The 72089-nt window shown below is 32.6% G+C and overlaps 6 protein-coding genes across 10 annotated transcripts; 3 read left to right on the top strand and 3 right to left on the bottom strand.

Annotated features, from left to right (window-relative positions):
- Positions 1 to 3660: 3660 nt before the first annotated feature.
- LOC116023880 (probable LRR receptor-like serine/threonine-protein kinase At1g07650) lies at positions 3661 to 11505 on the bottom strand. Its single transcript, XM_031264863.1, has 24 exons — positions 11370 to 11505; positions 11106 to 11283; positions 8689 to 8760; positions 8533 to 8601; positions 8363 to 8434; positions 8169 to 8240; positions 7989 to 8060; positions 7826 to 7894; positions 7686 to 7757; positions 7500 to 7574; positions 7329 to 7397; positions 7129 to 7197; positions 6919 to 6984; positions 6738 to 6806; positions 6617 to 6652; positions 6471 to 6505; positions 5999 to 6375; positions 5719 to 5914; positions 5450 to 5584; positions 5216 to 5334; positions 4883 to 5093; positions 4453 to 4690; positions 4208 to 4358; positions 3661 to 4100 (listed from the first exon to the last, which is right to left on the bottom strand). Exons 1-24 carry the CDS (start codon positions 11464 to 11466, stop codon positions 3870 to 3872), a joined length of 2850 nt encoding a protein of 949 aa, XP_031120723.1. The 5' UTR covers positions 11467 to 11505; the 3' UTR covers positions 3661 to 3869.
- Positions 11506 to 23334: 11829 nt separating this feature from the next.
- On the bottom strand, positions 23335 to 29429 carry LOC116023653 (probable LRR receptor-like serine/threonine-protein kinase At1g07650). 3 transcript variants are annotated; one of them, XM_031264656.1, is made up of 24 exons: positions 29269 to 29429; positions 28982 to 29159; positions 28480 to 28551; positions 28324 to 28392; positions 28163 to 28234; positions 28005 to 28076; positions 27845 to 27916; positions 27566 to 27634; positions 27416 to 27487; positions 27232 to 27306; positions 27061 to 27129; positions 26858 to 26926; positions 26586 to 26651; positions 26412 to 26480; positions 26288 to 26323; positions 26168 to 26202; positions 25661 to 26037; positions 25384 to 25579; positions 25129 to 25266; positions 24922 to 25040; positions 24605 to 24815; positions 24255 to 24492; positions 23951 to 24164; positions 23335 to 23846 (listed from the first exon to the last, which is right to left on the bottom strand). In XM_031264656.1, exons 1-24 carry the CDS (start codon positions 29366 to 29368, stop codon positions 23550 to 23552), a joined length of 2985 nt encoding a protein of 994 aa, XP_031120516.1. In that variant the 5' UTR covers positions 29369 to 29429; the 3' UTR covers positions 23335 to 23549. The 3 variants fall into 3 exon arrangements, with proteins under 3 accessions (XP_031120516.1, XP_031120528.1, XP_031120521.1); XM_031264668.1 differs by having other exon boundaries at positions 23951 to 24101; XM_031264661.1 differs by having other exon boundaries at positions 27845 to 27907.
- Positions 29430 to 40678: 11249 nt separating this feature from the next.
- Positions 40679 to 43810, top strand: LOC116027012 (seipin-2-like). Its single transcript, XM_031268445.1, has 2 exons — positions 40679 to 41993; positions 43037 to 43810. Exons 1-2 carry the CDS (start codon positions 40806 to 40808, stop codon positions 43520 to 43522), a joined length of 1674 nt encoding a protein of 557 aa, XP_031124305.1. The 5' UTR covers positions 40679 to 40805; the 3' UTR covers positions 43523 to 43810.
- Positions 43811 to 44565: 755 nt separating this feature from the next.
- LOC116027028 (aquaporin NIP1-1-like) lies at positions 44566 to 46396 on the bottom strand. Its single transcript, XM_031268458.1, has 5 exons — positions 46177 to 46396; positions 45878 to 46099; positions 45229 to 45426; positions 45085 to 45146; positions 44566 to 44869 (listed from the first exon to the last, which is right to left on the bottom strand). Exons 1-5 carry the CDS (start codon positions 46297 to 46299, stop codon positions 44710 to 44712), a joined length of 765 nt encoding a protein of 254 aa, XP_031124318.1. The 5' UTR covers positions 46300 to 46396; the 3' UTR covers positions 44566 to 44709.
- Positions 46397 to 52461: 6065 nt separating this feature from the next.
- Positions 52462 to 54788, top strand: LOC116027020 (aquaporin NIP1-1-like). Its single transcript, XM_031268451.1, has 5 exons — positions 52462 to 52625; positions 52718 to 52939; positions 53876 to 54073; positions 54157 to 54218; positions 54413 to 54788. Exons 1-5 carry the CDS (start codon positions 52470 to 52472, stop codon positions 54570 to 54572), a joined length of 798 nt encoding a protein of 265 aa, XP_031124311.1. The 5' UTR covers positions 52462 to 52469; the 3' UTR covers positions 54573 to 54788.
- Positions 54789 to 68066: 13278 nt separating this feature from the next.
- On the top strand, positions 68067 to 70630 carry LOC116032529 (heat stress transcription factor A-4c-like). Of its 3 annotated transcripts, none has more exons than XM_031275141.1 (3): positions 68067 to 68387; positions 68615 to 69326; positions 69421 to 70630. In XM_031275141.1, exons 2-3 carry the CDS (start codon positions 69111 to 69113, stop codon positions 70408 to 70410), a joined length of 1206 nt encoding a protein of 401 aa, XP_031131001.1. In that variant the 5' UTR covers positions 68067 to 68387; positions 68615 to 69110; the 3' UTR covers positions 70411 to 70630. The 3 variants fall into 3 exon arrangements, with proteins under 3 accessions (XP_031131001.1, XP_031131009.1, XP_031130993.1); XM_031275149.1 differs by having other exon boundaries at positions 68067 to 68515; XM_031275133.1 differs by having other exon boundaries at positions 68067 to 69326.
- Positions 70631 to 72089: the final 1459 nt, after the last annotated feature.

Raw genomic sequence — 72089 nt, 5'->3', positions numbered from 1 at the left:
TATTTAAGAAAACAAAAGAATCTCTAACAAGTAATTAACAATGTAGAGGAAAATAAAAATAGAGAATTGATGTAGAGAAAATCTTGACTCTTTATTCACTACTTTACAAATTTTTTTTAGGTATATTTCACTCACACTTATAGTTTATATATAATTAAATCATGACATGCTTATATCTTTGGAAAATATTATGTAGATTATATTTTTTACTCCCATTCTTAAACTCTTGATACAGACAATTATTTAGGGACTCATATGATGAAAATATTTTATTATTGTTTGTCACATCAAAAGTAAAAGTGATGATGAAATAAAATTTGATAGTATACATAGCAGAAAGGGAAAATAGCGATTTTAATTAGTCCATTAATTATGCCTAAATTTATACTCATTTCATATAAAATTGCAATCTGACATAATTAAAATCACAATAATGCAATAAAATTTTGAGAATTATGTTCCTAATAAACAATTTAACAACTGATTTAGTACGTTTATTAAAAAGAATTGAGAATGAATTGAATTTAAATTTTATGAAAAAAAATCTGTTTAAAATATTGATTATATTATTTATCAGTGGAAAATGAATTGTTAAAAATAATTGATATAAATAATCAATTGCTCTTACATAATATTTTGGGACCTGAATACTCCATAGTCCGTAATAAAGTAAATCTCTTGAAATCTCAGATAAATGCGGCTCCAAAGTCTTTCAAGTCCGAAGTAAACAAATCAATATTTATCGTACTATCATCTTTGTGAGCATTAAATCTACTATACTAATAAGAGCCAAAGAGAGTTAGGCCTAAAATTGGTAGAAAAAATGACGGTCAAATTATTTAATCAAATGAATAGTTCAGATTAATTATTTAATCAAATAGATGGTTAAGATAATTCAGATTAATATTATTAATAGAAATTACCTAATTTAACCTTACTTTTATGATTATCCGTTATGTTTTCCGTTAAATATTCTCTTCTCTGTCAATATTCCGTTAACTTTTAACTTACCCATTAATTTCTATAAGAAAGGTCTTAGGTTCGAACCTCATCTCAATCAAATTTGACATAATTAAGTTTCTCACTCTATTTTACTCTTATTAAATTAAATAAATTAGTAGCTACAACAAAAATGATACATATGTATTTCTTTAATTTAGAATTATGTGTCTACAATACCTTTATTTGAAAAAATTGTTCATTATAAAAAAATTAAATTAAATAAGAGAAATAATTTCATTAGTTATATTGTCTTTATTTTCTCTAATGCAAAGATTCTTTACATTCAAATTTATCAATTGATATTCATTACATTGTCCATTATCTTATTTTTACAATATCTTGTAATTAAATATCAAAGTCTCAAAGTTATAGTACAAAATAATGTTATATATTTATTTACCAATTATTTTATTAATACTATGAAAAAAAAACATTTTAAAATAATTTGAAGCTAATTATATTAACTACTTGGGGATTGGTTGACAAAGAGAGTACTCAAATAATAACCCAACAAATTGAAGCGGAATCACTTTATTTTACTCTTATTGAATTAAATAAATTAGTAGTTACACCAAAAAATGATACATATGTATTTCTTTAATACCATGAAAAAAATAAAAAAAAAATAGTTTGAAACTAATCATATTAACTACTTGGGGGATTTGTTGACAATGAAAGTACTCAAATAACCCATAACCCAGCAAATTCAAGCGAGAAATTACCTTTTAATATCTTTGAAATACATAATATTTTAAATTTTCAAATTTTTATTAATTTATTTAATTTTTTTTTCTTAAACTAGGGATTTCTTTATCCACAATAACTCATTCAACAATAATGGTTGAACCAAATGAATCTCAAGCAGAACACCTAAAGGAAAGTCCATAGCTCCTATATCATAATCCCATTGCATGACGTTGTCATCTATGGCTACCAACAATAACCGAATTGCAAATAACACACTACCAACAAAAAAGGAAGAGAACAAATAGTAAAGATGAAGACAATGACAATGTTACTCAAAAGAGAATTAAGAACACTTAGAAAATTCAAATTAAAAGTAGTTATTTATTTAGACTATCATTTTTAGACCAAATATTTATACTATCGATTTTACAAGGTTGCAAACATTTATTTTAGTAATAATTATAATAAATTTTCTATATTATCTTGGATTCATATACTTTGAGTTAGATATTTAAATAAAATAATTCGACATTCAATTACACATGTATAAACTTTTTCTATATAATCTTACTTTAATATACTTTCAAATATTTATTTAAATATAAACATTGGACAGTAACACATTCGCGCAATGCGCGTATAAAACTAGTATAATATATAATATAAATATAAATGTGCAATCAAACTATCAGCTTAGACTTTTAGTTGGATGGAGCACATGATTCAATTTGGTATCAGAGACATGTAAAGGTTATGGGTTTGAAACTCTGAACCACCCGTAAAAAAAAGTCTATGGTCCACGTAAACATAAATGTGCAGTCCAACTATCAGCTTAGACTTTTAGTTGGATGGAGCACATGATTCAATTATCTTCATTCATTTTTTCCTCTCTTTTTTTCTGAAGCACATAATTCAATTATCTTCTTCATTTTTTCCTCTCTTTTTTTCTGTTCTTTTAAATATCGAATCAATCTAGATAAATGTTGCTCCAAAGTCTTTCAAGTTCCAAGTAAACAAATCAATAATTTATCTTACAATTATCTTCTTTTCTCTCTTTTTTTTAATCTTTCTTTCAAATATCAAATCAATCTAGATAAATGTGGCTCCAAAGTCTTTCAAGTCCCAAGACAACAAATCAATAATTTATTGTACTATCATCATCTTCTTTTTTTTTTTTTCTCTCTCTCTCTTTCAAATATCAAATCAATCTAGATAAATGTGACAAACAATATGATCTATCGATTCAACTTCTTACTCAAAGGCAAAAAAGTGTAGACTTGGAGTTCATTCCCAAAACAATATAATAAATATGTTCAATGTAGATTTGTTTCATTAGCCAGATAATATGCATTGGAAGACATAAAATTAATTGTGCACTAGAAGGCACAATAATATGTAATGAAAGACATAATTTTAGAGTCATAATTTTTATTCAAGATTCACAATGTAATATGAATCATGATCCATGATATAACAATTCGTAATTTTCATCCTATGAACACTACTAACCTCCAGCTTGAAAGTAACTGAATGACTTGACAATTTCGAGTGACTTTTTCAAGGGCAAAACTACTCAGGTCCAATCCTATTGGAAAAAATTTAGCAAGACATGAATGATAACTTCAACATAAACAAAAAATATTGTACTTGAACATAAATTTAACTAAATAACCATTGATTCACACGAAAGTCTGCTGGCTTATGTTTTCCTGCCAATTGTATTATCTATTAATTCTATTATCTACCCCAAGTGAATTTTTAAATTAATATCTTTTGCCAAAATTAAACATTGTTACTAAATCCCAGAACGACCACGAGCTCAAGTAATTCTTTTGTGAGTTTTTTACACAGAGAGATGCTAATATATAAAACATAAATGTATATATAGTATAACTATTCATTTAGACTTTTAATTAAAGATTTAACACATACAACTATCAATTTAAATTTTTAGTTAAAACAAAATACTTCTTTTAATTGACACTTGATACTTGGTAGTAATGCAAATAATGCAGGATTCATAGAACTAGTTTGCATAGTTTCTTAATGATTCATACAACTTTAAAATACAATTTCTTGTATTTTTTATGGAACAACTTTCACAATTAATTTTCTTATGAACAAATGTCTACTTTGTTGGGAGAATCACTTGAGCCTATTGACATTTCTTCAAAATGAACTCACATTGCTTGGAAATTTAATTCACGTATATCGGATTTGTACTCGAGAATATCACCATTGCCTTCAAGCATGCTAACAACTGTAGACATAGATGGCCTAAGAGCTGGTGAATGATTAGTACATAGCAAAGCAACTTCGAGCATTCTGAGTGCCTGTTCTTTGTCAAAATCAGAACCCAATCTTGAATCTATTAGCTCCATTAGATTTCCTTTTTCTTGAAGAACAAGTGCCTAAAAGTTTTATAAATACAACAATGCACAGGCAAAGTATATATAAGAATAGGCCAGTTAATTTGATAGGTATGATATGCAATCTATGATATATATTTGTATCTCACCCAATCAAGGAGGCAAACGTAGTTCTCATCGGGGCGAAATTTCATGTTGTTCTTCCCAGCAACAATTTCAAGTGCCACCACCCCGAAACTATAGACATCAGCTTTGAATGTTAAGTAACCCCACAATGCATATTCAGGAGCCGTGTATCCTCTGCACAGGAACAAAAGAAGAGTAAATGTTTCATTCAACCATATGCTCAATTTGGAATAAAAATGGATGAGACATTGTAGTAACATCTAATTACATTGTCCCAGCAACTCTTGTACTGATGTGTGTCTTCTCATCATCATCAAGTTTAGCTAAACCAAAGTCAGAAATTTTTGGATTGAGTTCCTTGTCAAGAAGCACATTGGCGGTTTTAATGTCTCTATGAACAACTTTTATTGTTGATTCTTCATGCAGGAAAGCTAAACCTTTTGCAATACCGACACAAATTCTTTGCCTAGTAGCCCAATCTATTTTCAGTTGTCGATCTTCTGCACCTGTAATTAACTATTTACTCAGAATACTTATGTTCATCAATCTTGATAAAATAAACTAAATCATCATGTTTCTAGTAGCACATCTTATATATACATATGAAAAATTAATGTCTTTGTCTAGTTTGTTGGCTGATTTTTTTTTTTTTTTTTTATCTTGACTAGCAGCTGAAATAATTAAGATTCAAAATTTACCAAAAAGAGCATGGGCAAGGCTATTGTTTTCCATGTACTCATACACCAGCAGCAACGGCTTTCCTTCTACACAACACCCATAAAGTTTCACAAGGTTGGGGTGCTGCAAACATGAAATCATGCCTATTTCATTCAAAAATTCTCGGTATCCTTGTCTTGATTTAGCTGACAGTTGTTTCACAGCAATAACTGTACCATCTGATAATGTACCCTGATTTTATAAACAATAGAAAATCTAGCATCATCAACATAAGCATCAATAGTAAGTCCACAAACAAAAAATGTCAAGGTATATATGAACTAAAATATAAACATATTTATTTTTTTCTATACCTTATAGACAGGCCCAAAACCACCTGCCCCGATCTTATTTGCAACATCAAAGTTATTTGTAGCTACTTTAATTTGTCTCTTGGTAAATAGACGAGTTCGTAGATCAAGGCCCTGTAGCTCTGCACCAAGACAATTACTTTAAAGAAATTGCTAGTGCATTAAAAGAAAACGTTTTTGGATGAATCTAAGGGGGGCAACAGCTAGAAAGTACTTGAAAGTGAATGTGTATATTACCCTTTTCCTGTGAGATATTGTTTCTAATGTAGATCTTCCACCCAGCAAAACAGAGAATTCCAAAAATAAGAAACAAAGAAGAAGCTACTGCAACAAGTACGATCAAAGTCTTTCTCTTTTTGGGAGACATGAAATCTGCAGATTTGAAGAAAGGGTGTGAAAGTGAGTTTGATATCTTTTATTTATCTACAACTAAACAGAATCAATGAAAAACTATTCTGCAAATATATGCTATTAATTAAATATGCAGGAGTCATCACTAATATTACCGGATTCCACAGAAATGGCAGATATTAAAGGTCCATATGATCCTTTAATTGGAGCTGCTGTTGTTCCTTTTCCAGCATATTCAAAGCGCACCTCGAGAGTTTTATCTCTGACAACTGCTTGGAATTGTTTAACTAAGGCCTTATCAGCTCCTTGCGCTTCAGTTTCAATATCAAAATCCTTTAATTTTCTTTCACCCTGTAGCCATAAAATCACTATAGTCAACAACACATCACTCGACTGTTGAAGTGATCAATTTTAACTGTAAAGTTCTTGTTCGACCTGTATATAAACATCAAAAATGCGTCTACCAAGACTTCGAAAAGATCTATTATCTCTCAAAACTATCTCTGCAAAATGAAGTTTCACATTGTAGTTTCCATTTGCTAAACAGCGTCCGTAATATGTCAGAGATAAAGGAGACAAACGAGCTGTCTGGTAGATTTCAGAATCTTTTTCCTTGATGACTGATGTATTTGTTGCTGTATAGTCAGATAAATTTAAGGTTCTATCCCAAAAGTACCCCGAATTACTAGTTACCCAGTTCTCTTTGTTAGAAACAAATCGCGCATAGCCTGTAGAATCTTTATCTGTGTCATATGTAGTGCCACCAATTACAACATCGCCTCCTCCACAATTGATGTGAAATGAATACCAATCTGCACAAAATGAAAAAACAAATGCACTGTGAAAGAAGTTCACCTCAACTAAGCAACGGATACATGATGCAAGTATTGTGATATGGTGTGCTTACCTTTAGTACAATTCTTTAGACACTTTCCAATTTTTCTATATAAAGCCAAAAGGGGAATAAAGTTAGAAATCTTTAATTTGGAGTAGACTAAATTACCTTAAGAGTTACACTATATGCTTTAATTGTTAGAGGACGTTAAAACTTACCCGTTTTCTCCTTCATTATAGCTTTTAAACAAGTTTCTGATAGAAAATGAGAAAGCTAAAATCAATCATATTTGAAGGAACACTTGAAAAAGTAATGCATAAAACAAATCGAGAATCTTACAGGGTTTCCCGATTGCAAGTTGGCGACACAGAACTCTCCTCAAAATTATTATAAGAAAGATCAGTATAACTGTACGCCATTGTTTAAATTCTATTAGTGCTTTTTACAACGTATGAGAGTGGTTGAAAACTCATCACAAATTCTGGACATATAATTAACTAACTTAAAAATTTGAACGTACTATGAGGAACCTCGATTTAGAACCCATTGAGGTAGTGTCCCACTAAGCGAGTTGTTCATTAGATGCCTAATTAAGAAGCGAGTAATATTAAATTCATCATTAAAAATTAAAAAAAAAAACAAAACAAAACAAAAACAAAGAGAGGTTATTAGTCTAGAGTGGAAATTTCTTGTGCATAATGGTTAACATCAAAATTGATTTGTTACTCACATGTACTGCACTTTATCAGCATTTTGAAGACCATCAATCCCACCTCTCAAATTATTGAAACTCAAATCTCTGCAAACTCAATATCATAACAAAACAGTAAAGCAGTGAATATATATCATATTAGTAAAGTAGATCTAAATAATAGTTCATTAATTAACAGTTGAGAAGGATCAAAAGAAAATTCAAGTTGCAGAAATTACAGTTGCCGCAAGTTTTTCATATTAGCTAAATCAGGTATCTTCCCGAAAATATTACACCTCCTCAACATCCTGCACCAAAATTTTTTTTTTTTTTATATAAAAAATTTTCAATTCATAGTGGAATAATGAAACTGAACTTCCTTTTTTTTGGAAAGAAAATGCATCACTCACAACTTTTCTATGGCTGTCATGTTGGTAAATGTAGGAAATCTAGAGACACCACCTCCATTTAGGTCACTGATTCTACTGCAAATTTATGTTATTGCCAACTACATTTTAGCTTGTGGATCGTAACCATATAAAGTTCTGCTATAAACAAATTAAAATGTGTGACCGTGGAAGGAAATCTTAACTCACAGTTGTATCAGGCTTGTCGATACAGAAATATTTTGAGGTATGGGTCCTTCAAAACCACTTGCTTGAAGCTCTCTGCCAATCATATATGCTTCTCAATCAGAAATGACTTCAATGTTAAAGTGTTAAATTCAAATGCTTACAGAATTTGAAGGTTTTTAAAACTCGAAAAGCTAGGCAGTTTCCCACTGAAGTTATTACTGCTGATCCTACTGCAATGATTAACACATGACACGTGAGCATAAAGTGTAGAAGAAACAAGAAAAGAGGTTCATATATTAGAAATATGGATGAAGATGCCCTTACAATTCCATCATTTTTGTGAGAGCATTAAGTTCTTTTGGCAATTCACCAGTGAGATAATTACCACTAAGAATGCTACAGAAAGAAAAAAATGAAGAAAACATCAAACAAGTTAGAATTGCACAAAAAAATTTTACGTGATGAGAATGATTCTTTTATTTAATTTGATTAACAAAGGCTTACAAATGTTGTAAGTTGACAAGTTTCCCAAGCTCAGGTGGAACACTTCCACTGAACATATTGTTCTCCAAGCTTCTGAAAGTTTATTTAGTTTGTTGTTAGAACAAAACACAAGCAATAAGCTCCCCGTAATAAAAAGTTAAAACAAAAGTTTAATTTAGTTGTGTAAGTAGAGTGATAGGAGCAAGAGAACATACAAATATGTAAGAGTTGTTATATTTCCCAAGTATTTTGGAATCGGCCCAGACAATCGATTCACAGTAACAGATCTGCAAATTGTCACTTCTTTAGCATGGACAAGCCCTAGCAAATGGCTTACATTTATATAGCTTAGGTTATAACACACAACGCAACCCTCATAACTTACATAAGTTCCAGTTTCATAGAAGCCCATTCAAGGGGGATTGTACCACTTAAGTAGTTGCGGGTGAGATCACTGCACAAAATACAACTAATAATCAAGCAAAGAATATCAACAAGAAGAGGTGAATATTGAATAAATGTAGAAAGTGAGGGTTGGTACATTGTCTTGAGAAATGGTAACTTCACCAAGGCAGGAGGGAGGACACCTTGCAGATCCTGTCCTTTCAAATTTCTGCTTACACAACCATAGAGAGACTATTTAGAACCATGCAGGATGTGCTGTCCCGAAATTGGACAATTCAATAATAATAGTAAGGTGTGCACGGGATAAATCTGGTATTGACTAATAAGTCGCTCCCATTCAAAGTCGGTGGTTACCAAACCAACAACATAACCAACTGATTCTCATACTTGAATAGTCACGAGTGTTTTAATTCATCAATCCCATTCTTGTTTCTCACCATAATTTTTATTTAACTTTTCTTTTTAATAATTTTAATGTAGTAAATTAATACTTTTAAAGTAAAGCATATTACTTTTATATTATTTCCTATGTCTACTATTCAATGGTCATTTAATTATTAATTCATTAGAAAAGAACTTTTTGTATTTAAACATTTGCATCAAAGGATTCATGAGAATATGAATACCTTTATAAGCCAACATATTCACGGTTGTTATACCACATTGAATTGTGCATTTTTAGTATTGGAATTGTGAATTTTCAGAATGTAAATTGTGTTTCTAAGTCAAAACACATAAAAGCTGTAAAAAGAAATTTGTGAATACAAAGACTGTACTAAATTTTAAAAAGATTAAATTATTGGGATTAACTACAATATTTGAAAATAACTAGTGAATACAAAACAAGGTAATCAATTACCATGGCTGTAGTAAGCGTTAGGCACTAGTCGGGTGGTAAACTAGCGCCTAAGCGGTACCTAGGTGGCGACCTATAAAAACCAAAAAAATAATGCATGTGTGTGGTTGTATGTCATATATATATATATATATATATATATATATATATATATATATATATATATATATATATATATATATTTTATCTCTTACTTCTCTTATTTATATCAATAAATAAATTTAAATATATATAAATATAATAAAAATTAACAAGGCCGACTCGCTCGAGTTAACTCGGCTACCTCTGCCGAGTTCGGCCAGTTAACTCATCCGAATTCAGCCGCCTAGGCAGCCAGCCACCTAGGTGGACGGCTAGGGAGAAATTCGCCTCGGTCTAAGGGCGCCTAGGCAGCCAATTTTTGCAATAGTGTCAATTACAAATATGGTAACATTGTGTATTCGTAGTATACAAATTGTAAATTTTTAAAAGGTAAATTGTGAACATTTAATATGTAAATTGTGCATCTATACCCTGTTTTAGACCGTGAATTCGGGTCCACTGAATAATTCGGCACATATTCAACCTCCAATCACACACGTATATTATGGACTTGGATCCCGGGTTCATATGACAATTTGGACCCAAGTCAAACGGAACTTAAAATGTCAAAATATATCAAACAATTCATAACTTTAATTATCTTCTATGATTTTTTTTTTCAACTTAAACTTATTATCCTCTTTTTCTTTTTGTACAAAAGCTCTAATTACAATTTCCTTTTTTAAAATAACATATATATTGATCATTTTTATAATGAATAGCTCTATCGAGCCACTATTACTGATCTATCAAATAACTATTGTTATGTTGCACAGAAACAGAAAATGGGAAAAGGGAAAACAATAATTTAAAAAAAAAAAAAAAAAAAAAAGGTAGGAAGCAAAACTTGGGAGAAATGTATAAATATTAAAAAAAAAAAAAAAAAAAAAACTACATCGGTCTCATTTTACATGTCATGTTTAATGGGTCAGACCAATTATTTCTTCTTTGCTTATTTAGTTATTTTCTTTAGTTTTCTTAAAATTATTATTTATAATTTTTTTTGCGTTTAATAGTACTTTTAATTTTGTTTCTATATATAAATTTAATATACTAATATTAAATTTAATATTATAAAAAAAATGAATTAAAAATAACTCCAGAAAATCCTGGTTAACCAAACCGACACATAAAATGGCGTGGGCCGGAGGGAGTACAATCATATATTACATATAAATAAATATTAGCTATCTACTACTCCGTACAATACTAGTTTCATGGAAAAAAAAAAGTCTTTTATACTCTAATAAATAAAAATAATGTACTAAATTAGTGATAAATAGTTAAATATCACATCTATTTTATATAATAATACAATATTCAAAATCTAAAATATTCTTAAACTTAGACATTCCTATTTTAATTAACGTCTTCATAAGAATAAATAAATAAAGACTCCAACTCATGTTCATCTACAAGTAGGTTAGCAAACTCAAAGATGCCAACATCTTCCATAGATGCTCACAAATTATCTCCTCCAACATCCCACTTTTTGTTTTTTTGTTACCATAAGAGTCATATAATGAGCAATTAAAAGTAAAAATAAAAAGACGGATCCAAAAAAAAAAAAAAAAAAAAAAAAAAAGAAGAAAGAGTGATATAATGGAAAAGCTTACATCCTTAGCACATGGCAAATACGAGCAGGGAAGTTACAATCGCAAGTGAGATTATTAGTGTAGAGAGGTGTATCTATGCTTTGTGGTGCCAACCAGTTTGAGTTGTTGCCACAAGGATTTAAGCTAAAATCCCAATCCTTCTTCCCCACTTGATTAGCTATTTCCTTAAGTGCATTTACTTTCATAAACATTCAACAAAAGCTACTTGTTAATAAATATATAATTTCATAGTCACCCAGAAAACAACAGAGAGATGAGGCTCACATTCATCTGGAGGAAGATGCCCACTCTGTGCTTCAAGCAATATTGGATAGAAGAAGAGTATAATTGGTATGAGGATTGTGAACATGGAGGCTGACATGGTTGAACTCTGGGGAAGATCAGTTACAGTGTTTTTTTTATTGACGACTGAATTGTCAAACTTATATATGTCCCTCACGGTACGTGTGTGTCATAATGAGTGTTGTACACTAGCGCAATGAATCATTTCATAACATGTCACTTCATTGCTCAAATAGATCACTAAACTACACATAAATATAAAATTAGATCATCAACTTAAAAAGCTATAATTAAATTCATGAACAACATAAAATTGTACAATTAATCAAAATTGACATGTTTGACCGGTCATTGCTGGTGTGACGGCTAGGAGTGTGCAGAATCTGACCGGCCTACCAAACCCGACTGACCCGCCGGTCAAAACAGTAATATCCGACCCTATCCGAACCCGACATCCCATATCCAATCCGCAACTCTAAATGGCGTCGGTTTATGAAGTTCGGGCAAGGTAGGATAATTTAATATCCGACCCGCCTGAATATCCGAAATTATTTAGGGCTACTTTGGCTATGCATTAAACGTCGTCGTATTAGCTATATATATATATATATATATATATATATATATGTTCAACGAAGACTTGGTCTTCATTTCTTCCTTTTTGCAGTCGAGTCCTAGGGTTTTTTCTCTCTGTTCTCTCCTCCTTTCTCCGGACTCCGGTGGCCGTTGAGACTTAGAGTGGTGGAAGCTCAACTCGTGGCATCGTGGACTCGTGGTGACTGGTGATTTCGAAGCCCTTGTTCTCCAGGGATTATTTGGGAGAAATCAAGTAAATCGTAAATCCTAGTTATTTATTTCTTGATTTATGAAATGTATTGTGATATTTTTTTCATCTATGCATTCTATGGTGAATATTTTGTGATATATTGCAATATTTTATGCCATTAGGGTGGAAGCAGTGTTGAATTGCAAACCTTAGTTTGATATTTCTTGATTTATGAAATGTATTGTGATATTTTTTTTTTATCTATGGTGAATATTTGGTGATATATTGCAATATTTTATGCTTTTTGGGTGGAAGCAGTGTTGATTGTTTGATTGTTTGAGAAACCCTAGTTTGACTGTTTGAGAAACTTATTCCTGTAATTATGCCTTGTAAATATTGTATGTGCATATTTTGTGATATGGTGTGGTTAAAATGTCCCTTACAGAGTTAAAGGCTTTAATGTGAAATTTTCAATGTTGAAATTTTCATTTATTGGTGGAAGCCCTTAAATGAAATTCAGATAATTATGAACTAAATACAGTTCCTGAATTTGGGTTTCTTTGTAATGTAAATATGTAATATGTTAATCAGTTTATGGATGTATGACCCTTTAATGCCCTGTGAAATCTTGATAAATGATGACACAAACAAGTGTTTGAATCTTGATTTCTTTGTATGTTTATTACAAATGTTGTTAAATTTGTTGGATAATGAATTAAGCTGATGCCCATCATTTTAGATGGAGAGCATTACTGTCCCTGGTTTTGGACCTCAACCCTCAACTTAGGAGGAACATGGAGGACAAGCACAAGGCACTGAGACATGGCACATCATCATTGAGAAATCATATGCTAGACTGCCTTAAAAATACCCATTCAAAGGATACAAGGCAGTCTTTACTCACATTCAATATTGTTTCCACTTATATATGGAACAAAGGTTCCTTAGGGGGTTTTGGGTACTTGGGTCTTTAACTGAGAAGCCATTAGGAGGGCCTTGTGTGAGATGATATACATAGATGAGCTCCCTTTTAGGTTTGTTGAGGGCTAGGGCTTCAAGATGTTTATTCTTGTAGCATGTTCTAGGTTTCAGATCCCTTCTAGGTGAACCATTTCTAAGGGACTACCAAATTTTCCTAGATGAGATGCTAAACCTTAAGAAGTTGTTTAGGGTGGGCACCCAAAGGATCATTTTAACCACTGATACATGGTCTTCTGTCTAGAGGATTAACTATATGCGCATTACTGCACATTTTATTGATGACCAGTGGAAGCTTCAAAAAAAAATTTCTTTGTCCATGTTTCTTCTCATAGGGGGGAAATATATTGCAAAAGCCGTAGAGAGTTGTCTATTAGAGTGGGGGATTAAAAATGTATTCACTGTTACAATGGACAATGCTTCTTCTAATGATACAACTTTGGAGTTTTTTAGGAGCAAGCTGTTATCTTGGGGTTCTTCTTCTGTTAGGGTGCAGTACACGCACATGAGGTGATAACTCATATCTTAAATTTAGTGGTCCAAGATGGTTTGAGGTTTGCAGATGAGTCAGTTTAAAGGGTCAGGGGTGTAGTGAGATGGGTTAGGAACTCACCTGTTAGGTTGAAAAAGTTCAGAGAGCTAGCTGATCTCATTGGGGTGGAAGCCAAATCAGCTTTACATTTTGATATCCCTACAAGGTGGAACAGTACCTACATTATGCTTAACTCTGCAATTCAATATCAAAGAGTGTTTGAAGAATATGAGGAAAATGACCCCTCTTTTTCTGTTGACTTGAGTTCTGTTCCTTCTTTTGTGGATTAGATTTCTGTGAAAAGCTTAGTTAAGCTTATGAAAACGTTTTATGAGATGACATTGAGAATTCCTTATTCTCTTTATGTCACATCTAACACATTCTTCTCTGAGATCTCTGATCTGAGTTGCATGCTGGAAGACATGGTTACAGCTGAGGCTGGGACTAAAAAGGTAAAATGTTAATTATCTGCTTTTTATTACAGCTGAGTCTAGAATTTATATTACATGCTTTCTCAGTTCTCACCTTTTTTTATTTATAATTTATTATTTAACAGGTTTGATAAATATTGGGGGATCCAGAAAAAATGAACTTTGTCATTTTTTTTGGGTCAATAATCTAGACCCCAGAGATAAGAGGAGTACAGGCCTTATCAGTTTGTCCAGTTGTATGGAGAAGATAAAGGCAAAGCTTGTTTTGCCAAAGTCCAACCGGCAATGGTTGAGTTGTATAATGGCTATGCAACTACATATTCTGTCAGTTCAACCTAATCAGAATCCTCTACTCAAGTTATCCAGTCTGAGGCTACAAGTTGTATAATTGGTAGGCCTCAGTCAAGGTTGAAGAGTCAACTAAAAAAATGAGAATGGAGAGTGGTGGTGGAAGCAGTAAGCAGACAGAGTTACAATTGTACTTGAGTGAAAGTATTGTGGAGGATGATGACTCTACTGCTTTTGATGTTTTAAAGTGGTGGAAGGGCAATAGTGAGAGATTTCCTATTCTCTCCAAAATGGCTAGAGATGTGCTTGCAGTTCCTATATCCACAATTGCTTCTAAAAGTGCATTTAGCACAAGTGGAAGGGTGCTTGATGAATTTAGGAGTTCCTTAACTCCTAGAATAGTGGAAGCCATACTTTGTACACAAGATTGGCTGAGGTTACCAAATCAGCCAATCACAATTGAGGATAACTAATTATATGAGGTTGAAAGATTAGAAAAAGGTTAGTCTTTAATTCTTTATTTCTTTTAATATTTTTTAGTTTTTTCTTAATTCTTTATTTTCTTATAATCTCATTCTTATTCTGTTTTGCATATTTGCCCGTTGGAGTTGCTGTACCATCTATGTTGGCATCAATATCAGTAATGTATTTATTATTTGTTTAACATTTCCATTTGTTTATGTTAATCTGTTATGGTTCTGTTAGTTGTTGGCCCTTTGTACTCCAGAAGCAGTGTTGTTTAACCTCTAAGTGGCTTGGTAACTTTCTATTATGGAAATGTTGCTACCTTTAGATGAGTTGAATCTGAATCTCTGGTATACCTCTTAGTTGCTCTTTGTTCAATTTTAATGCATTGTGTTTTACTGTTTTATTGGCTAGCTATGATGATGCTTCCACCCTTGTATGAATAAATGGGATGGTGTTGTTATGTTACTAATGTGATACTATAACACATTCTGAGCAATTTGTCCCCATCCTTACTTGATATGGAAAAATGCATTCTTAACCTATTCGCTGTTGGCCTAATTCCTACTGCCTAATATTGTTACTTAGTTAGATGTTTACTTAGTTAATGCTGCCTAATATTGTCTTAAGTTTTAACGTTAACAGGAAGAAGAGTAGAGTAGTGTTATACTGTTATTGGTTAAGTGTTGGCTTGCTGCAATGCTACTGAAAGTGCTGAGTGCTGAGTGTTGAGGTACCACAGTCTACATACTGAAAGTTGAAACCAGAAAGTTTAACTTAGAACTTTGTTGAAGTTAAACTTAGAATTTTGTTGAAGTTGAACTTAAAATTTTTGTATAATTATTGTTTGCTATGATTGTAATTTGTAAATTGTATTTTGTAAGTTCTGTACTTCACTAAGTTATAACTTCACTAACTTAGTAACTTGTTACTTGTATTTAGTTGTATAGTTGATTAGTTGGTGTTTAGTTTTTATTAACTTTTCCCCCCAAAAAACTGTATTTAAAATATTTTTAATATTACATTTAAAATATCCGATTACAAACCGATATCCGAAATCGAATACCCGTTATTCGAATGTATATATCCGATAGGTTATAGCTTAAAAAAATGAAGGGGCGGGTAACCAAATACAAATCTGAAAACCAATCGGATGGACGGATAGGAAATCTGATCTGTCTGTATCCGTCCGATGCACACTCCTAGTGACGGTTACTTTATTAAAAAATAATAATTTTACATTTGAATTTTTTTTCTTTTTAAAAAAAAAAAAGTCTGTTGCGAAGGCAATTGTTATACCATAGACCATGATTCATATTATATTGTAAACTCTGGTCCAAAAATTGTGTCAGCAATGGATGCATTTTATACATGTAAATAAATTGAAAGCACATCACATGATATGCCTTTAATTTGTTTACAGGTACATAAATAGTTAACTCCAAGTACAGGATATGTCAACTACATGTATCTTAAGGTTATTTTTGGACTAGGATCCACAATGAAAGGTAGACTTGGTTCATGATATAATTTGCTAGACGAAGGTGGGGGTTCTTTCTTTTTTTTTTTTTAATATAATATTCAAATTTAAAATTATTTTAAAGTTTAAAAAATAAATTTGTAATAAAATAACCATCACATTAGCAATGACCGATCAAATAGGCCAATTTTGATTTAATTGCACAATTTTAGGTAGTTGATGAATCCAATTGTAGTGTTTTCAGTTTGATAGCCCAATTGTAAATTAATGTGTAATTCAATAGCCTATTTGAGCATTATTCCAAAATAAAATAAAATCAATATTGACAAAATCTATTTTACAAATTATTTAGATAAAATGCTTATATCCACACCAAAATTTATAGATAGTAATTTATTTCCTTATATTTGAATAGAGTACATATCGGCCTGCCTTTGAATCAACTCTGAAACCAATTATCAATGTACGCTATAAGTTATAGCTAGTAGCGAATAAATAATTTTATTTTCATATATTTGTAACAGGCAACGTCATTTTTTAATTGTCATATATTGAACTTGGCCTTTCAAACTTTCTCCCAACGCCTAAGCTCAGCAACAACTTTTCTTGTTTCCCCATTCAATGGTCCCACTACAACAAAATTGCAAAAAAGCCCACCCCAACTATCAAAAAACCTCAGCCAATTTTTGCTTATGAAAAAATCACCCCAAAAAATTCTTCTTCAAAATGCTCTTAAGCATAAAAAAAAAATCAAATCAAACATCTTGTCACTCATCCAAATACTATTTTAGTAAATGAGACCATGAGGTTTTTAGTTTAGTTTTTTTTTTAATCTTTGTTTTATATTCTCCAGTGTTGCAAAAATCTCACCTAAAATCAGTGTCTAGGCGGTCGGCCGGCTATATCGTCTAAGCGCTGATTGCTTAAGCCTCCTAGGCGTCTTAGGCACCGACTAAGCTACTTAGTTGGCCGATTAGTTATAGTTCTCTTTTTTTAAATGGATTATTTCACTCAAAATGATATCGTTCTGAGTGAAATAACTCTAAATTATTTAAACTCTATATGTTTTTTAAGTTAATATTTAAGATTTTAGTATTAACTATTGAAGTATTAAATAATTTATAATTTTCAAGTCATAAAAAATAAACAAATTTAAACAAATTTTTAAAAATTTAAAAAATATACGGGCACCTAGGCGCCGATTATTTGTCGCCTAAGCACCCCGAGCGCCGGAGGAGCGCCTAAAATTTTTTTCAACCATGATATTGTAGCCCTTTCTTGGACAATTTTGCATCTTTCATATGTTACGTTGTTGAAAACTCTCGTCACTTCTCATGGCTTTCTTCAGCATATTTCCAACTTCCCTAACATTATATTTACTCAATTGTTATATCGTGGACCAGGGTCCACAATGCACTGTGGACCCTGGTCCGAAACGACGTCGTTTTGATGTTAGTGGACGCGGACGCAAATGACTCTAGGGAATTCATTATCTATAATACACATAATTATTATCTAGAATACACAGAACGTTTGCCTAGAATACACATAACGTTTGCCCAAAATACACAGAATATTGACACAAAATACATAGAACTCATCTTCCTAACATTCGAATGCACAAACATATCACAACTTGTGTTAATAACATGAATACACGGAATATTGAGACAAAATACACAGAACTCATCCTCCTAAACATTCGAATGCACAAACACATCACAACATGTGTTACTAACATGAATACACAGAACGGTTGCCTAGAATACACAAAATGATTGCCTGGAATACACAGAACGATTACCTATAATACACAGAACTCATTTTGGTACGGGGTGCACAATGCATTGTGCACCGTGGTCCACGATATAAATTGCCATATTTACTAGGTTTGCATTTAATTTCACAAATAGAATTAGGCCCTATATGTGGGGTCTGAGTACAACCTAACTTACACAACTTGTGGCCAGACAAGAAAATATATTTATGTTAAAAAAATTCATTTACAAAAAAGTTTAATCAAAATTGAATTTATTTTAATTAATTAACCTAATATGATTTAGTATTGATGATATATCATTTTTTGTTGAAAGACGAGTGAAACTCACAATCATTATCTGAATGTGTGCATTGAATAAACTTCGCTCTTATGTAATAGTACACAAATCACACCTGAAATATAAACGAAATTAAAAAGATTAGAAAAATCTTTTGTCATGAATTCGAACAAAGCATCAAAATATTTTCTCTTTTATACATTTATTGTACAAATAAAGTTGACATGAGTCTTGCCGTCTTGAGCAAGTTGAGACATGCAAAGTGAGATATTTGTAACATTATTGTTTGGTTGTCGAGTTTTGAGCAATAATGAGACCAATAATGCAATATTGCAATAATGAGACATTTATGATTTTATGGATTGGTTGTTGGTTTAATGATTAATACGGAGTACTAAAGAAAGAGAAATTTCATTCTTTTCATGTCAATTGATTGATGGATTTGTCATTGTCATACGGCCATGCTACAGTACTACACTCTCATATAAGAATTTTACTGTATGGACTCCTTATCTCTACTTCTTTACTTTTACCATATGATTTGTGAAGTAATTACAAACTATTTTCATTTTGTAAGTTTCAATAATAATATTAACATAAAAATTTTAAGTAAAATAATAAAGATCGTTAATAAAATTTGAAAGTTCAAATAATATTTTTCCTCAGGCATATAAGTAGCATTTTCCCTCATTGAATGCTCCGTACTGAAGTAAATCTCTTGGAATCTCGGATTAATGTGACGCCAAAGTCTTTCAAAGTTCCAAGTCAACGAACCAATAATTTATTGTACTATCATCTTTTTTTCTTTCAAATATCTAAAGAATCAATCTCAAAAAAAAATAAAAATGAACCCAATCTCCCACTTATTTTAATTTTTTTTTTTAAAAAACAAGATTACAGTTAAAATAAAAATAAAATAGAATAAATATTAATAAGTATCAGGAATGCTCCAAATACAAGGAGGAGATGTTGCCCAGGTCTTAAAGTTTTGATGAATGAAATAAATTACAAGATGCTTGAAATTGAATCTCATATTTCATTTCTTTCAAATTTTGATACTTGATCCAACTTGATTTTATATTCTGATACATCATAATTTAAATTATCCAACTTGACAATTAATTGGCTTTGTTATAAATTTAAAATTAGAAAAATCACCATTTTATCTCTCAATTATTCTCTCAACTGCTAATGTAGTCCTTAGTTTTAAATTTTAACTAATTTGAACCATGAATTGTTTAAAAAAATTGTCAATTAAACGATTTAAACCCTTCCGAGTGACAAAAATGGTGATTTCTCCATTTTTAAAATTTCGTCAATTTGATTCTATAAGGACTTAATTGACGAAATTTTAAATAATTCGATGATCAACTAGTTGAATTTGAAAATTAAGGAGTACATTGACAATTGAAAAACAATTGAAGGACCAAAATAATGATTTTCCGATTAAAATTCTATTCAAGTTTGAAATGTCGACTCGAATTATCTGAATAATGCGCAGGGGCCACTAATCTATATGCATACCCAGACATGCATGAACAGAGGAATAAAAGAAAATCGACAACAATTACTTTCCAACCAACTCATTAAAATGTGGAATGAAATTGTTGGGCGGTAGTTCGAAAAGTAGAGTTCAATATCTTGTTATCGAAACGTGACATTGATTGCTAAGTAAGTATAAAGAAATAAAATTGTTCATTTACTAGTTTTTGGGCATTTGATTCTAATTAACAATTGATGGTATCTATTAACTATAATTTCTTTTATATTTGATCCTGACAATTGATCATAGTAGTAGGGAAGGCTTATCGCAACGTGGAGCTGGTATAGTGGGAAATGCATTTATTATTGGATATGATGGAGACTTAACATATATACGAAAATAAAACTAATAGTGATAGAGTCGATGAAATCATCTTCAGAATAAATTAATGTGCTTCCAAAGTGGCAATGTCACCAGTCAAATACTTCGTCCATCTCATATTTAATCATTATTTATTCTAAATAGGTCTATTAACTATTTTAAAGGCTCTTACCAGTTTGGGAGAAGATTATTATTCAAAGTGAGCGTTTTAATTTCATATGTGTGTGAGTAATACCCTAAACCCTAAACCATATATATATATAAGAGATTAAATACAAAGGTGTTGTCACATGAAAATTAGGGTTAAACTTTAGCCATCTAGTCAAGATCAACAGCTTAGAATGAAAGAAATTTAAAAAAAATATGGTGACATTTTGGTAATTTGATGTGTTTTTACATTCTGTTCAAATCCTTAAAATCACTACAATATGCATTCAAATGCATAACAATGTACAATTGAAAGAAGAATAATGTGCACTTGAAGCACAACAATGTGCACTCAAAGAGATAACAATGTGCAATTGAAGCAAAATAATGTGCACACCAAGGCACAATAGTGTGCACTAAAAGACACAAAAATGTACACTCCAAGGCAAAATTTTAGTAGGTTATGTTCTATAACATTTAATTTTGTACCATATTTCATTCCCAAAACAGTATATGCACTGGAAGGCTAAAAAATCATGTACTAGAATGTATAAAATTGTGCACTGAAAGGCATAACAATATGCAATTGAATTGTGTTTTTACCTGCATTATATTCAAATTTTTGAAGGAACAACAATGTGGACTCGAAGGTCAAAAATTAGAATGAGATTCTTTGCGAAGAATAAAATCTTATTGCATGTCCCAACTCCCAAACAATATAATATGATATGTTGATTTAGCTTCCAATGGTAAGTGAATGAAAAATTAAATTTTAGAGCATACTCGTAGAGTTGGAAAATGAATGTGAGAAAAGACATTGTTTCATATTGGAAATGTATTTCAGTATGAATTAATATTTACTTCTTAACTTTTTTTTTGGTAACGAAGAAATTAGCAATCACCATCGATCTCTAAAGGTGTGCCACCACCCACGATAGATCAATCACAATACAATGAACTTAATTGAGAGAGTGTTGACCAGCACGGAAACAAAAACAGCTAATATAAACCTTTGAGCACCAAAAATAATACTAATCACATATTTGCTACAATCAAAGGATCTTTGCACAGACACAAGAAAATATTACTTTTACTCCCTGATATATTCCTAAGCCTTACCAAATGAAGATAACTTTATCAACTTTTATCACTTCATAGAGATAATAATTCTATGTAATACAACACCTCTGCCATAGTAATGACGACCATGACCACCATCTTATCACTCAACTGTTGCTCTCTATTTTCGTGCCTTGAACCGCTGACCAATATTTTACTACGAGTATATACTACCCTTAATATATAGGGTTGTATGTACATGAAGTATTTTTGTACGGAGTAATATATAGGGTTATATGTACGAAGGGAGAGATTATATAAAATAGCTACATTAACACAACTTGGGAATGAATTATGCATAAATTAATTATCAACTATGAGAATTACTGCAGGTATATAAATAAGGGATTAAATTTTTTTCTAATTAATAATATGACACATACTTTGGTGGTAAAAAATTTCACTTGCGTGTTACGATTGACTATTTATTCAAATAAAAAAATGTTACTCCGTATTTAGACAAAAAAAAAAAAACCCAATAATTTAACATAGGGAAAATGACATTTTTTCTCGTTATGTTATATGTAAATAGCATTTTTACCCCCACAGTTATTAAAGTGGTAATTTTTTTCTTGTAATGTTAAATTGACATTTTTGTTCTTAAAATAACTATTTCATTTATTTTTCTTCTCCAACAAATCATTGCTTATATGTATGGATGACCACGATTCGGTTCGAACCTAACCGGACACTGTAGCAATCATACCGAAATAGTATGGGCGGTTATGGTTACGATTCAAAACTGAAAAAATAAAATAAAATAAAATAATTGTTGAATCGTGAACCAAAACTGAACCGCAGTCATATATAGTGAAAATGATCAAACACTTATTTTGATAAATCGATTCGGTCCGGTTCCAATTTCGATTTTGAACCGCCAATCAAAATTTATTTATTTAGTTATTTATTTTTATAATTTTATTTCTTATCTTATTTTAAAAATAGTCTAAATTCAACAATTATTTTATTTTATTTTTTTCCGTTCTGAATCATAACCTTAACCGTTAATACTATTTAGGTTCAATTGCTATAGTGTCTGATTAGGTTCGAATCGAACTGTAATCTTTCATACATATTAGTAATAATTAGTTAGAGAAGAAAAATAAATGAAATAGTTATTTTAAGGGAAAACATGTCAATTTAACATTACAGGGGGGAAATTGCCACTTTAAAATAACTAAGGGGGGAAAACGTCACTTTAATAATTAAGGGGAAAAACTGTTATATGCACATAATTCAAGGACACATTTTCCCTTTAAAAAATGATATGTGTGACAATTGTTTTATACGCAATGATTATTATAAATTTACCAACCTCAGCAATTATTTTAGTAAATAGACTACTAATAAAATTATTATGGTATAAGAAGATTAACTTTAATTTTGCCAAATCCAGATTAGTCTCAATTATTTAACTAATCAAAAAGTCATTAGTTTTAGAAGAAAATTGCAATATCAATTGTCAGATATTTTCGCTTTGTTTAGTGAATGGCTTTTTGAGCAAAATATAATTGTGTAAATTAGCAAATTACCAAACAAAGCCATTAAGGTTGATTAATGAAATTTTTTTTTGAGTACTACTGACTCTGTACCTACTGAAGCACGAGGCTCAAACTCACTCCCTTCCATATAGGAGTGCAATCGAGTGCCACTAAATCACAAGATCTTTGGCAGATTGATTAATGAAATAGGATTGGGTATTATAGATAGGATTGTCTATCACTAGAATACCACATTAATTAGTTGATTCTAGATATCATTTTTTTTACATGTTAAAATTTTTTCCCAAATTAAAATCAGAAACCCTAACCAACTGCCCATTGTACCTAAATCCTTGAAGGAAATTGCTTAGCTTTGTGAATAGTCTGCACTCTGAGATGTTGGGCCCTTCATACTTGGGAGCAATACAAGTGCAGGATTCATAGAACTAGTTTGTACAGTTTGCATAGTTTCTTAATGACTCATACAAATTTGACATACAATATCTTGTATTTCTTTTGGAGCATGCAATTTTTCACTAATAATTTTCTTAATCTTAAGAAGAAAAGTTGGTGTTGTTGAGAGAATCACTTGAACCGATTGGCATTTCATTGTAACAATCACTCATTGCTTGATAATTGAATTCATGTTGGTCGGAATTGTACTCAAGAATATCATCATGACCTTCAAGCATGTTGACTACTGCAGACATGGATGGCCTAAGGGCTGGTGAAGGATTAGTACAAAGCAAAGCCACTTTGATCATTCTGAGCGCTTCTTCTTTGTCCAAATCAGAACCCAATCTTGGATCTATTAACTCCATTAGGTCTCCATGTTTTTGAAGAGCAAGTGCCTGAAAATTGTGCATAAATACAACACAACATAATATAAGAATAGGTCACTTAGTTTGACATGTCTATAATCTATGCATAATGAGTTTGATAATTGGCATCTCACCCAATCAAGGAGGCAAGCGTAGTTCTCATTAGGACGAAATTTCATGTTGTTTTTGCCGGCAACAATTTCCAGTGCCACTACTCCGAAACTATAGACATCAGCTTTAAATGTTAAGTAGCCCCATAATGCATATTCAGGAGCCGTGTATCCCCTGACATTATATTGGGATATGAGTGAAAAATGAGAAGCAGATGCAGTCCACAGTTTCTTTAAACTATATGACAAATTTGGAAATACAAAATGTAAGAGAAACATTCAAATAAATTTGCAGTCTACAGTCTAGTGTTTATGTTATAAGACTTACATTGTCCCAACAACTCTTGTGCTGACATATGTATTCCCGTCATCCTCAAGTTTAGCTAGACCAAAGTCAGAAATTTTTGGATTGAGTTCTTTGTCGAGAAGCACATTGGTAGCTTTAATGTCTCTATGAACAACTTTTATTGCCGACTCTTCATGCAAGAAAGCTAAACCTTTTGCAATACCGACACAAATTCTTTGTCGGGTTGGCCAATCTATATTTAGTTGACTCTTTTCTGGACCTGTAATTAAATATTTACTTAGAATACTTATATAAGGAAGATTATATTATGTCTTGTTGCCTTATGCCTTTTATTGACTAGTGGCTGAAATAATTAAAGATTTCAAATTTACCAAAAAGAGCATGGGCAAGGCTGTTGTTTTCCAAGTACTCATACACCAACAACAACTGCTTCCACTCAATACAACACCCATAAAGTTTCACAAGATTAGGGTGCTGCAAACAAGAAATCATGCTTATTTCGTTCAAAAATTCACGGTGTCCTTGACTTGATTTGGATGATAGTTGTTTCACGGCAATAACTGTGCCATCCAATAATGTACCCTAATTTTATACACAAGGAAAGATCCAACATCATCATCATGATAAGCATCTATATATAGTAAGTGTGAGCATAACTGATTATATGAATATTCATATTTCTCTATACCTTGTAGACAGGCCCAAAACCACCTTCCCCAATCTTATTTGTAGCATCAAAATTGTTTGTAGCGGCTTTAATTTGTCTAAAGGTAAATAAACCAGTTCGTAAATCAAGGCCTCGTAGTTCTGCACCAAGAGAATTACTTTTAAATAAATTGCTACTGCATAAACAAAATATTTTGGGATGAATCTGCAGAGAACATGGAAATATTACCCTTTTCCCTTGAGGTCTTGTTTCTAATGTAGAACTTCCACCAAACGAGAATGAGAATTATGAAAATAAGAGATAAAGAAGAAGCTATTGCAACTAAAGTGTGAATTAAAATCTTTATATTTTTGGGGGGCTTGAAATCTGCAGTTTTGTAGAAAAAGCATGAGAGTGAGTTAGATATCTTTAATTTCTTTGAAACTATATAGAACAATGAAAAAGAAATCTACAAAATTGGCTAATAGTAGCAAAAAATATTACCAGATTCGACAGAAATGGCAGATATTAAAGGGCCATATGTTCCTTTACTTGGGGATGACGTTGTTCCTTTTCCAGCATACTCAAAGCGCACTTCTAGAGTTTTATCTCTGACAACTGCTTGAAATTGTTTAATCAAGGCTTTATCAGTTCCTTGTGCTTCAGTTTCAATATTAAAATCCTTTAATTTCCTTTCGTCCTGTAGCCAATAAATCATTATAGTCAAATGCACATCACCTAATCATTGGAGTCTGTTTAAACTACAAAATTCTCAACTGACCTGTATATAAACATCAAATATGCGTCTTCCCAGACTTTGAAACGATCTATTATCTCTCATAACTATCTCTGCAAAATGAAGTTTCACAGTATAGTTTCCATTTGCTAAACAACGTCCATAATAAGTCAAAGATAAAGGAGACAAGCGAGCTGTCTGGTAGATTTGAGAGTCTTTTCCCGTGATGACAGATGCATTTGTTGTTGTATAGTCAGATAGTGTTAAATCTCTATCCCAAAAATACCCTGTATTACTGGTTACCCAGTTCTCTCTACCGGGAACAAATTTTGCAAAGCCTGTAGAATCTTGATCTGCATCATAAGTAGTGTCACCAATCACAACATTGCCTCCACCACAATTGATGTAAAATGAATACCAATCTGCAGATGAAAAAAAAAAAAAAAAAAAAAAAAAAAAAAAAAAACAAGCTAGACATTATCCATACAGAGATATACAGAGAAAAGGCTTCCACTTGTCAATTAGAAATGCTTCTCATTGCTTATCACTTACCATTCGTGCAGTTTTTTAGACACTGGTCAATTTTTCTATACAAAGCCAAAAGTGGGATAAAGTTAGAAATCTTCGGAGACTAAATAACATTAAGGTTTGTTAGAGGATGTTAAAACTTACTCATTTTCTCCTCCATTATAGCTTTTGAACAAGTTTCTGATAGGAAAATGAGAAAATTAAAATGATTCATGTTTGAAGGAACACTTAATAGAGTAGATGCATATTATAAGAGGCGGAATCTTACAAGGCTTCCCGGTTGCAAATTGGTGACACCAAGTTCTCCGTAAAAGTATTATAAGAAAGATCTGTGTAACTGCACACCATCTTTTCAATTATGTTAGTTATATAGCTCACTTCATATTCAGATATATATGGAAGACGATCCTACATCTAATCTAATATATAAGACTGAACTTACAATCTGGAATCTCGATTTAGAACCCATTGAGGTATTTGTCCACTAAGCGAGTTGTTCATTAAATATCTAGAACAGGTAGCACAAAATTCAACTTAGTAGTTTAGAGTGAGACACACAATTAACCAAATCCAAGTATGAGACAAAATAACTAGAATGCTGATTAGCTTTAATTTCTACTAGAACAAAATGCCCAAATAGAAAGGAGCTTTAATTTCTACTAGAACAAAATGCCCAAATAGAAAGGAAGTTTCTTATGCATATTTGTTACTCACATGTACTGCAGTTTATCAAGACCTTTAAGACCATCAATCCCTCCTTCCAGATTATTAAAACTCAAATCTCTGCAAACTCAATATCATAACGAAACAGGAGAATGAAAAATATGCTTTTAGGAGACAAGACAATTTTTTTCATATTTACCTACAAAATTCTCAGCTAAGAAGGATCAAAAGAAGATTTAAGTTGCAGAAATTACAGTTGTTGCAAGCTTGTCATGTGAGCTATATCAGGTATTTTTCCAGACATATTACACCTCCTCAACATCCTGCACCAAAAATTATTTTTTGCATAAATAACTTCACTTCATAGTGGAATTATGAAACTTATTAATTAAGGTCATTTTTTGGAAAGAAAAGGCATTACTCACAGCTTTGTCATGTTTGTCATTTGCTTTAATGTAGGAAATCTGGAGACACCACCTCCATTTAGGTCACTGATTCTACTGCAAATTCATTTAAGTCTTAACCATAAAAGTTTTTGATATATATATAATATATAATAAAAATGTGAGTATTAATTAAATCGTCAAATTAAAGGAAATCTTAACTCACAGTTCTATCAAGTTTGTCAGTACAGAAATACTTTCAGGTATGGGCCCTTCAAAACCACTCGCTTGGACCTCTCTGCCAATCATGCTTCTCATTAAAAAAATTATTTCATCCAGAAATTTCAATTTTAAAGTGTTGCATTTAAATTCTTACAGTTGTTGAAGGTTTTTGAAAGTTTGAAAGCTAGGCAGTTTCCCAGTGAAGCTATTACTGCTGAGCCTACTGCATTTATTTCCAAAGAGTCGAGGACACACGGAAAGTGAGCATAATAAAGTATATATAAAAGAAACTAAACAACAAAAGATGTTCATAATTGAAACATGTGCTCCAGCCTAAGTTCATAGTTAGATTGCACATTTATGTTTATATATTATATATGCTCAACATTCATAAATTAGGAATATAAGCAATTATGCATGATAAAGCACTTACAACTCCTTCAATTTTGTGAGGGCATTAAGTTCTTTTGGCAATTCACCTGTGAGATAATTAGCACTAAGAATGCTACATAAATCAAAAATAAAGAAAGCATCAAACAAATGAGACCCAAAAAATTAAAATTCAGCCCAGGTGGTGATTAACAAAGGCTTACAGATTTTGTAAGTTGACAAGTTTCCCAAGCTCAGGTGGAACACTTCCTTTGAACATATTGTTCTCTAGGTTTCTGCAAATTCATTTGTTGTTAGAACAAAACCCAAACAGAAGTTCTGATTGTGTAAATAATAGAGTGAGAGGAGCAAGGGGACATACAAATATACCAGACTTGTTATGTTTCCCAAATATTTCGGAATTGGCCCAGACAATCGATTCACATTAACACATCTGCAAATTTTCAATTCTTTACCATGGACAAGAAGATATGGCTTACACTTGAATAGCTTTGGTTATAGTACAAATTAAACACAACTTACATAAGTTCCAATTTCATAGAAGCCCATCCAGGAGGAATTGTACCACTTAAGTAGTTGCGAGTGAGATCACTTCACAAAATAACACTAATAATCAAGCAGAGAATATCAACAAGAAGAGGTGATTATTGCATAAATGTAGAAAGTGTAGATTGGTACATTATCTTGAGAAAGGGCAACTTCACCAAGGCAGGAGGAAGGACACCTTGAAGATCTTGTCCTTTCAAATTTCTGCTTACACAACAATAGCAACTATTAGAACCATGTGTACGATGTTGCCCGTACAGGAAACTCAGTTGGTTCGCTACATTGTAGGCAAGTACATAGGATGGAGCCTAATAGAAACAAAGTGGGAGTTACAACCAGTGGTAAACTCTTTATAGGTACCCGATATCTGTCCCTTCACTTAATGGGTAGCTAAGTCACATTTACCCTCCACTACCTGTGTGCCCTTAGGGGCGAGGAAATTCTGCCTTTTATCGGCAAGAACCATGTGATGTGTCATCCCGGAACTTTTATTTCGCCATTCACTATCAATTCGATCATTTTTAGACCTTCATCTTTTCGAAATCAATAAAATGCAATTCAAATTTCTGCTTACACAAACAATAGAGACTATTTTTAGAACAATGTGTGATGTTTTATAGAAGAAAAAGCTTACATGCTTTGCACATGGCAAATACCATCAGGGAAGGTGCAATCACAAGTGAGAATATTAGTGTACAGAGGCGTATCTTTCCCTTGTGGTGTCAACCAGTTGGATTTGTTGTCACAAGGATTTAGGCTAAAATCCCAATCCTTCTTCCCCAGTTGATCTGCTATTTCCTTGAGTGCATTTACTTCCATATTCAACAAAAGCTAGGTGTTAATACATATGTAATGCCAGAAAACTCATAATCATAAAGAAATTAAAACAACAGATTAGAACAGAGAACTGAGGGGGCTCACATTCATCTTGAGGAAGATGCCCACTCTGTGCTTCAAGGAATCTTGCATTGAAGGAGAGTAGTATAATTGGTATGAGGATTATGAACATGGATGTTGACATGGTTGAGTTCTGGGGAAGATCAGCTGCAATGAGTGTGTTATTTAATATATTTATTGTGCATAATAAATAAAGAGAGAATTATGTAAAGAAGAAAGTAGCAATTGACTATGAGTCAATGAGGTCTGTGCAAGTGGACCCAGAAATCAGGACAAATATATGGCCTTATGAGATTTGAGCAAGATTCTATCTTAAACCTGCAGAATGATACATTTATCGCTTTGTTGTTGATTTACTTTTCATGTTTTTAAAATATACTTGATTGTTGTGCCATCATTATGTTTTGTTCCAACTTTAGAAGTAATTATATTTAGTCTCATGATGATATAACATGTATATTTAAAAGAAGTCACCCTTTTATGAGTTCAATTATCTTTATTATGTTGTGTATAAATGTGTTTTAACTTTTAAGTAGGTTTAGGAGATTATGATTATGAAATACCAGATTTGAGCATAAGAAAGTTTATGCTCAAGTTTAGATTATCTGATGGTGTGTATTAGATAAATCCCGCCTTTTAATCATAATCGGTAAATGATCACAATTTCAAGAAGATAAACTAGTCTATGTTGTTCATAGTTAATTGACTCAAACTAATAAATTAAATTAATAAATCGCTCTTGCTGAAAGTTGAACTTATAACATTGTTGCATGTGGTAATATTTTCAACTCTGAGTAAATTTCTGGGAAATTTAGATGGATATGGCTCCAAGTCTTCCACGTCAACAACTCAATAATTCATTGTACTCTCACCTTTCTTTACTTTCCAATAACCAATGAATTCATTTCAATCTGCATGCCAGACGTGCATGAACAAAGAAATTTAAGGTAAAGTGGACTATAATTACTTGTTCCCATCTAATTCATTAAAATGTACCACAAAATATTATTATTACTATTATTTTGATACAAATGATCTGAGACTGTAAAAAAATTAACTAGCTAGAGGCGGAGAGTAACCCCATTTGAAATTTTTAAATATTTTTTACAGGTAGAAAAAACTAGACTTTAAGTTTTTGACAAATGAGAAATTGATTTTTACACAAATATTATTTTGCAAGTGTAAGTTTTTAATGGGACCTAAGTTGGGAGAGAAAAGAAAAAAGCAAAACTCAATTTGTGCGCTCAGCATAATATGCGCACCTAGATAGCACGCGCCTAAACTGTTCAATTTCTTTATTTTTTTTTCCCATTAGAATCTTTTTTTCTTTCTTTTCTCTTTTTCCTTCATTTGTCTCTCCTAGTTGTCCATGAAAAACTCCATAAAAAATCAAACTAATGTTGTTGCTAAGTTTTCTTTAGAGAATTGGAAGGAGTCAAGTATATAAAAGTTTGTTACCACTAATATAATTTTGATGGATGAAATTCTTTTTTTTTTTTTTTTTTTTGTGAAAGCTGCAACCATTATGTAAATGTATGCATAAGAAAAATCATATATGATGAGTTCAATCGATGAGAACTGAATATTGTATTGATTCAATTGAACAATTACAATGCTGAGGAATAGGAGATATATATACTAGGGGAGTCTCAGGTAGAGTAGGATAGCTAGTCCTAACGTGACTCAAACTCAGAGAGTCCTAATACTCCCCCTCAAGCGCAGGGTAAACTACTAACCTGAAGCTTGTCCCTAAGAAAAGAAAATCTAGGACTGGGCAAAGCTTTTGTAAAGATATCAACTAATTGATCTTTTGTGGAAATAAAGTTAACCTGAATATCTCCATTGGCAACCCTATCTCTAACAAAGTGGTAGTCAATCTCCACGTGCTTAGTTCTTGCATGAAAAATTGGATTCGCATACATATAAGTAGCACCAAGATTGTCACACCATAATTTGGGAGTAAGGATGCCATCAATTTTGATCTCACGCAGCAAGGACATGATCCATATGACCTCAGCACAAACATCAGCCAAGGCTTTATACTCAGCTTCCGTGGATGATCTTGCAACTGTCTTCTGTTTCTTGCACACCCAAGAGATAAGATTGGTGCCAAGAAACACTGCATACCCACTAGTAGATTTACGGTCCTCAGGACAACCAGCCCAGTCAGAATCAGAGAAAGCATGAAGCTCTCTAGAATTTGACTGAGTTACACGCAAGCCGAATGAGAGGGTGCCTTTGACATACCTGAGCACTCGTTTTAGCTGCTCCCAGTGAGACAATGTTGGAGCATGCATATGTTGACACAATTGATTGACCGCAAAGGATAAGTCTGGCCATGTAATTGTGAGATACTGGAGAGCACCAGCCAAACTCCTGTATTTCGTTGGATCTTCATATGAATCTGAATTAAGCAATGGAGTTTTCGATGTAGAAATAGGAGTGGCGAGAGGTTTACAATCAGTCATTCCAACCCGTTTCAAGATGTCTGACATGTACCGCTGCTGAGAAAGAATAACACCATTGCTAGTTTTGACTAGCTCAATTCCAAGAAAGAAACCAGGTTCACCAAGATCTCTAATTTTGAAAGCATTAGACAGTTTAGAGAGTAAATCAGACACTAGTAGCTCATCAGTCCCCATTACCAAAATGTCATCAACATATACTAAAAGATACACACATGCAAAACCACGAGAGTAATAGAATAATGACACATCAGTCTTTGAAGCTATAAACCCAACAGAGAGTAAAAAAGTATGCAGCCGATTAAACCAAGCTCGTGGAGCTTGCTTTAAGCCATATAAGGAACGCCTCAACAGACAAACGTGATTAGGCAATTGAGCATCAGCATACCCGGGTGGTTGACGCATATAAACAGTCTCAGCCAAATCACCATTCAAAAATGCATTGTGTACGTCAAGCTGCCTAACCACCCAACCTGAGGAAATAGCCAAACTCAAAAGCAATCTGACTGTAGTGGGTTTCACAACCGGACTAAAGGTGTCAAAAAAGTCCTGACCAGGAACTTGATTAAACCCTTTCGCCACAAGTCTCGCCTTATGCCTCTCTATTGAACCATCAGCTTTACATTTAGTACGAAAAACCCACTTACACCCAATCACATTCATACCTGGGCGAGGAGGAACTAGAACCCAAGTCTGATTGTGCAAAAGTGCATTGAACTCCAGATCCATTGCCTCTCGCCATTCAGAAAATTTAACTGCCTGAGTGTAGCAAGTGGGCTCGGTAGGACAGGCCTGAGCAGAGAGAGCCAAAAGTGGAGCCACAGACCGACTCCTCGTAGCCATTGCATGGGAGCGAACAGTCGGACGTGTGGACTTGCCACGGGGTCGTCTTCTTTGACGAGTAGGAGCAGCAGTGGTGGTGACAGGAGAATCAGCCTGAGCAGAATCAGCAAGAGAAGATGGCAATACCTGTAAAACCGATTCAGCCCACGGCTTCTGCACAGAGGGAGGAGATGGCACAGCAACCCTACTAACAAAGGGAAACACATTCTCGTCAAAGTGTACATGTCTGCAGATATAAATCTTAGTCGTTAAGTCCATGCATCTGTACCCCCTAAAAGACTCAGGATAACCTAATAAGACACAAGGAGATGACCGATACGACATTTTGTGACGATTATAAGGACGCAAGTGAGGATAACAAAGACAACCAAACACACGAAGAAAAGAGTATGAGGGAGAAGATTTATGTAACAATAAATGAGGACTAGAATTCTGCAAAACACTAGATGACATTCTATTAATCAAGTAAACAGCAGTTTCAAAAGCAAAGTCCCAAAAACGAGATGGAACAGACGCACGAGCCATAAGAGTAAGACCAGTTTCGACAATATGCCTGTGCTTCCTCTCAACACGGCCATTCTGTTCATGAGTGTAGGCACAAGATTGTCTATGATTAATCCCTAACTGAAGAAGAACAGTATGTAACTTTTTGTATTCAGCTCCTAAGTCCGACTGAATAGCCTTAATTTTGCGATTAAATGACCGTTCAACTAAGGCACGAAACTTGTCAAAAATGGCATACAAGTCAGACTTCAATTTCATAGGATAATACCACGTGTAACGAGAATGGTCATCAACAAAAAGAACAAAATAACGATAACCAGAAGAAGATAAAACAGGAGCTGGTCCCCAAATATCAGTATAAATCAAATCAAGAATATTCGAACTAACAGAGTCTACACGTGGCAAAGGGAAACGAGTAGACTTGCCCAATTGACACGCAGAACACAAAGAAGAAGGACAACGATTATTGCGACTAGAACCACTAACAGAACAAAAAGGAAGAATACGATCTAAGACTCGTTGATGAGGATGTCCCAAACGATCATGCCATACGGAAGAGGAAGCACGGGACGAGATAAACGCACGGGGACTGTTTTTCGGAATGGGCAACGTGTAGAGACCACCGCAACTATTGCCGCGAAGAAGAATTGCCTTGGTTGCTATATCCTTCACAAAAAAAAAGGATGGATGAAACTCAAAAAAGACTTTATTATCTTTTGCAAAGCGTTGCACAGATAAAAGAGAGGAAGACAAACCAGGAACATGTAAAATATCAGACATCCTAAATACTTTAGACGGGGTAGAAAAAGAAGCATGACCAGTATGACTAATAAGCAAACCTGTACCATCACCAACTCGAAGAGCATCACCACCAGTGTATTCTTCAGATGTAGAGAGCGCAGCAATATCAGGGGTCGCGTGATTTGTCGCCCTAGTGTCTGGAATCCAAAGATGCGAGTCAGACACAAGATTCGGCGCATCCTCAGCATATGTTAAATGAGCTTGGAGTCCACGGCCAATTAAAGAAAAACAGGCTGGTGCAAGATGGCCATAATTGCCACATAATTGGCATTGAGGCTGCCAATTACCACCACGTCGCCCACGTGACCTGCCACCGCCATGCGAGCCACGTCCACGCTGCACACCACCGCCCTGCTGCTGCTGCTGGTCGGCGAAAACAGCACCGCCACGTGACTGATTCCCACCGCGGCGATTCGATCCGCTACGCCAAGACCGCGACCGACCTCCACTACCACGCTGGCCAACAAAAGCCGCAGCTGCAGGGGCTGGAACACTGCCATAGCTATCACCGGTAGCGAACTCATGCGAGCCAAGGAGATCGGCGAGTTCGGGAAGACGCACCGGCTGACCTCGAACATTCAAAGAGGCTACGATAGAGTGATATTCTGGACGTAAACTTCTGAAAATATACATATTCTGATCCTCCAAAGGAACCGCACGGCCAGCAAGAGCTAGATCTTCCACCATAACTTGCGCACGAGCAATGTAGTCGACAACGGAGGCATCACCTTGGCGTATTGTTTGCAGTTGTCCAAGAATATGCATAATTCGAGCTTGACTGGAAGAAGCGAGAGCCTGCTCAAGCGCCAACCAGAGATCACGCGACGTAGTGCAACCAATTGCGAGGTACATAACTTCCGACGAAAGTGAAGAAATTAACATGCTAAGGACCGCCTGATCTTGGCGCACCCATGGAGCATGCAGCGGGTTGGGTAGAGCAGCAGCAGCGGAGGAGCCTTCCGAAACGGGAAGAAAACGATTAGGGCAAGAGTTCGTGCCATCAACGAAACCCATGAGGTCGTGCCCACGAAGAAACGGAATAACCTGCGTCCTCCAAAACAAGAAATTCTTGTTCATTAGCTTAATGCTAACATAGTGATGCGCAGCAGACAGAGAAGCGGCTGCGGAAGAAACAGCAGAAGAAATAGCTGCATCAGAAACGGTCCGTTCGGAAGAATTAATAGAGCCGTCAGCCATTGGAAAATAAACCTAGGCTAGCTGATACCAGATGAGAACTGAATATTGTATTGATTCAATTGAACAATTACAATGATGAGGAATAGGAGATATATATACTAGGGGAGTCTCAGGTAGAGTAGGATAGCTAGTCCTAACGTGACTCAAACTCAGAGAGTCCTAATACAATCAATAGGTTGTTAGCAAAAAATGAACTCACGACATTTAGATACGATGCCACACCTATTAGGCCACCTCTTTTGGAACTATAAATTTTTCAACAAGTTTGAGGCGGGTGGGGGCAAATACATATATTTATATTTATACAAGCATGTTGTACACGCAATGAGCAAATAATTCGTGTTCAATATTAAAATATTGATAAATAAAAATAATTTAAAAAAAAATTGTTCAAATTATATTTCAACCCCCTAAGGCCCTAATTGTGCCCATGTAACAAGCCATCCGACACTTGAACATAGACACCGCACCCCCTAATTTGTGCCCATGTAACAAGTCATCTGACACTAGAAACTACTGAGGGGCACCCAAATACTTGTCCTACACGGCTACACTACAAGAATGCCGTTCCAAAGATCAACGTTACTTAAAATTAAATATTTTCGCAACGGAAAAAATAATCGTCGCTATTTCTGTCGTCACCCTCCGTCGTCAATTCATTAGCGCAAAGATTATGTGGGAGTATTTCCCACTTTGCACTTGCACCAAATATCGCAACGGAATTCATTCTCATCGTCGATTCCATCACAAAACTGTGACGAAAATATCAACAGTTGCATTTTCCAGAACTTAAATCCATTACAAACTCCGTCACTAAATGTGAGCGCCAAAATTTTTAAGTTTTTATCTCACTTTATACCAAAAATCACTACGAAATTTGATTTCGTCACAAAAAGTCGCGAATCGACAATGAATTACGTTCCGTCGCGAATTGTGATTTTTCTTAGCTTGTAATGCTACCTCAAAATCTAAAGAAGAGGAGACCTTGTGCATAGAAGTGTACAATGTAATGTTGATCTCACACAACCATAATTGGAAAGGAAAAATTGCTAGAAAAAAACTAATTATTATTATTTGTACCCCCAGTTTTTTAATTTAATCGGACTAATTCTAGACCGTAACAACCTCCCCTAGCATCTCCACCCTACTGCTAATAGCCAATTTTATTGTTGATTGATCATCTAGCGAGCTGTATCGGGGCACAAAATATTATTATTTGAATATGTTCAGAGTTGTTTAAGTTTGGACAACCATTATTGGACGGCGACTTATATATAATGCAGAAATAATACAACTGATAATCATAAAGTCGATAAAATCATTTTCAGAATACAGTGCTTCCAATGTGGCAATACCACCACTCAAGTATTTCGTCCATCTCATCTTTGGCTGTTACGGAGTATTTGTTTTGAGAAAATATAGTTTAGAAAATATATATTTCTGCCAAAGAAGTAAATATATATTACTTGATGGATATATTAGAGACATGCTGGTTCGGAGTAAATCGATCCAATGAGGCGGATCAAGCCAACTCGAAATAAGTTGATCCCGTAATCAGCTTCGGGGGTCCCAAGACCGACTCTGTAGGTGGCCTCGGGAGCTCAAGGCCAACCCCATAGTTGGCCCTGGGGTCTCAAAGGTCGACCTCGTAGTTGGTCCTAGGAGCACCAAAACTAGCTATGAGGCCACTTCTGGGTAATTCGACCCGAGCCTAGGAGGTTGGTCAGTAGGGTCCATGGGCTCGACTGAGGAGGTCGAGGGCTTGGCCAAGCGGGATCATAACCACCCGCTCCGAGCGGGGGCACTTGATTCGCATAGAGTGGTTACGAGATGAGGCCAAGTATAAATCAAGCTCTTGTGTTCCTAATGGATATAACTTGTCTTATTATTACATCTCTTGTACTCTCATTACATAAGCAACAAAAATCAAGGCACTTTGTCTCTTTTAAGCTCTGTACATTGTCTCTATATTATTCTATTCCTTTAATTAATCGGATTTAGTTAATTCAGGCCACCCAAGTTAATTAATCCAATCATTACTATATGAAAATTGTTGAAAAAGTTGGCTAAGTAGCCATTTTAAATATTATTGAGAAAATAGTCAACTAAACTATAAATTTTATACGAAAAAGTAATTAGACATCTAAACTTTAAAAGTTGTAATTAAACACATCAACTTGATTTTTTGTGTATCTGGACTCAACATCCGGTTATCCACAGGTAAAAATCAATAATGAAGATTATTTTAAGATTTTAAAAACTGAGATCGGTGACAAGTTCACTAGTTGCTTCTTGAAACAATAATGAGGGTTATTTTAAGATTTTGGGAACTTAAGATCGGCGACATATTCACCGGTTGCTTCTTCAAACAAACAAGGGAAATATGTTTTATTGTATTTGGATATTTGATGTGTTATATTTTGTATGAAAACTATTTAAATAATATATCTGACATTTTGATTGTTATTGAGAATTAATGTAGATTTGATTAATCTAAGATTAAAAATTTAATATTTAGTTTTTTACTTAAATATTGTGAATGAGTTTTTTCCACTTTTGGTCCTATGACTTTAGTGTTTTCGTCAATTTAGGTATACGACTTTCATTCCTGACATAAGTAGTACTTGACTTTGATTTTTTTGTCACTTTTAGTCCTTGACTTTGATTTTTTTTTTCCACTTTTAGTCCTTTCGGCCATGTGAGCAACAACTTTTAATAGAAATTAACAAATTGTTGTGCCATTAAGAGTAAAAGTGTCTTTTGATAAAGTCATAAATATATTTATAAATAAAATCATAGAAAAAATAGGAAAAAGAAACGTTATTTGTTTGTTATGCTTCGCTTTTTAAGCGACAACTTTTAATTGGAATCAACAAATTATTGTGCCATTAAGGGTAAAATTGTCTTTTGATAAATTCATAAATACATTAAATAACGTTATTTACCCTTAATGGCACAACAATTTGTTGATTTTGATTAAAAATTGTTGCTCTCATGGCCGAAAGGACTAAAAGTGGAAAAAAAATCAAAGTCAAGGACTAAAAGTGGCAAAAAAACCAAAGTCAAGCACTACTTATGTCAGGAATGAAAGTCGTGTACCTAAATTGACAGAGACACTAAAGTCATAGGACCAAAAGTGGAAAAAACTCTATTGTGAATTATACTAATTTGACTATTATTTAAACAAAAAAAAAACTAATTTTATTAAAATTTGACCCAAGATGGAGATTTCCCGTCTCCGAAAATTCCCTGTGGTGATAAAGATGAGAAAAGATTTCTCATTCTTGGCAATGATGGAGACGGGGATCGGGGTGGGGTTTCGAGAATAGGGATGTATGTACTCCCCGCCCCACCCCACCCCGTTGACATTCCTATTGGAAGTGAGAGTGGGACTGTCAAAGTGCAAGAGTGCGGAAATAAAACAAAAACAAGACATGAGTGGATGAACCTGAGCATCCTTAGTAGTAGAGATTTTTGTGGGTTTTTTAGAAGTTTTTGTAAGTGTGATTAAGAAAGAGAAAATGAGTGAGGAAAAGAAATTTTGATTTATTAAAAAATGAAAAATAAAAAAGATATCTGTCAGACGCGCCTAACGCACCTAGCAGGCGCATGCAGTGCGCCCGCTAGGCGCCTGTTGTGCCCGAAACACGCACATCATCCCTCTTTTCTTGGCTTCCACTGTTAGACTACTACTCTTCCAAAAACCATAATAACAAGAAGCAACTCTCCTCTCTCTCTATCCTACCATCTCTTTCCTCCATGTGACAAACACTATTCCAAAAATCAACAATAAATCTTTGATGTAGATGCTCTAATGCCAGACCCTTTATTCTTTAATGGAGTAGAGAGTATTTGTGCCATTGTGATATTTGGCATTGATATTTAACTATTTAGTATTTATTAGTGATTTTTGTACACTATTTTTGTTTATTAGTTTAATATTTGTTATCATAAAACTAATACGGTGTAGAATATTAGGGGGTGTTTGGTTGGATGTAGGAAAAGATTTTCCATGAAGTGAAGGAAAATGTGTTTTTCCATTGTTTGGTTGGATGGAAAATGTTTTCCATTTGAACTTGAGTTCCCAAAAGTGGAGGAAAACAAATTCTATGCTAGGAGTTGGTATTTTGTTTTCCAAAGAGTTTGGGAAGAAAGTATTGAGCAATTGGATAACTCTACCCTCATCAAAATAATATAATTTAGGAAAAAGTGTCAAATTGGCCCCCTAAGTGGGGTGGATAGTGGAATTAGGCCCCCTAATTGAAAAAAGCTCCATTCAAGCCCCCTAAACAGGCAAAAAAGTGCAATTGAGTCCTACGTGACTTGTTTATCAGGTCAAATTCAGTTAAGGGGCCTAATTGCACTATTCACCCGACTTAAGGGGCCAATTTGACACTTTTTATTTTTAATTTTATTTTTCAAAATAAATATTTTTTATTTTTTATTTAAAAAAAAAAGAAAAGAAAAAGTCGGCCGACTTTTGTTTTTGTTTTTTTAAATAATTGTTTTTATATTATTAAAAAAGTTTTATAAAATTATTTTAAATAATTTAAAAATAATAATTTTATATAATTTTTTTTAAAAAAACGTCCATAGATTATAGGATAATTGTAAAAAAAAAATTCCTAAGTGTTGGTCATACTCACTCTTTGTCTTTAAAATAAAAAATAAAAAAGTGCAGCATCAATGATAACTTAGAGACAAAGAGTGAGTATAACCAACACTTAGGAAAAAAAATTTACAATTATTCTATAATCTATGGACGAAACATGTAATTTTTCATTTTTAAAAAAAAAAATTATATAGAATTATTATTTTTAAATTATTTAAAATAATTTTATAAAACTTTTTTAATAATATAAAAACAATTATTAAAAAAAAAAGAAACAAAAACAAAAACAATAGTCGGCTTTTTCTTCTTTTTTTTTTTGTTTTTTTTTTTAAATTAAAAATAAATAATATTTTTAATTAATAAAAATTATTTATTTTGAAAAAAAAAATAAAAAATGAAAAAGTATCAAATTGGCCCCCTAAATTGGGTGGAAAGTACAATTAGGCCCCTTAACTGAATTTAACCTGATAAACAAGTCATGTATGACTCAATTGCACTTTTTACCGGTTTAGGGATTTGAATGGAGCTTTTTTCAGTTAGGGGGTCTAATTGCACTATCCACCCCACTTAGGGGGCCAATTTGACACTTTTTCCTATAATTTATTATCACTATTAATTGTTAAGAACATATTGGTCTTTATATTCATAATTCTTTACCATTCCAAATCCAACCAAACAATGGAATTCATATTTCTAATAATTTCTTTTCCACCAACCAAACAATAGAATCTATTTTCCTGGTAATTTGTTTTCCATGAAATTTGTATTTCATTTCCTTCAAATATTTTCCAGCAAACCAAACCGACTGTTTGTAAAAAGTAGAAAAAACTCATTAAATTCGGTAAATACCAAAGCCCATACGATTTTGTCAGACGGTTTTGAAGCTGCAATGCTACGTAACTACTCCCACAATAATTAGAGCAACGCAGATTAGTTAAGCAGAGCGTACATCCCTATAAAGCGCTGGTTCCTATCGGAACACCTTAACAGTATACTCTTGCGCTTATTTAATCCAAATTTCCATAATCTTCGTTCGGTTCCTTCCTTTCACCATTTCAATCTTTCCATCTTCTCAAATTAACCAAATAATCTGTACTGTACATACGCATATACTTACAATTATACGCCTCTTTTAGCGTATGGATTTGATGGAGGAGGATGCGGCGGCGGCGACGACGACAACGAACAGTCCCGATGACGAGACGGAATTCCACGACGCGGCCGATGAATTCCCGTTCGACGATTGCTGCGACGTGTTTTCGGATGCGGAACCGGAACCGACGGAAACGTATCCTATCGGGTCGGTAACCTACCCGGAGCCGGAAGTGATGATCGAAAATCAATATTCTCATCCGCCGGCGACGAATCTCCGGCGTCGACGAACGGTTTCCAGCTATACATCCAGCTTAGACGCTCCGGATCCTAGTTCATCGGTGAGTTTAGAAAACGGTTCGAATTTGAGCCAAACGAGCATGGTAGTTTCCAAGGAAAACGAGAGCCTGGAGAATTTGGAATCCAATGAAATGAACGAAAATGAGATGCCGGGAAATTTGGATCCTGTTGAGCTCAGTGTGAGCTCAGGGAGTGTAGAAAGTAGCTTGAGCGAAGAAAGGAAACCGAGTTCCGTCATTCCGGATAGACAAAATGATGGACTAAATAACTTTCAGCGAGTTGATTTACATACAAGAGAAACTGATGATTCGAATATTCTGGTAATTTTAGCTGACTTAGTGATAAAGGCTATAGCATTCCAATTTAATTTGCTTATAAGCTTTATAAGTTTGACCATGAAGTTCTTTTTATTCCCAATACGAACAGTGTACTCCACCTATACGCTTCTGATGGATCCATTTCGTGTTGTGAGGTGTGGGAAACGGTATTTACTTCAAAAGAGTGTTAGACTTTTCAGTTATGTATTTGGAAATGTTTTGTCTTTTGTTTCTGAATGGTTTAAAGAACATAAATATGTGTGGAGATTTGGGCTGAAATGTGGGTGGGGATTCTTGTGGTCTGTATATGTTGCAGTTGTTTTGGTAGGATTGCTGGTGTTGGCCTTTATTACAGGTGGTGTCTTGTTAAGTTATTTGGTGGAAGAACCAATAAAGATGCTGGAGAATTTAAATTTTGATTATACAGAGAAAAGCCCTCTGGCATTTGTGCCAATTATGGGATGCCAGGGGGTGAATGGGCTAATTGATTTTAGGGGTCAGGTGGATGTTGGCAATGTTGATGGGGTGCATGTTATCCCTCCTAAGCATAAGTTGCAGGCCACTGTAAAATTGATACTTCCCGAGTCAGATTACAACAGAAATCTTGGAGTTTTTCAGGTATGCTGTCTCCAACCATTGAAGTTGAATGCTTGAAGTTCTTCATTTCTTAAATCCATTTTATTGTCCTGGATGATGCTAGGAATGCCCAAAATTTTAGTCCTTCATTGCTTTTTCTCTAATGTAGATGAGAGCAAGTGTTCGTTGAATACACAAATTGTCATGTAGTTTGATCATAAAAAACAATTTTTGGAGTATAATTATAAGCCTGGTGCAAAGCATTACACTTTCGCTTGTTTCTTTCAAATTCACTTGTCTTGACTCTTGACCATTGCATAGATTCTGGTCTGTATTTTTCTGATGAACAGTTGAACACTGCTAAATATGGGGAGAAAGAATATACTAAGTGGAGTATAAAAAGATGAAATAGCTTGTGCAACAGTTTGAGTCATTGAGTGTAGGTTTTCAGGTTGATGGTGGTTAGATATATTGGAAGCTGACTTAAATAAGTTCTTGCATCAATTATATCTTCTGAGGTGTCTTCTCTCAAGATTGATTTAGCAGCATGACATTCTGTCTGTTTCTTTCAACACAATTATGAAACCCTTTGCATAATCTGCAAGCACTTTTACTTTACATAATCCTCTTGCAGATCAAGCTGCATAAACCATTCCGGGATTATGTTACTTTTTTCTTTTTTTTTTTTTAAAGTATGTCTATGGTTGGGATCAATTGGTCAGAATATGACAAGCTTATGTGACTTAAACACACACACAGATGTGATGAGCTCACATGGCAATTTTAAATCATCAAATTCATGGCTAGCTTTTGTGTTTCTTCCAATCCTTATAAACTGTATTATCTATTTATCAACCCCAAGTGAATTTTTTCTTGTATCTTTTACCATATCTATTGTTTGCTAAATCTTGGAAGGGCCTTGGACTAGATTAGTTGCTTTGTGAGTTATCTACACTCTGAGATGTTTGCCCTTGATACATGGTAGCTTTGCCAATGCAGGATTCATATAACACTAGTTTTTATAGTTTCTATTGTTTCTTTTTGTTTCCTCTAGTTACTCATTCCATATGTATGTGTTTTTTAAGGTTAGGATTGATCTCCTCGCATCCAATGGTCTGGTACTTGCAAGCTCGAGGCGTCCATGCATGCTGTACTTCAAAAGCTTGCCTATACGCCTTTTGTCAACATTCCTCAAGGCTGTTCCTCTAATTACAGGCTACTCATCAGAATCCCAAGATTTGGACATAGAGTTTAAAGGCTTCACCGAAGGTGATATGCCCATCTCCTGCATCCGGGTAATCATAGAGCAACGAGCTGAATTTCATCCAGGAGGTGGAATTCCTCAACTATATTCCGCCTCTCTAATTCTCGAGTCTGAACTCCCTCTACACAAAAGGATTATATGGTATTGGAAGACGACTCTGTTCGTATGGATTAGTATGACATTGTTTACGGTAGAGTTGTTGTTTGCTCTACTCTGCTGCAAACCACTCATCATCCCAAGAATACGATTGGTGCAATCTCCTCCTACTAATCACGCTTCAAGGAACAATCCTTCAACCCAAGGTTAGCAGATCACACCCTTTCTACCTGATTAAGCGTTCTCGCATGGTTAGATCTCTTGTCGATGCACTTTCCGTTTTCTCCTACCCTTGTAAAGAATAGCCATGTTAACAAGAATTACAATCCCCTTTATTCTTTCTTCAAACCCAGAAAGCATCATCTTTATCACACCATAGATGAATAGATACCTCTCTTAGTTTCTGATGTTCAAAACAGTCTGTAACTCTGTATATTGTAATTTTCCTCAAAAGATAATATACAACTCTCTCTTAGGCTCTTGTACTTTAGCCTTCTCATTCAATGCATGAAATGTGTAATATTGAAATAGTTTCCATTACTAGATTGTACTTGGTACCATAGAAAATAATTTTTTATAATACTGGTTTTCATAATACCATATACAATCATAAATTGTATTATTTGAAGTTTCAATAATACTATAATATATGATTGTATTATTTGAAGTGTCAATAATACTGATTATTAAAACCATTTTATATTTTTCCTAGTACTATTAGAAATCATTCCATATAATATTAGGCACAATCAGATATTGGACCTGATATTATTGAAAATGATTTTCAATGGTATTAAGTTCAATCATGTCTAGTGGAAACAATTTCGTTTGTAGTATGCTCTCTTGTTGATCCGCAAGATCAATAGTTATACCATAGATCCAAGGCCCAATTTCGTTTGTAGTATGCTCTCTTGTTGATCCGCAAGATCAATAGTTATACCATAGATCCAAGGCCACCTTGTAAGGTGGACCTATGTCTAAAATACACTATTTACATATACCGAATGTTTACAATTTGAATTGTAAATATTTAGTATGTAAATTATGAACATTTAGTATATAAATTGTAAACATTTAGTATGTAAATTGTGTATTTTGGACTTGGGTCCACGAAATAATTTGCCTAGCAAGATAGAATTTCTTTGTTGTTATTTTATGTGTCCAGCAAATACATGCAGAATTATTTTCAGGAATTTAATTCGCCAAATGGCCTCTAAAGGAAATACAAATTTTTTTTGCTCAAATATTAATTCATTTCTAGAAGGGAGTACAAAGGAATAGCAACTTTCTATGCTACATTGGGCTCTACAAAGAGAAGCTGCAATTGTATTTAAAGCATATTTATTTCTTTTTAAAGAATATTAACACTCCATAAAACTTCCCCATAACAATAATATATCATGGTTTGTTTTTGAGCCTGAGGATGTTGTAGACCCATGCACCTGCAATGGCCCCTGCAGTTGGACCCAACATATATATCCATATTCCTCTGTATCTATTTGATACTATTGCTGGACCCAAACTCCTTGCTGGATTCATTGATGCCCCTGTTATTGGCCTGCACCAAGGTACACTACTCATTTAGAATTTGCGGTTCGATATCAGTATTGTGTTATATATGATACAATCATACAAGTGTAATTGATTATACCGGATACTATTAGTATCAGTGTTTGATAGCGTCTAGTACAACTAGTTATACTTGATTACTTATATAAGTGTACAAAGTGCAGCGTGACACCAAAAAACAAAATAAAACAAAAATAGTTGTACCCGGTGAACATGACATTGAGCAAAATGGTAGCTCCAATAGCGAGGCCCGCAAGTTCTCCGACCTGAAATAACAAAGTACTATATTTGTTAGAGAGTTTTTATTCTAGAGAATATGATGACACTATAAAATTATTTCTTACTTACCGCTCGACTATCAGTGGCAACACTTGAAATGACGAACACGAGATAAAATGTTATTATGAACTCGATGACGAGAGATTGCAAATCCGATCCCGCCGGAGTTGTTCCGACGAAGTGATAATGTTCTTTGTTAAATAATAGCCGTAAGGTTCCACTTGCTGCGGTTGCTCCGATCATCTGAGCTAGTATATAGGCAGGTACCTTAAAACACACAAAATTAAACAACTTTTCAGTTAGTACTCTATATAAAAGGTCATATATTATCACCACTTTTCGTCCTTAATAGTCTGCAAAGTGACTTATTTGGTCCCTCATCAATGTGTTTATGAAATAACTTTTTTAGCACAATCCTAATAAAACTCAAGGCCTATAAAAGTCACTTTGTAGACAATTGATGAGGGATGACAAGTAACAACATGTATACTTGCTGGAGGACGAAAAATATTATTTCTTAATATATATATTTTTTAAAAACAAACAGTCATGATTCTTTACAAAGTAAAGTATTTGTTTTATACTTTTTATGGGGGGTTTGATCCTGTGACCACAGCATTAGGTGGATCATACTATAGTTGGCTTATTTGCTAATAATTTAGAAAAAAAAAAATGTAACTTTCCCTATTAGGAAATGAACCCATTTCTTATTTCTTACTTGTACACAAGGGAACCTTCTGCAGGTAGCAAAAGCAATGGTGACGGCCGGGTTGAAATGCGCGCCGGAGATATGTCCGACGGAGTAGATCATAGCAACCGCCGCCAGCCCCCACACGATGGCTACTCCGGGGAACGTCACCGTCCCCTTGTCGGCGTTCACCGCCGCCGCCCCACACCCCGCGAACATCAAGAAATACGTCCCAAAAATCTCCGCAATCACCTGCACACACAAACACACAAACAATTAGCAAATTAAACCTCAAAATACCCAGAAATCTCAGGAAGATAGATATAAACCTTCTGGATAAAGGGCAGAGTAAAAATGAAGTTATTATTGCAGGAGGTTTCAGATGCATCTGAAGTTTGATGATCATCGCTGATATCCAAAGCCACTGAATGGACTCCATGATTCCCTGCCATCTCTGATCTCTCCTATATATATCCAATTCAAAAAATTATATAAATCTGATGATAGAGGGAATTGATAGTTGTTGAGTGATTATGAATGAAGTTAGTTGTTGGAAATATGGGTATTTATAGAGGCACAAGTTAAGGTTTTCCTGGAAATGGAGAGTGTTGAACCGGGCAAACTTGATGAACACCTGCCATGCATATACTGTACAAAGTATACAGTGGACTTGACTTAGCTATGCTAAGCTAAATTCTATTTTCTTACTATATTTTAATTCAGAGTCGCAATCATTACAGTATTCATATTAATTAGGAGGTTATATATCGCTACCTATGCGATACATTATATTGTGTCACGCATACCTCACTATAATAACAACAATTTTTTCTCTACCAAATGGTCTCACTTGGTGACTTTATGCAAAATTTTTGTCCATCCGGTCATTTTATGTGTAGAATTTTATTATTTATGTTTGACTCAAGCTATTTATTATTTGATTTTTATAATATTTTGTTGGACGTTAGCTTGAAGAGTCAAGTTCAGCATCATATTATCGAAATGTAATAGTTACTACGCAATTGTAAGGAAATAAAATTGTATTTTCGTCACTACCTATATATAAATTGTCGTGTAATGATAAACGGTTGATCTGACAATTGAATTAAATTGTTTTTTTGTAACTAGCTATAACTTTTGACGCGTGTGCTTTCGCTACTAGAGTTTGATCCTAACATATTTAGTAGTAAAGAAGTCATTTGGGACGGAGCCACTACAGGGACAGTGGGGGCAGCTGCTCCCTCCCTCACCCCACCCCATCCCACCCCTTTTATATATATATATATATATATATATATATATATATATATATATATGTAGGTATGAAGCAACATTAAATCTTCAGGCTAGTTGTCTTACTCAATAAAGGTGTTTAGTCACGATATTCTACAGTGGAAATCCGGTACTACACCCAACAAAATGAGTATTCATATTAATTAGGAAGTTATATATCGCTAGCTATGCGATACATTGTCAAGCATAGCTCACTATAACAACAAATTTTCTATACCAAATGGTCTTACATGGTGACTTTCGCATAGATCACTATATAACAACAAATTTTCTCAACCAAACGGTCTTGGTTAATTGGTGACTTTATGCAAACTATTTTGTCCATGCATCCGGCCATTTTATGTGTAAAATTTTATTATTTATGTTTGACTCAAGCTATTTATTATTCATTTTTATAATATTTTGTTGGACGTTAGCTTGAAGAGTCAAGTTCATCATATGTCATTGAAACGTATCAGTTATTACGCAACTATAATGAAATAAAATTTTATTTTCGTTACTAGTTATATATAAATTTTGGTGTAATGATAAACGCTTGATATGATAATTGAATTAAAAAAACAATTTCGTTACTAGCTATAACTTTTGGTCGGTGTGCTTTCGCTACTATGTTTGATCCTAACATATTTAGTAGTAAATATTTTAGTCACTAATAATTTGTTATGATGTTAAAAAGTAAAAAAGTAAGGGGTGTGATTATTATTAACTGAAATTTTTTATTTTTTAATAATGAAAAAACTTGAGAAAAAAAAAATAGAAGCCAACAGAAAAAAAATGGAAATTTTGTAATAAATGTAGTTGATCTTAACTCTCGAGTTGTGTCCCTACGAGATTCAAAGTAAAGTTAGTGCCATTAGGCCAGAGTTCAAACATGCATGCACATGCAACAACACCCGGTTGTTATACAGTGGACCATGGTTCACAATCGCTATGTGGACTATGATCATCAAATGAAACTGTTGTAAAATTTAAATGATATTTTAGTGTTATCATAATGAAACTAGTGTGTGTGAAAACTGAAACTAAAAAATAGAACACATTATTGTCAAATGAAACTGTATTATAATTAAAATGATACTTTAGTATTATATAACGAAACTAGTGTTTATGGAAAATGAAACTAAAATTCAGAGCCACCATATAATAACATATATTGTCAAATGACCTGAAGTGAAATTAAAATAATACTTCAGCATTACTATACATAATTAAACTATTGTATGTAGAAAATAAAACAAAAAAAAATAGAGCTCAAGCAATAATATATATTATCAAATGAAACTATAGTAAAATTAAAATGATACTTTAATATTGCTATAATGAAATTACTGTGAAAGGAAAATGAAACTAAAAAATATAACCATATTGTCAAACTAAACTGAAGTGTAACTGTGTAATTAAAATGATACATAATACTTCATGGTCCATCCATGATGCTACATAGACGATGACCCACAGTAAAATGTGCCAACAACACCTTTAAGAGAGCTATATATCCTCGAATGTGACTCATCTTGTAACCCGAATATTAAAAAAAAAAAAAAAGTAAAATTAGTGGGATCCACTTAATTTGACTTAGCTTGGAGGTGTCAATGCATTTGACTTAGATGACCATGGCATTGATAATGGTACTTAAGCCAAGGGTTGAACAACCTATTAAGGACGCCGTCATCACCGCCGGCCACCATGCAGTGCATTATGCATGGATGATGGACTACTTCATAAAATATCTTTGTCGTCGTCTAAGAGGGTTTCCCTCAAAACAAGGCTTATGGACGATTGGTTAGGGGTGTAGTATTTAATGTGATTAAAGAGACATGTGTGAATTGGTCTATTGACTATTTGGATACATATATGTAAAGAAATTTTCTAATAACTTGACCCCATCACATACTTTTGTTTACTCATTCCAAATATTCATTAACTCCACCCAATTTAATTAAAATATACGTACTATATGTTTAGCCATGCAACTTGCGAGCTATCACTTTGGCAAGAATGGTAAAGTTGAAAAAGGTTTTTATTTTTTTGTTTTTTTGTTTTTTATTTTTTTTAAAATTTTTTAATAATAAGTGGGAATATTTAATTTATAGTTAATTCCACCTGCGATTTATCGGCTTTGGTGGCAATTTCAAATTTAGCCCCAAATTATCGTTTTGTCATTTAACATCCTAGATTATTATTTTTTGACAAGTCCTTCTCATGACTTTTCCTATTTTTAGTAAAGGTAATTTTGTCTCTTCATATTTTTCTTTTATTATTTTTCCGATTTAATTGGTTTAGGACTTTACTAAAAGTCGGTTGAAAAATATGGTTATTAAAAATTAGAGATTACCTAAAGTCCTAAACCAATTAAACCGATTGAAAACGGAAAAATAACAAAAGAAAAATATGAAAAGACAAAAATTCTCTTACTAAAAATAGAAAAAGTCATGAGAACGATTGAAAGTGTCCAAAAAATAATAGTCTGTGATGTTAAATGAAAAAAACGATAGTCTAAGACTAAATTTAGAATTGTCATCGTACCAAAGGCAAGGGACCACATGTGGAATTAATGCTTTAATTTATTAATGATATCTTTAAAATAAATGGTAAGTGTGTTCTCAAGAAGTAAGCCCCACGGCAAATGCAATGTTATGGTTTTATTAGGAGTATGTGTAGAAATATGTTGCACAAAAGTTTTTAATGGTCAGTGTATTCACATTTTGGAAATGTTTCCGGCCTCTCACAAATTTACTGAAACTTTATAAAATGTTTCAATGTCGTTTTTGGGTCCAAATTTAAAAATTATAAAAATGTTTGTTTTTTTTCTAAAGAAACTAATAAACAATTACTCTATCAGTCTCATTTTACTTATTTTAATTTGCTTACTATTCATTGGTCAAACTATCACATACTTCTTTGTTTATTTTCTTTAGTATCTTCTTATTATTGCTTTTTTTTTTTTGTGTGTGTTTAATTATATCTTTCATGTAATTTCTAAATATATAAGTTTTATATACTACTAATACTAAAATTAATATTATGAAAAATTAAATTGTAAATAACTTAAGGCAATTATTTCTCATTAACTATCAAGATCAATCACTTACTACTATGTTAAAAACCATAGCTAGATCCTTAACCGAACTAAATACATAAAATGGGACGGAATGAGTAATATTTATACGTATTTAAACACAAAATATTTACAAATATACCCATATTTTGTTATATATTAAAACTGGCATGCCATCATTTTTAAACATGTTTTATCTTAGGTTTACTAGATATATTTTAACTTAATTTTAAGAAGTTGGCAATTTATAAATTTAATTACATCAAATTGATGAGTTGATATATTTAGTTGCAACTTAATTTAAATTTTAAGGGTTTTGTATAATGTTCGGGCTCTATTTGACTATAGATTTTGTTATTTGGTTAGCATATTGTGTAGATGAACTAAGGGCTGAAATATAAGATTAGATGCTATTATATATGCTATACTTGAAGAGTTGAAGTCAAGCAATATAATGTGGAGTGTATTGGTGGCAACTTCTACTTTGGAGACTGAATCTCTTATTTGGAGTGGACTACTTGAGGAGAAATTTGTCTGAATATATAATATCTCTATGTGTCTATCTAACATAATTAAATTTAGTGTGTATATATATAATAGTATTCGTAGTTGTGATGAGTAAAAATAAGTGTTTAGTATATATTAGTGCTTAATGTTAAAATTATGATTATATTAAAATAATTTGAAAAAAAAATTAAAAAGTAATACCAAATTTAGATGTTGTATAAATACCAAATTCAGAAGAGATATATAGTACTCTGTATATTGTAAAATTCATATTATTTTTAAAATATTGAAAGAATTATATAATTTACAAATATTATTTTAAATACCAAATTTAGATGCTGTAAAATTCGATCATATACTCATGCACTATATTAGTCATACAAAACAAAAATACTAATTTTTTAAATTTCTAAATGTAATTATTTTAATTATAAATATATCGATATAAATTATAACTACATAAATTATTTTATAGAATTTGCATATATATATATATATATATATATATATATATATATATATATATATATATATATATATATATTATTTATATATACAAATGTATTATCTACTAAATGTAATAAAAAATAATAATCTAATCTAAAAACACAATAAGTATCAATCCAGGTTATAACCCTGGTTTATGTCTATTTTTTCTGTTAATTTTTGTTGTACCTTATGATATAAAAGTTGTACTAAATAATTTTTTAGACAAAATATCCCTACCGTAATAACTTCTGTTATCTTTTCACATTATAATTACCATGCACATGCATGCGTAATATTTTTCTTGGTAAGTTTGAATTCATTTAGATTTTAATTAAATATTACCATAGTTATGTATAGTAATTTATCATTTCTATAATTCCTACTTCAATAATATTAAAATGAATTCTACAATTATAAATGAATAAATATATATACACACACATATGCACACACTATTATTTTTTAAAAAAATATTTTAATATAACTAAGATTTTAACATTAAATAATTAATATTGGGCATATATCTTTGTGCATCGCGCATATAAAATATTAATAAATAATTATAATAAAAGTCAATGTAGGTAAGGTTATAATTGGAATACAAATTATAAATGTGTAATTATGTGTATTAATAAATTGTATATTTTGATTTATTTCTTGTATAGTGATAAGATATTTCCAAATATACCCTCTTTATCTTTTTTCGGTTATGTACAAACAGAATATTCGTTTTAAGTGTTTTTTTGAAAAGGAATATTCCTTAAGTCATTATTATTATTCTTAACTTGACTTATGTATACTGTATAATATATACATGGCAGGTGTTCATCAAGTTTGCTCAATTCAACACGCCCCATTTCCAGGAAAACCTTAACTTGTGCCTATATGCCTCATAGATAAAAGATTCATGGTCACACACAAATTTTTGGGGAGCTATATATGCGTGACAATGTATCGCATAGCTAGCGATATATAACTTCCTAATTAATATGAATACTGTAATGATTGCGACTCTGAATTAAAATATAGTAAGAAAATATAGTTTAGCTAAGCGGCTAAGTCAAGTCCACTGTATACTTGTACAGTATATGCATGGCAGGTGTTCATCAAGTTTGCCCGGTTCAACACACTCCATTTCCAGGAAAACCTTAATTAACTTGTGCCTATATATTTATGCCTCTATAAATACCCATATATTTCCTACAACTAACTTCATTCACTCACCAACTATCATATCAATTCCCTCTAGCAGATTTAGATAATTTTTTGAATTAGATGTATAGGAGATCGAGATCAGAGATGGCGGCAGGGAATCATGTAGACCATTCAGTGGCTTTGGATATCAGTGATGATCATCATCAAACTGCAGATGCATCTGAAAGCTCCTGCAATAATAATAACTTCATTTTCACTCTGCCCTTTATCCAGAAGGTTTAATTTATATATACCTTCCTGAGATTTCTGGGTATACTGTAGCTTTGGTTTTTGTTGTTTGCTAATTGTTTGTGTGTTTGTGTGTGCAGGTGATTGCGGAGATTTTTGGGACGTATTTCTTGATGTTCGCGGGGTGTGGGGCGGCGGCTGTGAACGCCGACAAGGGAACGGTGACGTTCCCCGGAGTTGCCATCGTCTGGGGGCTGGCGGCGGTCGCCATGATCTACTCCGTCGGCCATATCTCCGGCGCGCATTTCAACCCCGCTGTCACCGTTGCTTTTGCTACCTGCAGAAGGTTCCCCTGTGTACAAGTAAGAAATAAGAAATGGGTTCATTTCCTAATAGGGAAAGTTACAATTTTGTTTTTTTTTTGGTTTCTAAATTATTAAGAAATAAACCAACTACTATGTAGTGTGATAAGACAAATTTTATTATGGACCGCAAATCAAAATGATGTCGTTTTGATTAATGAAAACAGACGGATGAAACGGTCTTCGTTCCGCGCGTTCCTTTTCAACACAACTGCAATATTAGTTCAATACAACTGTAGTATCATCGAAGATGAACTGTAGTATCAGTACGGAAATTTACGGGAGTCATTTCTCTCACTTATTGAAACAACATCATTTTGTGACAATTGTGGACCATGGTCCACGGTATAACAACTGGTGTGATAGCACCTATTTCTAAATAGGTGGTTACAGGATCGAACTCCATAGAAAGTATAAAATGAATACTTTACCTTGTAAATAATCATGATTATTTTCTTTTAAAAAAGTATTAGGAAATAACATTTTTTTTTGTCCTTGCACTATACATGTTGTCACTTGTCGTTCCTCATCAATTGTCTACAAAGTGACTTTTACCAGCCTTGAATTATATTAGGATTGTGTTAAAAAAGTTATTTCATAAACATTGATGAGGGACCAAATAAATCACTTTACAGGCTATTAAGGGACTAAAAGTAGTGACAGTATAACTGATGGAGGAAAAATGTTATTTTTGTATTCAAGATTAAAAGCATCATTTTACTTTGAAATATGAAAATTGTGTATAAGAAAATATTCTAAAATTTGTAAATCAAGATTAAAGGTGTGATAAAACACTAGTGTTTAGGATATCACAATATAATGGTAGAGAGTGCTATTATCTTGCATGAAGTAATTTGCAGAATTTGCTGGCCATGCTAAATGTCACCTTTTATATAGTCCTAACTGAAAACGTTGTTTAAATTTGTGTGTTTTAAGGTACCTGCTTATATACTAGCTCAAATGATCGGAGCAACCGCAGCAAGTGGAACCTTACGGCTAATATTTAACGGAGAACATGATCACTTCGTTGGAACAGCACCAGCTGGATCGGATTTGCAATCTCTCATCATTGAGTTCATAATAACATTCTACCTCATGTTCGTCATTTCAAGTGTTACCACTGATACTCGAGCGGTAAGTAAGAAAATAATTTTATAGTGCCATCATATTCTCGAGAATAAAAACTCCCTAACAAATATAGTACTTTGTTATTCCAGGTCGGAGAACTTGCGGGCCTTGTTATTGGAGCTACCATTTTGCTCAATGTCATGTTCACAGGGTATAACTATTTTTGTCATGTTGTACTTTGTTCACTTATATAAGTATAACTGGTTGTACTAGCTGACACTATCAAACACGTACTGGTACTAATAGTATCTGATATAATCAATTACACTTGTATGATTGTATCATATATAACACGATACTGATATCGAACCGCAAATTCTAAATGAGTAGTGTACCTTGGTGCAGGCCAATAACAGGGGCATCAATGAATCCAGCAAGGAGTTTGGGTCCAGCAATAGTATCAAATAGATACAGAGGAATATGGATATATATGTTGGGTCCAACTGTAGGGGCCATTGCAGGTGCATGGGTCTACAACATCCTCAGGCACAAAAACAAACCATAATATCTTTTCTTTTCTTTTTTTTTTTTGGCGACATGATAAACTCAAAATCATCGGTTTAAATTAAGAAGACTGGGATTAGAAACCTAGCATTGTAATTACAATTTTATATGTTTAGTCAATTTAATTGGGGTTACTCAAAAAATCATGATATCTTGTGATGGGAAAGTTTTATGGTTTGTCAATATTCTTTAAAAAGAAATAAAAATGCTTTAAAAACAATTCCAGCTTCTCTTTGTAGAGCCCAATGTAGCATAAAAGTTGGTATGCTTTTGTACTCCCTTCTAGAAATGAATTAATATTTGAGCAAAGAAAATTGTATTTCCATTACAGGCTATTTGGTGAATTAAATTCCTGGAAATAATTCTTCATGTATTTGCTGGACACACAGAAAATAACAATAAAGAAATTCTATCCTGCTGATCAGCAACAAAGCATACTACAATTGAAATGGTTTCCAATGCCCAAACGACTAGTCTGATAGCCCGAGCCACTTGAAGTTATTACTCCGTATTTGTTATATATAGAAGTGATGTGGTTATGTAGAACATAACATGCATAGAGTTTATAGGTAAGCTCATCTTTAATATTTTTTAATTAATTTTTTAAATAAAATTTTAATAAATATACTTCAAAATAAATTAAAATATTTTTTTATGAAAATAAATAATAAAAAATTTAAAAATACTATAAATATTATATTATAGACTTAGCTTATAGCGTAAGTATATTAATTATTTTTAGTTTTTTTTTGAATAAAACTAACTCTATTACATTGTAGTATCTGTTTAAACATACTTTCTCAACTTATTGGAGCACAAAGAGTGCCAACTGAGCACAAGGTGCTTGGCATTAATTATTTTTAGTTAGAATTTAAAAATTAAAAATGTCAGAAGTTATAGTTGTACTTGTCCAATAAGTCTAACAACACGAGGTTTTACGGTTAGGGCCAAGAATTTTAAACCCGATAATTAAAAAAAAAAAAAGAGTTTATTACCAAAATGGTCCCTCGACTATTGCGAAATTATCAATTTGGTCCTCAACAATTTTTCGTGACCAATTAAGTTCCTCGTCTTTGAAAAATTTAACCAATTTGGTCCTCTATTTATTTTTCCGTTAAATATTCGTTAAATTGGGACCAAATTGATAATTTTGCTATAGTCAAGGGACCAATTGGTAATTAAATTTTCACTGAAATGGTCCATTGACTATAGCAAAATTACCAATTTGGTCCAGATTTAACAGATGTTTAACGGAAAAATAAACGGAGGATCAAATTGGTTAAAGTTTTCAAAGTCGAGGAACTTAATTGGGCACGAAAAATTATTGAGGATCAAATTGGTAATTTTGCAATAGTCGAGAGACCATTTCGGTAATAAACTCAAAAAAAAAAAAAAAGATTAGCCTGAACGCATAAGTTCGACATCCCGAATCTTGAATCCCGATAGGGCTAGCCCGAAATCGAAACCAAACAGACTAACCTTATTGACATCCCTACAGATAACATTACATATTTATATGTTGTGTAGTGAATTTATAATGTGGCTTGTATCATTCACATGTCATGAAGTAAATCCCAATCCATCAACGTCGTGGGTGGATTTTTTTCAAAACTCATCATGATTGCTGCCCCTGTGGGTACCCACTTTTAATTTTTAAATTTTAGTTTAGCGGTTCAGCCCACCCAATAAGTCCAACAACTTGAGGTTTAGGCTTAGGACCAATCTGATAAAAAAAAATAAAATAAGAAAATCTAAAGTAATAAGTCGGACAGCCTGACAATACTAGCTCAAAACCGAACAAGGTGGTCTGATTTGCATCCTTATTTACAAGTACAAAAATGCAAATACAATTTAGGAGTACTAATTTATATTTTATTTTATTATTATAAAATTTAAAATGTCGATAATCATCATCGGTGGATCTTGCATTGGGTAAAACTTAAATGCGCATAAGAAAGTTTTGAATTTGTATCAAGCATTGTAGTGAGGCAAATTATTATGTGGATCACGGTCGAAACGACGTCGTTTTGAAAAAAATAAAAATAAAAATTTTTGGTCTGCACATATGTTAGAATAATGAACATTTTGAGGGTATGAAAATGTACTTTATAAATTAAAATAAAGTATTTTATGTGTTAGAATAATGTCCTTTATATGTGTTAAAATAATGAAATTTTTAGAGCAAGATAATGTATTTTATGAGTTAGAATAATGTACTTTATGAGTTAGAATAATGTATAGTATACTTTATGTGTTAGCATAATGAAATTTCTATGATAAGATAATTTATTTTATGAGTTAGAATAATGTAATTTATGTATTAGAATACTGTATTTTATAAGTTAGAATAATATATTTTATGCGTTTTTGGATCGTAGTACACACAATAATGATGGTTGTGGTGAAATATAAGTCTAAAATTTTGTCATATCCTCGGTATAAGACATCGGATCTGATTCATATCAGACTGGTAAAAAGAAAAGAAAAAAAAAACTGTAAAAGAATGTTTAGCATTTTTTTGGCAAATTATACCATGAACCAGAGTCTACCTTACATTGTAAATTCTGGTCTAAAAATAATCTTCAGATTCTGTATCTATAGTTGATATATTCTGTACCTGTCATTGACAATTTATGTACATATATGTTGTAGCTATTATATTATATGTCAGCAATTATCAAATTATTTATTTACGTGTACAAAAATTGTTAACGGTAGGTACAAAAATTTTTGTATCAATATTCACAATGCAATATGAACACTAGTCCATGGTATAACAATTGCATTTCTTATTGCAAAAGTTAAATCAACTTATTCTCCAAAAAAAAAAAAAAAGTTAAATCAACTTTGGGCCAAGCAAATCTACATTTTGATGGGTCATAGAAGTAGGCTTATCGTTATCTAAATATGAAATGAAGTCTCAATACTTGAAGATAAATTTTTCCTTGTTGACTTGACTTTATTTAATTAATTTGTGATAAAATTGATTAATTTATAAAAAGTTAATAAATATAAAAATTGTTACATTTATTATACAAACCACGTCAGTAAATGCAATTCTCTTATTTTTCGTTTATGCCATGATGATTTTGAGCTACAATTATTTCAGACAGAAAATTGTAAATATAATTAATATCATATTAAAATCATATAGTACGAAAAATAAATGGATGTATAACATCTTTTTACTTTTCAGAAAAAAAAATAACTACACAAATTAAGAAAAAATCACCTCAATCACATTTTTCAGAACGAATTGAATACGCCTAATTAATCCCTCAGACCTTCCTCAGTAGTGGAGATTTGGGTATGATTTTTTAGAAATTTTTTTAGGTGTGATTAAGAAAGAAAAATGAGAGAGGAGAAAAAAAAATAAAAAAGAAAAAATAAAACAAAACAAAAAAAAACTAAAAAAAGAAAAAAAGAAAAAAACTAAAAAAAAAAAGAAGAAGAAGAAGAAGTAATTACGTGCCGGCCTGGACGCAAGATTTGCGCCTCACGCATGTGAGGCACAAATCTTCTCTCACAATGGGCCCCACCCTTACCTACTAAAATCCTCAAATTTGCGGGAGAAAAATATCCCCAAAACTCACCCATTCACATTTGTAAAAAAACCCATCCTTAACATTTTACTATTCTAAAATTACCCAAAATCCAAAAACGGGGATGGCCTTAGAGGAACATCAAAATATTAAAACCACAAAACCTAGGTCTCAAGTTGAGATGTCATCCAATCTGCACATCTATTAGCTTCTCTATGTATGCGTGCCACATTCATTCCTTATTAGCAAGCACCAATTTGGTTTTACAAAGTCATAATATTGCTCATCTCTATTCTTGTGACAAAGGGTGAAATCGTCCATCCCAAACATTCCCACAGTTTGTAAAGGAGTTAATCACGGTGTTTCAATTGACCATCCGAGATTAGATTACTCACTGCGTACAAAGAACCTCATAGTTTTGAGAGATTGCTCCTACACTACTACTTGTAAGACTCGATCATTGATCTATGCGACCAGTTGAGCTATCCACGAGAAATTCTCATTTCCGTTCTTCTCACACTGAGTGTTCGTAATAGCCTATAAAGACTCACTCTTAACTTTTACTTTTTTACATCCTCTTTTCACTACATTGTCAATTCATGATAAATGACTTAAACTTCTGTACCCAAACTCGTGACAATTGATGCATAAAAAGCTAAGTTAGAATATTGTAGTCGCAATTCGCCAATCTCATCTTGTATTTGCATCTGCTAAATGGGCAACACTTAACATTTTTTGGTTGTCGTCAAATGCCCTTCTTAACTACCACACATCTAATATTTTAGGTTAATTTTTTTTTTCAATTTTTGACATACCACACATAAAAAATACGTGGAAAATTAAATAACTTTCAAATCTCAATTACTTTTTGTTAAAAAAAAAAAAGAAAAAAAAAGAAAAGAAAAGTTAACTTGCCCCACAATGAATCAATGATGATTAACTCTTTCTATGTACATGTTAAAAAAAAAAATCTTCAAAAGCTTGCAAAATTCATTCCGAGGACCCCTGAACATTTTTATTATTATTATTATTATTATTATTATTATTATTATTATTATTATTATTATTTACGTACCTGTATGTAAAAAAAAATTATATTTTTAATTTTTTCAACATACTTTTTAGTATGTTGGAAAAATTTTAAACGGTTGATAATACATTAAAATTTTGTCATATCTTGTGTTTCTTTGTAGTGTCTTTAGTTTACAATTTAAATTTAAAAAAAAAAGTATTTACTGCTGAAAATTTTAGTATATTTAACCTTTTTGTTGATTATTTATTTTTATTGTCTTTAAAAAAAAACAAATTCTTATCAGACACATAAATAATGATGAGTCCTATTACATTCTCATTTTAATTTTACTCATTAATATTTATGCAAACCTTTAATTTTTTTGATAATCTAGGTTTCTTGGCTTCTCCCGGCTATACCATGAACCCACTCCAAGGTCCATCAAGGAAGTAAATTCAAAGTTGTCCAAATAATTTTAGGTTTCCCCGCCTCATGTACACTTCTATATGCTAGAGGTTTTCACCACTATTGATTTGTTAAAGTCCTCCAATGACCCCTCAAATTTTCAGTAGGATTCGAACCCTCACCATGTCACTAAAAGCAAGACTCTCATTTATTTATACCGATTTTAGTTAATTCTACGAATGTTCTTTTGATTATTGACATTTGCCAATTTTTATCCCCGATTTGCAATTGGATCATAAATGGTCCATTGACTATTGACATTTACCAATTTTTATCATCAACTTTCAATTTGATCATAAATAGGCCTCCAATGAATTGAAATTTCATTAATTGAATCAGACACAGGAGGAATTATTATATTAGGGAGTTAACATTAAGAGGTAGTATTACAAGAAAATCATAGCTGTCTCCAATAATGATTTAGTGCATCAAATTAAAAGGGCAGATGGAGCGGTGTTTGTTTGGCAATTGGCATGCTTTAATAGGTGCAAAAAGTATCCAATTTCCTTTTCAGTTTAAAGAAACAGAAACAAAAAAACAAAAGCAAACATACAAAGATGTCCTTATAGCCATAATTATCATGACAATTAAGCAAAGTAAGCAAAAATGATAAACTTGTAGTAGATAGATTTCACTTTTGTCTGCGTGTGATAAATTAAAATTACTTGAATAATATATTCCTAGATTATTGCTTTCCAGTAAATAAATAACAAATCATTTAATAAAACCTAATTAGAGGATTCCCCTGGGTATCTGTCTTCCATCAAGACTGCAAGTCTTTGTTCTTTAATTTATCAATTACATGCTGATGCCATATTAAAGAACTATGGGTCGTTAAATTTTGTCAACATAATTTAGATGGAATTACAATTAATTTTGCAGTGATAGAGATACTAAATGCCATATGTAATATTACAAGTTAATATTCTTAGTATATAGTTTACTAGTCTCATTTTACATATTGTATTTATTATTTAAAAACAAATTTAATTTTTTGTTATTTTCTTTGACAAATTTCATAAATTTTGCACTTGACTTTTTATGTTTAAGAAATTTTATAAATAATGCTAAAATAATTAATTAATAAAAAATATAAATAATTTGAGTAAATCATTACTAATCGAACTAAAGATGGATAAAATATAGTTATGTGTGTTTTTAATATATTGGAGGATCAAACATCTATTGAGCTTTTTGAATTTGTTTAATTAGAAGATCAGAATGGTGGGCTATGCATAGTATAAGCACCTAATCCATCAGAGATATTTTTCCCTTTTGTCTTATTAGGTATTACATGTCTCGTTAGAGCATTCCAACAGTCATTACTATTTGTCAAGTTTTTTTTTCTCAAGCGAGAAGAGATAGGGGAGAAAAGGAAAAAAAAAAAAAATCTTTAGTACTTGTCAAGTGAGAAAGAGAAAAAGGAGAAATGTGGGGAGAAGAGAAAAAAAAAAACAAAATAATTATATTAAGAATTTAAGATCAGATTTCATTTGAAAACTTAGAAAATATTTGTTAAAAAATGATTTCAAGAAAATGACTTATTTGTGAAAAATATTTTAATTTTTAGTGCTTAGATGAATGTCAAAAAACTATTTTTTTTTATTGACTGAAAGTTAAGAAATTACAATTTTTTATGTTTGGTTCATTTCCCTGAAAAATGAACATATTATTTGTTGTAACAACAACAACAACAATAATAATAATAACAACAACAACAAGCTAAGTGGTGATGATGTTGGTATTATAGTGGTGGTAATAATAATAATCCAGAAATTAGTTTAAAGAGAGATGAGAGATAGACGGGAAAATAAAGAACCCAAAAAAAAGTATTTTTACTAAAAATGTAGGAAAATATTTTCGGTCAAATTGAGTATTTTTTTCTGTTGACGATAATGAATATTTTCATTTGACTTTTTTTTTTTTGAATACCCAAATATTAAAAAAATCCGAAAAATAACTTCAATAAATTATTTTGAGTTTCAAAACGGATCCTAAATGCGACCATTCGGTGCTACTAGTATGTGCCATGTGCACCAGCCATGTTTGTTTTTTTCTCGCCTTACTGGCCCCACAAAAACAAAACAAAAACTCTAACTCATGAAATATTTTTCTTTATTCTCGTACTTTCTCTTTCCTCCAACTCACTTCTTGGTCACGACAAAGCTCAAAAAAAAAAAAAAATAGCAGTGGAGGTGATAGGGTGGTGTAGGTGTCATGTAGCTTATACCAATCTACATCAATTCCTTTAAAATGAGGGAGTGTTACTTAAATAAAGGTGTTAAATCTTCATTCTTTAGCTACTTTTGGTGATAGAATTAGGGTTTACACTTGAACACCTATTATTGGTGTTCTTGTAAGAAGCCAATGTTGAACTAGTGCATGACAAGGTTCAAAGAGATCGAATTGAGAAGATTAGCGTGTTAAACAGTAAAATAAGGTAGATAATTTTTTTTTGAAGAGAGTACGTCTTATACTTATACTACTGAATACCAAAGATTGTTGATACAGTTGATGACGTTGGATCCTTGTATTTGTTTTATTGAGCAACACAATTTAAAAATATAATGACTTTAATTACTCCGTAATTTGTTTGATATATTTGAGCGTTGTGAAATTGAATTGTCTTGTCTAATAAGTTGTCAGTTGATGGGATGGACATTATTTAATTTGATTTCTTGAATGTTACTTGTAATTGTAATTTATTTCTAATAAAATTTCTCTATCACGATTATATTATAAAATCAAAATTCAAGTCTTCTTGGGAAAAAAAAAAATTAAGCTTATCCAATGTATGTTCATATTGAAAATGTCACTAACAGCATCATTAAAAATAGTTGACAATTATGGCAAGACTGGAAATAGTAAATTTTGTGATTGATTTTGATTACAATATTAAGTTTACTATCCAATTGGGAAGCTAGTTAAGATGCCAAATTTCCATGGAAAAATCTATCTATCTAAGTTTCCACATGTGCATGTAGACATAATGTCATCGATAACATCATCATAGATAATGTGGTTGACATGCAATAGTTGTTTTTATTAGGATTTATTTAATTACAATATTTAATATATATGTTCTCCAACAAAATGGTCATATAATGACTTTAAAAAAAATATTTCTGATAAATTATATAATCATTTCATAAATAATTAATTAATAAAGATATTACCCAAAAACTCTTATATATATATATATATATATAGGCTCAGGATCCTGTAAGAATATAGTACCACAGGAGAAAAATAAAAACCAATCTCAGGCTACTCAGCTTTACATATATAAAAATTTGATGGATCTAATTAAATTTTTAAAAAATATAATGACATTTTCGTAATTATAATCAACTTCACTATGCAAACTTGAATAAATATATAATATTTAACAACTAAATATGCAAACTTGGTAAATTTTATAAAATCAACAAAAAATCTAAATTTTAAATCTAAACCGAAAATATTATACCTAAGTAAAAAGTGAACCACTAAACAAAATAAAACCAAAAACTCAATCAACTCTAGAATCAAAAACTCAGTCAACTCTAGAATCGAAACTCTAAGTGCAATGCACTTTCGCATTTTTGCAAGTGCAATCTTTGAATACTAAACTAGTATTTTAACCCGTGCAATGCACGGAATGGATTTGTTATAATATATTAAGAATATTTGGATCGATGTATAATTATATAAATTATAACATCAAATATTATATAGTGCAATTGAAGATATGTTTTGGATCGATTATGTTTTTTGATGTTATCCTTGTTTGAATTCCAGCAAATTAATTAATAGCAAATGTGTAGATATACGCATGCAATGCTGGAACATTAGAGATTTTATATATCATTGTTTAGGATTTTTATAAATTGGGCAAATATGTTCATTCTCTAGTAACTCAGTTATAGGAATCAATTGTTATTTTAACTCATATGTATATATGGAAGATATATTTTTGTGTAGATATATAGCAATTTTTCCATCTTAGAAAAAAAAAACATAATATCACCGATTGTATTTACACATTATTGAAAACCTCTTTGTAGACAATACCGGTAGTAGCAACACAATTTTGTCCATCCTCAACTTTTTTGTTTTGTTCTCCTCGCTCTTGGTTGGCTTCCTTTTTCTTGCAAAAGAATCCTCGATCTATCAATGGGTTTGCTTTTGGGTTGATCAGATCACATCTACAACGGCTCATATTAGTAATTTTTTTGGTGGAGTATATCTTAAACATTTTAAATTGCATAAGATTTCTTATCTGCATGACGTTGACAAAAATTATGTTCAATTCTGTACCAACTTTGAGATCATATCGCTTTTACAATAAATAAATAATGGAGTGCGTACTGATCCATATCCCTATTAATTGGCAAACTGTACTAATGGCAATTCAATAACATTGTTGGTTGACCTTTGCTGTTGTATGTTCTTCAAAGTAAAAATGTTTTTTTTTTCTTTTGCTCTGAAAAGAAATCTGAAATATAAGTGATTAATATTTTTAGCCCAGTCTTGATGCAAAACTAGGGCATAACGTGGTATTTAATTTAATAATCAGACATTAGACAATCAGTGTTCAAATTTCATTGTAATTATTCTTTGCTTCTTCTTTTCCTTGGTTCGGCAGCCGCTGCCTCCGCATGCTTAGCGGAGGCGGCGTCTTCTCCTCTTCACATTGTCATCTTCTTTTGCTCTATTCTCTCTGCCTCTCCTCTCCATTTTCGCCTCCCCCATTGCCGTCCACCACACCTACGATCTCGCACTGTCGTCGTGTTCTTCGGCTATCGCCGCCCCTTTTCCTTCCCTTCCGACGTTATTCCTCTTCCCCAGCTTCAGATCTGTCAAGAAGTACATCACCATTGAATAAGGAAAAGAAGGTTTTGGGTTTTGCAAAAGGTGAAGTAGGAAGGAGTAATTTTTTCTTGATTCAAAGTTGTTTTTTTATTAGTAAGTTTTGTTGCTAAAACTTGCTATTATACCTTTCGTTTATTTATCGAATTTGTTGCTTCTCGCATCTTTAGCAAGTTTATTCCCTCTCGCTTCTTTTGCGAGTTTATTCCCTCTCGTTTGTTTAGCGAGTTCTTGTTATAAGCGTACGTAGAACGATAATTGGTCATGGCGTATGTGAACCACAAAAGAATGAAGATTGATACTCGGGTGGTGTCAACGACTTTTGAACTAGAGTATCCCTTCGTTATGTTTGACCAAATTACTATTGACAGTAAAGAAGTTTGGAGTGCTCTTGTCGACTTCAGCTTCAAATTTGTGAAACAGTCTGCGATTCAAGTTTTCGATAACATTGTTAGGAAATTTGTTTCTATGTCTAAGGAATGTTTGTCCATTCCATTAATTTTTCTTGTAAACGTTTCCGCTTATGATTCAATGAATTAGTCTCGAGAGATTATTATCAAAAAAAAAAAATCTCATTGTAATTATTTGTTTAGGACATATTAATATAATATATTGGTGGTAAAAATAATTAATTTAAATATTTAAAAGGTAATATATGAGTTGGAATATAAATATCATAAATTGAACAAAAACACTATATTACATTGATCTCAAAAAAAAAAATAGCAAACTCTATTACAAAGTAGTTTCTTATAAACTATTAATTATTTTAGTGATATAATTATTATTTATAATAAAATAAAATTATAAATTTATAATAAAAATCTGTGAATAAATATTTGTAAACATGTAACTTACTTTATTAAAAATAAATACATTAAATGATAAATATAATAATTGTGAACTCGATAAATTGAAGAATATATATGTTTTTAATGTGGGTTGGGCCCGACCAAGAATTTTATTGTTTGGTTTGGCTCAACGCAATTCACATTTTAATCGGTCATTGTTAAATGTAAAAAGTCTAAAGTAAATAATTTTTTTTTTTTAAAAAAAACTTATATTTTTTTCTAAACATTTCTTGAGCTATGGGTCATGTCGGATCAATATTTTTATTGTTTGGCACAATTCGACTAAACCCATATTTTAACTGGATTCGTCCAGTTTATTTTTAACGGAAACTAGACAAATGATAGGCCAACTTGCACATTTGACACCAGTCAAAGGCAGAGATAAAAGTTATCATGAGATATGAATTAAGAAAATGTTTTACGAGTACATATCTTTGAATACATTTTATTTCAAAATGAATGAATGATTTTTCTTTAATCTAAAATGAGTATTTTTAGTTTTTATGTTTTTTTAATAATTGATAATTAATATAGGGGTAATTTGAAAAAAAACATAGAGCAGATTTTTAAAATTTTCGTTTTAAATTGAAATTGGTAATAGGAACCCTGATTTAGTAGGGGTATCAAAGTGAATCAAAGAAAATCAAGAGAAATTAATTGAAAATAAAAATGTCAAAAATAAAGTACAGTTTACAACTTTCTGGTGTTTTCTAGTTCAATTCCTTATACTTACAGTATATTCATCAATTATCATCTTCACACTTTTCTTTTTTAATAGGCATCAGAAAGTTTTTCAACCATGAAAACATCAATTTTATTTTAAATATGTTGCTTTATTTTATGTGCTTTACACTTTCAAATTTTAAAGTTTGGAAATTTTGTTATTTGTTTAAAAGACATATAGAATGTATTTATTTTTGTTTATGGTAGTCTAACATAATTTGTTGGATTTATCGTTTGGTGTAGATTGTGAGCTAACTCACAAGGCCTATCAACTCGCATGACGTATGTTAGGACTAGTAAAGCTTAACCCGCGAAGATTATAAATTTCTAGTCTGTAGTGGGAGTGTGGGACAGGCTAACCCACCCACCTGAACGCCATTAAGTTTATCTAATGTTTATTTTTTTATGCTTTGACTAATATATCAAATAGTTGTTATAACATATTTGATTCATGAAATGAATATATCAGATTTCATGAATTGTATTCTTATGTTTGATTGTTTAAGAAATAAAAATGAGATGATTATTCAAAAGACATAAATATCCTTACACACTCAACGACGACAATAACAATAAAAATAAAAACAAAAACAACAACAACAAGTCTTTGATTACATTTTTTGTTACTGGATTTTCCAAAATGATTCTTAATTTTTTTCTTAAAATGCTTTTCACCAAACAAGTCTAAGGTGTAATCTTCTCAAGATTGTAATTTTTAAAAATTAATCTAATTTCTTTCCCAAAAAAAATTATATTTAATTGTTTCGAGAGAGAGGGAAAAAAAAAAGAAAAAAAATGGGAAAGTCGCATTCACACTGTCATCTCGCACACCGAGGTAGAATTTCCGGTTAGAGGACATCATCTCTACGCTGTCCACCACAGCAATGACGTCACACAGCCTTCAGCCCTTCACAATCCCTAAATATTACCACCATTAAATATAGCATGCATATCTTTATGATGATGAGGAAATCGAGGACTTATTTATTTAAATTTCAAAAATTACTCTACTTTTCATAAAGCCGTTACACGAGTCTATTTAATACGGAGTAATATATATATATATATGGTAATTTACCGACTATTACATATGAGAGAAGATTACATAGTACACATAATTATGGGATAGGTATACAATGTTTTCAAAATCTACGCATAAATCTCAAGTAAGTTCAGAATATTCAAAGAAAAGTAATTATAATAGCAACTCATATTATTTTCTAAACAACATTTCAAATTAACTGTAATTAGAGTGATTTGTCAAATTACAACACTTTTAAGTAGAGAGCAAAAAATTGAGAACGTGTAATATAAGTAGAGCGATCTAATTACTCTAATCTCACTATTATTGCTATACCTACTCAAATGTATGCACATTGTCGTATAAAAAATTGTAGGGACAAATAATCAAACCAAGTTTTTGTTTTTTTGTTTGTTTGTTTTTTTTTTTTTTTCACTTTTGGTTCCACAACTATGGGATTGTTTTTCACATTTGATACGTGACTATTAGTTTTTTCACGTTTAGTCTCAATATTTTTAAATTATTATTACATTTGACCGTTTCGACTTAATCTTCAGTTACAATGACAAAAATTTAGAAAAGCGAAAATTATCATTTTCAATCTCCTTTTCTTTCTTAAGAAATTAAAGAAAAAGGTAATAAAAATGATTATTTTATTTTGTAAAATAAGTTACATTAACCGAAAATTAGGTCGGAGAGATTAAATGTAAAAATGTAATAATGTTGAATAGTCATAGGATCAAATAGGTATCATGGTTTCATACTTTCATTATATTAAAGAATTTAGGACTCTGGAGTCATACGGGGAAGATGTCTTATTACTTTATTAATTAATCATGAATAATACACATTTAATTTCCGTATTAAAGGAATAAGTACTGACATGATCTTTTATGAATTGAATTAATATATTAATTATATGCTTAATTACCGTATTAAATGCGCGGCCCGCTAGCGTCCAACGACGGCGTCGAAGTCAACGCTTGCTTTCTTCTTTAGAATTTCGTTTAAATGCCATTAATTCTTCTTCCCATCTGGGACCTGACAAGGATCTTTCTTCCTGATTTTGTAATTTCAATTTTTTTTTTCCTAAAAAAATCGGATTTTTATGTGTTTTGCCGTAATACTTTTTCCTTAAAAGGGAAGAGAGAAATGAAAGTACAAAGTGGTTCTTCGGAGTTGTTAAGGCTGCTGCTGATGCGATTATGACGAATGAATGAATTCATCGTCCTTATAAAACCCTAGAAAAGCCCAGACACAATTCCTTTGATCCGCGAGCTCACACAGATCCCAATAGGCTCCAAGAGACAGCGAGATTGTTTTTTTTTTTGTTTTTTGTTTCTTCTGTCAGGTAAATGATCGAACACCTGGATTGCTTATGTAAAGTGTATACGTGTTGTTACTGTGGGGAGTGGATGCTTTTGCTTGAAGATAGGGGGAAAGGATATGATGACTATTTTAACGACTTTGATGTTATGGGTTTGAAAAAAATTGACGTTTCTCCGCCTTCTTGTGCTTCTTTGTTCCTGTTTTTTTGGTTTACTTGTCTAATTATTGATTCTTGCGTTGTGTGAACAGAGGGGAGGATTCTGTGGCGCGTTTTCGCCATTTTGGGGCTGAAGGTGTGGAATGGCTTTGTGAGTTTTCGGAGATTTTTGAGGGTTTAGCTGATAAAGGTTCGAACTTTATTGACTTTGGGTGGTGGGTTTTTAATGTTTCTTGAATTCATTTAAAGGATCCTTGGAAGGATTATAAGGTGCAGCTTTCTTGGGATCTAGAAATCCACTGATTGAAATCTTTGTTAGAGGGAGTGATTTCTGGGTTTGGCATTTTGTTGATCTTCTGGAATTCTTGGTCCATAGTTTATTCTGACTCTGTGAATTCCTATCCATAAAGTTCTAGAAGATTGTCTTATTGTGGAAGAAACAGAATCAGGAAGAGAATATATAGTTGAAGCCTGAAATTGCTCAGTTGAGATATTGTTTTACAAGGGTCCTTCTAGACATATGCTGGGAATCTGATACCAATTGAGGCTTTAATCTTCAAGATTTTATTCAACTGCTTTTGAGTGATCATGGATGAAGCTTCTTGTAACAACAATGCTTTACCCCCTTTCCTTGCCAAGACATATGAAATGGTGGATGATCCCTCCACTAACTCTGTTGTTTCCTGGAGTCTGAACAACAAAAGCTTCATTGTTTGGAACCCACCAGAATTCTCTAGGGACCTCTTGCCAAGATACTTCAAGCACAACAACTTCTCCAGCTTTATCAGACAGCTGAATACTTATGTAAGTAGTAATCATTGTTTGTCTTAAATTTGTGATTTTGGTGCTCATGTGAAACTATACGATTAATTTCTTGTTTCTGCTTTCTTTTACCTAGGGATTTAGGAAAGTTGATCCTGAACAATGGGAGTTTGCAAATGAGGGCTTTGTTAGAGGTCAGCCACACCTATTGAAGAATATCCACAGACGCAAACCGGTTCATAGCCATTCTACACAGAATCTTCATAGTTCTCCCTTGAACGAATCGGAAAGACAAGGGTACAAGGATGATATCACAAGGTTGAACGGTGATAAAGAATCGCTTCTATTGGAACTGCAAAGACATAAGCAGGACCACCAGGGACTTGAGTTACAAATGCAGAGGTTAACGGAGCGTGTGCAGCATGTGGAACAGGGCCAAAGGAGCATGCTGTCGTCCTTAGCTCGTACGTTGGATAAACCGGAGCTAGAATTAAGTCTCATGCCTCAAATGGGACTGCCCGATAGAAAGAGAAGGCTGCCTGGAAACAATTACCTTTATACTGAAACAGGCACGGAGGAGAATCAAACGAGCACTTCTCAAATTTTGATGACTGAAAATATGATTTCAACTTCTCTTGTTACGTTCAACAAGGAGCTGTTAGATCAATTAGAGTCTTCTTTGATCTTCTGGGAGAATATATTACAAGATGTTGGTCAAACGGTGGTCCAAGAGAGTTCAGCAATCGAGTTGGATGAATCTACAAGCTGTGCAGATAGCCCTGCCATTTCGTACACACAACTAAACGATGAGGTTGAACCCAAGACATCTGGAATTGACATGAACGCCGAGCCTACTGCAAACCCTGTTTTGGAGGTTGCTCCACCAGAAGAGGCAGGGGTTGCCCCTAATGTACCAACAGGAGTAAACGATTTATTCTGGGAACAGTTCCTTACCGAGAATCCTGGTTCAACAGATGCCCCAGACGTATTGTCAGAAAGGAAAAATCTTGATGGCAGAAAAAGTGAAAGCAAACCAGTCGACCAAGGGAAGTTTTGGTGGAATGTTAAAAGTGTAAATAGCCTTGCTGAACAGTTGGGGCATCTTACTCCAGCAGAGAGAACCTAACTTGGTAGGTTATGTAATATTCTTTTAGTGAATATTATGTCATGTTTTACACCTTGTGGCTTGTATACTAGAGAGAGATTGTTTCATCAGGGAATAGTATAGAGAACCATTTATGCTTTGTCATGATGCTTATAGAGTTTATGAATCTTATACAATGTCTTTACCAATACTTCTAGTGTATGTCCATGGATAATTGATTACCATTTCTTTTGGCCATTAATATTTCTGTATCATGATGTCAATAGTGCACATGACCATATCTGAATCTTTTCATCTATCAGAGATAACTCCTACCATTGAGGCTATTCTGATAAATTGAAACCTAACCTCCTCGAGCAGTTTTCTTAGAACAGGAGGTTAGTACTTAGTAGTCCTTTTTCATGTATTACTTTTCTTGGAATAACTGCCACAGCAAACCATTACTCATATCTCTTATAGCTTGGCCTAGCCCGTCATTGATTCCTATTTGGCAATTCATGTTGTGTGTTATTTATCTTTGTTTACCTGTAGGTACAATATATTGTCGATGTCTATATGAGCTGCAAGCCTGATTTCTAATCCTCTTTGTGGATATAATCTTATAATGCAATTACATATCAGCATTATGGAACAGTAAAATCTGATGCAGGTGATTAGTAAATAGTAACGGACAGTGGAGTCTGAATTTCGAGCTATGGTTTGAGCTTATCTCTGTATAAGGAGGATATGTTTTCTTATGTGCTTTGCAATTTCGTTCCTTGATGATGTGGGGAATCTGTGTAACAGTATGGTAATTCATCGCACCGATGATAGTGAGTGACACATTATTATGATTGGTTTAGCCTAGAATTTCTTGGAGAATCACAAGAAATGAAGTGAACAGGTTGGAAATTTATGCCAATCAGCTTTACTTTTCTTCAACATTTATTGGGAGCACGAGAATTTTCTCATTAGTCATTATGAAATGAACAGCTGGGAATCCTTTCTCAATCTGAACTCATTTATATTTATTACATTATCTCTACAAAGTCGTTGCTAACTTGCTATTAATGGTTAGATATGCTTTTGGCGTCCATGTCGTGTGCATTTATTTCCAAGATGCTTCATGTATTATATGTTTAGTTGGTATTTGTCATGATGGACTTTACTTTAGAACTTTGTCCTGTCTTGAACATTCAACTTGTCATCATGGTGTTTTGAAGTTTTGAACATTCCAGTTTTCCAGAAGGCTGAATTTTCTCTCCTCTAACTTACGAGAGGGACCAGAACAAAATATATAGAAACCACATATCTGGACTGGAGTCTTCTTCAATTTTTTTTCTTTGAAATAATTGCAACTTGCTTTTCTTTTGATTGAAATTTCTTTCCTTCTTCTGTGGGCTGTCAAAGCAAGGTGTGGCCAAAGATTTAGACACCCTAGACTCTTGGAGCTCTTGGAGTGTCAGCAACATTATCATCATTTGATTTTTCTTCCATTTCTGGATTGAGTTCAACAATATATATACTAGGAAAGTAAGAGGATCTTTCGTTTTTATTTATTGTTTTTGGAGGCGATTGATGGCTTCATATTTAATTTGTTTCTATTGGAGTTGAAAAGTTGAGAGCAAGTAGTTGTATGTGAGACTATGTTTTTCAGTAGTTTGCCTGATTTTAAGGATTGTGTTCTCTTAAATCTGACAAGACCATGTTGTATGTATGAA

This window comes from Ipomoea triloba, chromosome 1 (assembly GCF_003576645.1).
Source record: "Ipomoea triloba cultivar NCNSP0323 chromosome 1, ASM357664v1".
Taxonomy (NCBI): domain Eukaryota; kingdom Viridiplantae; phylum Streptophyta; class Magnoliopsida; order Solanales; family Convolvulaceae; genus Ipomoea; species Ipomoea triloba.
This window is presented reverse-complemented; position numbering and strand designations above follow the sequence as displayed.

Excerpts from the sequence above, each read along its gene's own strand:
- LOC116032529 (XM_031275141.1), top strand. The coding sequence starts at position 69,111 with ATGGATGAAGCTTCTTGTAACAACAATGCTTTACCCCCTTTCCTTGCC. Across the intron at positions 69,327-69,420 it reads TCAGACAGCTGAATACTTAT|GGATTTAGGAAAGTTGATCC; the intron begins GTAAGTAGTAAT and ends TCTTTTACCTAG.
- LOC116027012 (XM_031268445.1), top strand. The coding sequence starts at position 40,806 with ATGGATTTGATGGAGGAGGATGCGGCGGCGGCGACGACGACAACGAAC. Across the intron at positions 41,994-43,036 it reads GAAATCTTGGAGTTTTTCAG|GTTAGGATTGATCTCCTCGC; the intron begins GTATGCTGTCTC and ends GTGTTTTTTAAG.
- LOC116023880 (XM_031264863.1), bottom strand. The coding sequence starts at position 11,466 with ATGTCAGCCTCCATGTTCACAATCCTCATACCAATTATACTCTTCTTC. Across the intron at positions 6,807-6,918 it reads CTAAATCGAGGTTCCTCATA|TTATACTGATCTTTCTTATA; the intron begins GTACGTTCAAAT and ends AATGGCGTACAG. Across the intron at positions 5,585-5,718 it reads TGCCATTTCTGTGGAATCCG|ATTTCATGTCTCCCAAAAAG; the intron begins GTAATATTAGTG and ends TCAAATCTGCAG.
- LOC116027028 (XM_031268458.1), bottom strand. The coding sequence starts at position 46,299 with ATGGCAGGGAATCATGGAGTCCATTCAGTGGCTTTGGATATCAGCGAT. Across the intron at positions 45,147-45,228 it reads TTGCCACTGATAGTCGAGCG|GTCGGAGAACTTGCGGGCCT; the intron begins GTAAGTAAGAAA and ends TTGTTATTTCAG. Across the intron at positions 44,870-45,084 it reads CTCAATGTCATGTTCACCGG|GCCAATAACAGGGGCATCAA; the intron begins GTACAACTATTT and ends ACCTTGGTGCAG.
- LOC116023653 (XM_031264656.1), bottom strand. The coding sequence starts at position 29,368 with ATGTCAACATCCATGTTCATAATCCTCATACCAATTATACTACTCTCC. Across the intron at positions 29,160-29,268 it reads GCATCTTCCTCAAGATGAAT|TAAATGCACTCAAGGAAATA; the intron begins GTGAGCCCCCTC and ends TGAATATGGAAG. Across the intron at positions 26,038-26,167 it reads TCTAAAAAACTGCACGAATG|ATTGGTATTCATTTTACATC; the intron begins GTAAGTGATAAG and ends TTTCATCTGCAG.
- LOC116027020 (XM_031268451.1), top strand. The coding sequence starts at position 52,470 with ATGTATAGGAGATCGAGATCAGAGATGGCGGCAGGGAATCATGTAGAC. Across the intron at positions 52,626-52,717 it reads CTCTGCCCTTTATCCAGAAG|GTGATTGCGGAGATTTTTGG; the intron begins GTTTAATTTATA and ends TTGTGTGTGCAG. Across the intron at positions 52,940-53,875 it reads GAAGGTTCCCCTGTGTACAA|GTACCTGCTTATATACTAGC; the intron begins GTAAGAAATAAG and ends GTGTGTTTTAAG.